This window comes from Hemicordylus capensis, chromosome 1, assembly GCF_027244095.1.
Source record: "Hemicordylus capensis ecotype Gifberg chromosome 1, rHemCap1.1.pri, whole genome shotgun sequence".
Taxonomy (NCBI): Eukaryota; Metazoa; Chordata; class Lepidosauria; order Squamata; family Cordylidae; genus Hemicordylus; species Hemicordylus capensis.
In genome coordinates this window covers 412,232,003-412,304,091 of record NC_069657.1, presented here as the reverse complement: position 1 = coordinate 412,304,091, position 72,089 = coordinate 412,232,003, and the positions used below count along the sequence as shown (strand labels likewise).

The 72,089-nt window shown below is 45.6% G+C and overlaps 1 long non-coding RNA gene across 1 annotated transcript; it reads left to right on the top strand.

Annotated features, from left to right (window-relative positions):
- The first annotated feature begins 20,314 nt into the window (after positions 1-20,314).
- Positions 20,315-24,804, top strand: LOC128324127 (uncharacterized). Its single transcript, XR_008306658.1, has 3 exons — positions 20,315-20,428; positions 20,909-20,995; positions 24,470-24,804. It is a non-coding gene; the product is annotated as an uncharacterized LOC128324127 (long non-coding RNA).
- The last annotated feature ends 47,285 nt before the right edge of the window (positions 24,805-72,089 follow it).

The window sequence follows — 72,089 nt, the reverse complement described above, 5'->3', positions numbered from 1 at the left end:
CCCCATTGGCCAAAATGGAGGAGGAGGAGGGGCAGTGAATGCAATTCAAATGGAATATAGACACCCCCTGCCTGGAAAACCCACTACAGTGGTGGGCAATATGAACAGCCACAACCCTGTTACAAAGCGTTGAAAAACTAATTGAAAAATGCTGTACTCGTGGTTTCAAGCTGCTGCCTCATACCATCACACTTTGCAACACTTTCTGGAAAACGCCCAGGAAAAATCACAAAAGCTTGATGCTTTAATAAGTCAGGGAAGCAAGTAGCCTATACACTGGGGAAAGGCCATTTAGCTGAAACGATTGGGGAAGAGAGACAGAGGCGGAGAGCTGGTCTTGGGACTGGAGAACCAGTCTTGTGGTAGCAGGCATGAATTGTCCCTTTTGCTAAGCAGTGTTTTCCTTGGTTTGCATTTGGATGGCTGACTACATGTGAGCACTATCTGCTTTAAGATATTTCCTTTAGGGGATGCATGGGGGCATAAGCTCAGCGGAAGGGCCTCTATTTTTCATGCAGTAGGTCCCAGGTTTTCTCATTGCCATGTAGAGCTGGGAAAGTCTCGTGTCTGAAACCTTGGAGAAGCCTCTGCCAGTCAGTGTAGACAATACTGAATTGGATGGACCAATGGTCTGACTCAGTATCAGGCAGCTTCCTATGTTCCTATGACATTCCTCTTCCTACTTACTTTGCACAAATGGAAACTCATCTCCTTGAGTTGTTATCTACAGCCCACTCAATCCCTAAGGTTTAGGGTAGGAAACAAGCTCCGAGGCTGGCATACCCTTGTGCGGGTTAGGGTTAGGGTTGGGAAATTTACAAGCAACAGGATCAGTGGTAACGGTGAAGCTGCAAGGTGGCAGCTGGTGAAGGTGGCACTGCGGGGTTAACAAGAGGTACCTTAAAAAGTTCTTACCAGTGGTACCGTCAACACCAGCAAGCTGCCACAAGCAGCAGTGCCCTACCCGGCATCTTGCATGTGCAGAGGCCAGATGAGTGCTGGAGCAATGGCAGCTGGTGTGTGGGATGCCGTGCAGGGTACTGCTGATCACAGCGGCTGGCAGGTGCTGGCAATACTGCCAGTGATCACTTTTTAAAGGTACCTCTCACCACCCCCCAGAGCCCCCCTCACCAGCCACCACTGAGGTCAGCCCCTGTGCAGTATATAGATTCCAGAGATTAAACAGATCACGTCCCTAGACAACCAGCCAGCTACTTGGATTTGAACCCAAGATAGTATTAACCGAATGAGCAGTTTATTTTGCAAACCTTCATATTTTAAACTCTAGTCTTGCACAAGGTCTCATTCAGAGATTCTATTTCCCTACCCATGCTCATGATCTAGAAATATGCGTCCATAGATGTGTGTGTTGGGGTGTGTGTGTGTGTGTGTGTGTGTGTGTGTAGGCAGGTAGCACCTCAAACCATCACTGTGTTAACTGTTGAAGCCGAACTTCTAAATTCAGACTGTTAAGAGCACCTGTTCTGTTCAGTGTACACACACCAGTACACTTTCTATCTGTAACACAAACAATTAAAGGGAATGTAGCACCTGGGTGCTTTCCATGTTACACACTGCAACAGGGGTAAAATGCTTTGACTTGGCAGAATCTCAAACTCTACAATGGGGAACTAACAGTTATTTTTCTGCAACGGACTTGCAACATTGTAGCACTGTAAGGCAAAGATAAAATCTGAAATAAGGCATCGGAAATGTGAACGGCACCTTGCTGTCAGCACAGGGACTGCAGTGTCACCACACTTAGGAGCTCCATAGAGACAGTGATGGAAAGCGCCCTGGGTCCAAGCAATAACTGAAATACACAAAGAATCCAAAGGTCTGATATCTATGCATCACTTTCTATCTGTACCTTGCATTTGTGAGAGTCTGTACCCGGGTTCCTTTTAAAAATGAAAACATAGACAATCATTCACACACACAAAATGTACATGTTTACAGACTGTACAATGTGAATAGGACTAGGGTGCTGTAATTTAACTGATTTATTAATTGTGTTCTATACAGGTCCCTGTTAGAAATCCTAGTAAATGCCCACAACAGGGTTTTGCCTAGATTAAGGGAGTCTGGAAGCCACTGGGTTGCACTTGAAGGGTCAGTGTACAGTTAGTTCTGTGGCTCACTGATGCAGCGCCCATTATTTCCAATGGGCATCATATTGTCCAGCTGTGTTTGCACAACTTGACAGTGGAGCAGAACTGCCCTGTTGCGCAACAGCATTGGCAGTGCTTACACAGATGCAACAGCACAGGAGGTGCACTACCCACCCATGCTGTGCATTGCTTTGCACAGCACTTGAGCCACTCTGGGGTAGATGAACGTAAGCTGCCACCATTGGGGAGCTACTGCCGCCATAGGGCATCTCCTGGTGCTTGTCTGGGGGGTGCAGGACCTTGCTTTCCATCTACCACCCCCGTTGCTCTCTGTTGCTGCTGCTGCTCTACCTCTGACTTTCTTTGAGATGAGGCAGCAAGTGCCCTGCCTCTGCCCTCACCCTGGCTGCAGTGCCAAGCAACTGACTGGTGCAGCCACAGACTCGGGGAAGTGTCCATTATGGCATATGCCAGATGCATGCTGCAATCAGCTGTTCAACATGGCAGGCAGACACAAAGGTGGGAGGTGGGAGGGAGCCTGCTTGTTTGCCTGCCTGCCTGCTCAAGAGAGCTCTTTGGTAACAGCGGCACCAGCAGGTGAAGGCAAGAGGTGAGGAAAAGCTCAACAGAGAGGTGAGTGAGTGTGAGTGAGAGTAACTGAGGCAAGCTTTGGGGGCAGATGAGGCAAGAAGTGGGGAAAGTCTCCTCAAATGAAAAGAAAGAGTCCCCTCAAAGAAACTCAGGAGTGTCCAGTGGTGGAGTGGGACCGTCGGAGGCCTGTGTGCGGCCGCCACAGTGGCCCCGCTGACCCCACCCCCGCGTCTGATGTCAGACACTGGGACAGCTACACCCCTGCGTCTGACGTCAGATGCTGGGGCATGGTCTGGCTCCCGAACGGAACCTTGAGGCTCCGTTTGGGAGTGGGAGTGCAGCTTAACTCCCAAGCGGGGGTCGTGTGGCCCCTTCGGCAGTTAAACTAAGACTGGTGCTGCTTTTGCAGCACAGCCCAGGAGCGGCTCTTCCCTGCAGGGAAGATCTGTTCCTGGGCTGCGCTGTGAAAGCAGCGCCAGCCTTTTAACTCCTGAAGGGGCCACACGGCCCCTTCAGGTGCTAGTTAGGCTGGTGCTATGTTCGCAGCGCACAGCCAGGAGCGGCTCAGAGCTGCTCCTGGCTGGCACTGCGAACGCAGCACCAGCCTTAGTTTAGCTCCCGAAGGGGCCACGCAGCCCCCGCTCAGGAGCTAATGTAACACCCCCGCGTCTGACGTCAGACGCGGGGGCGTCGGGGCCACTAGACGTGGCCCCTGATTGGGCAGTGGCCCGGGTTCTTTGAACCCGTTGGCCCAATGGTGGCTCCGCTACCAAAAGAAGAAGGAAAAAGGAGAGCCCTAAGTTCAATTCTTGAACAAGCGCCCCTTCAGACTTTGTTGTGCCACTGGAGCGCCCCCCCCCCCGTCCTGAATACAGTGCTATCACAAGACAAAAAGGCTTACCAGGAGACTTTACAGACAGGGCTGTTACCCCGAATCTCTTTCGGAAGAGAGTGTATGCATTCACACACCAGCCAAACTTACCCTAAAGTCCCTTCGAGATCCTTTAACCCACTCCACACACAAGTCGGGCTTTGTCTTGCAAATTCTAGCATATCCCGGTGTATTCCCAGGTTTTTAAAATGCTGTTTTAAAGGGACTGTTTCTGAAAACACCAGCGCAATTAGGGAGACGCACTGACGTAGAATCATTAACATGATAAGAGGGATACTCTCTTTAGAAATGCAGACATAGTTCTTTAGAAAGCTCACTCTCCCTAACCCCATTGGCTAGAAGTAAAACATGGAAGCATGCCATGTGAACTTGAATCAAAACAAAAACTGAGAGCAGAGGGGAGGGGCTGCTTCCCTCAATGCCGCAAGTATGATTTGAAGTGGCTTTGCTCAACATTTGTCCCGCAGCATGAAGTCATGTGCAAATAACTCCCAGGTTGTTTTTCTAACAGAAGGCTTTACCATGAGTTTACTGTGAAGCTTTACTGCAAGTTCGAAGTTGCCCCAAAAAGCCTACACAAAAAGTGGATTTTTTAAAACCCTGGGTATAAATCAGGCTACACTCTAATGCACAATGAAAAACCTGAATCGTAGGTGAAGTGCTCCCCTCAGGGACTTTGGGGTAAATCTGGCCGATATGTGGATGCAGGGGCGTAGCAAGGTTGGAGTGGGCCCAGAGACAAGATTTTTAAATGCCCCCCCCTCACTGAAGTGTATTGTGGATGATGCAAGTCATTTAATGGTACTAGAGAAAGACATGCTGTTCTGGTAGCTCCAGGTCTTAACACTCACATCAATTTCGGAGGATGAATACAACTGAAGGAAGCCCGGGCGGGTGTGCAGCTGGGGGAGTCAGTCATGTGATGCCTCTGGGGGCCTCCCCAAGGCAGTGGGCCCCCAGACAACTGTCTCCCCTTGCCCTATTATAGTTACACCCCTGTGTGGATGCACACTCTCCATTCTGGAAGAGGTGTGAACTAAAAGCCCTGTGTGAAAAACACCCAGGACAAAGACATTTTTATTTCACCACTCCCTGATACTACGTCATGGTGAATGATAGAACCTGGACTCACTGTGGTAGTTTAGGAGAGGTTGAGGTGGAAAGCAGTTAATTGTAAAAGTGCTGTGAACATCTTTTTGTTATTTATGCGTCAGCCTTAAATTATTGCGGTAGCCGGTCTGAGTGTGTGTGTTATGGATATTCCCATAGGGAAGTGGAACAGAACAATCTGCTGTGAACCATGACAAAAGACTGTGCTGGGTTGTCTGAACATTCACTGTGTCAATCATTCATGCCGCATAAGAAGCAAATCAGGTGTATCGAAACAGACTGTTAGGATTTTCCTCCACCACTAATACAAGTCATATATGTCTGTTGTTAATATGATTAATCCACTGGTTCCATAGCAGAATAATCTGTTTTAGTCATTTAGAAAATGAATGACAACACTCCCAACATCTCTCTTACACACACACACACACACACACACACACACACACACACACACACACGGTCATGCAAGGGAAGCCATAGCTGCACCAGAGTCATCAGAAAGGTTCGTTCCAAGCCCCCCTGCCCACCCATTGATACAGAGAAATGTACACTTTCATTTCTTCTCTAAACACTGACTAAATTATTTCTGAGTTTTTGATCTATTGAGGATTAAATTTGCATGTGATTTAGCTCAGCCAAGGCTCGTGTTTTTAATCAACATTAATTAACTAATCCCCGGAGGGTCAGCGTGGCATTCCTGTTATAAACATATGGGAAGCAAGGGAGAAATGCAAGCAGAAGGAAAGAAGTAGTGGTGGGAAAGAAGAAGAAAAGGAAGGAAGGAAGACATGATGGGAAAAAGTGAGGGGAGGGAAGAACAGGGCACAAGTAATCAGAATCAGACATTATTGCTAGTATTTATTATTGTTATTAATGTATTAATCTCCACATCTGTGATCATTTTGCCAGCCGGCGTTGCCTGAAATGTGTAATTTCTTGTTTCTTTAGTCAACAGTACCATGCTAAAATTTTCTTTAGAAGGATGAAGACGAGGTTTATATGCAAATATTTGGAATGAAATTCACAAAGAGACAGGAGCTCCCTGGGAGAAGGAAGCATTTGGGACAGACACAGGCCACATCTCACAGGACCAGACCTTCCACAAGGCAAGATCAGGCAGCCATATCAAGTAGCAGATTGTTGGGGTGCCAGTGGGCAGCAAGATGCCCACCGCCAGCTTACCTGCCTCCCTCTTTCACTGCCTGCTACCTGAGCAGCTCTTTGTCAAATGGTGGCACAGTCAGGCACTACTCAATAAAGAGGTGCTCCACTCCTGCTATTTCTCACCACAGAGATTCTCCACAGGGGTGAGATCCAAACCAGGAGCATCCTGGTTTACATCTCAGTCTTTTAGCTACTACATTGCACTAGCACATATTCAGTTATTCAACACATTTCCGTCCTGTCTTTCCACTTTCAGAATCCTCAAGGCACCTTACATCAGAATTAACACCATCATAATAAATATAACCAAAATAAAGCATACTAAAATAAACTGGTGCCAGCAAAATCAACCATGCAGGATAAAAGTGGCTTCAAGGATGTTGGGTAGGGAACCTAAATGATGACAATCAGGAGTGACTCTAGATCAACTGATTGGGGGGAGCAAAGGGGTAATAAAGAACCTTATCAGGGGAGTGAGGATTTTACTGTACATCAAATATTTACAGAGGTAAGGTAATTGATATAACTAAGAAACTTAATGAACCTCCTACCTACTTGGCTGCACTGTCTTCTGCTGCTTGCTTCGGGGTAGAGGAGTGAGTGAACGTGGCTTCTTTAGACAACTGAAGCTTTTAAAAATTCAAACTTTAGGATCATAATCAAACTCTCAGATTCTGAAATGTGAAAATCTAAATTCATTCCAAATTTTGTTTCAAGTCTCATAATTATCCAGTCACAACACCAGTCCTAAGGAAAATGAAAGAGATGCCAGCCATTTAGCCCAATCTACAGTCGCAGCGGGGAGATGACTTGACTACCAAGCCAGAGGTTGCCAGTTTGAATCCCCGCTGGTATGTTTCCCAGACAATATAGGAAACACCTATATTGGGCCGCAGTGATATAGGAAGGTGCTGAAAGGCATCATCTCATACTGCGTGCGAGAAGGCAGTGGTCAACCCCTCCTGTATTCTACCAAAGAAAACCACAGGGCTCTGTGGTCGCTAGGAGTCAACACCGACTTGAGGACACACTTTACTTTTAGGACCATAATATGCTGTGGCTGTGTTGTCTGACTCTTTGCTGAAATGTTCCAGTCTGGTGGAGGGGGAGTAAAAGGGGGAGCAGCAAATAACTTAGGGGAGTGTCCACTACCCCTTGCTACTCATTAGAATCATCCCTGATGACAATGAACATGCCAGGCAAGCCTCGTATGAAAGGGAATTCCAGAGCTGGGGTGCCACCATAGAAAAGGCCATTCCTCCAGTAGATATCTACCTTACTTCTGAAGACAAGGAGAATCCAGAACAGGGCCTCAGAAGATGATTTTAATTGCCAGGCAGGTTCAGGTGGGAGAAGACAAAATTAAACAGCAGTAATAAAACCAAGACTATAAGAATATCCATACAAATCAGCAGGTGAAGATGACACTGTGTGTGCACATCGAGCATTCATTGGGTCTGGTGTTAGTTCCCTGTGCTGCAGCTATTTGCATACCCAGTATGGAGAATTTGCATGTGGAAACCTGTTTTCACATGCAGATCACCCCTTGCTGAATTGGGTAGTACATCTTCTCTACCCCATGCATATGCAATGCTATCAAGCTAAATTCAACTGCCAGTTTTCAGCCTAAGAGTCTATGGTGTCTGAAAAATAAAATTCTCCAATAGCAGTGTAATGGAAATGCTCACATGCTCTTATCTCTAGCAGTGCTGCCAGCTGTTCTTGATTGCATAGAAATTCTTGGGGAGTGGGGACAAGATCTCTCTGATTTATCTTTAATATAAGCATACCAAGGATTGTGGAATTTGCAGGGGGAAAATGGCTCCAAATAAATCACTCCAGCTTTGCCAGCTCAAGTGGCACATAGCTTCGCCATGCATCCCAAGTAAATGTGGTATCTATTCTAATTAGATTATTACACTAGGATGATTGTCATGTTTCCCATGCATCAATAATCCTTTTTGTTAAGAAGCAATCAGAGCAACCTAGAATGGAAGATGGGTAGCACATGGGTTTAAAACAGCTTTAATTTTTCCATGTCAAAAGGTCTAAGTGGGCTTAACTGGACTGTAAACGTAAAGGTACAGTGTGCCGTTGAGCTGGTGTCAACACCTGGCGACCACAGAGCCCTGTGGTTGTATTTGGTAGAATACAGGAGGGGTTTACCATTGCCATCTCCCTCACAGTGTGAGATGATGCCTTTCAGCACCTTCCTATATCACTGCTGCCTGATAGACAGTAAATGTTTCTCATAGCCTGGGGAACATACCAGCGGGGATTCGAACCGGTAACCTCCAGCTTGCTAGTCAAGTAATTTCCCTGCTGCGACTGTAGATTGGGCTAAATGGCTGGCATCTCTTTCATTTTCCTTAGGACTGATGTTGTGACTGAATAATTAAGAGACTTGAAACAAAACTGCACAAATTTTGATTTTCACATTTCAGAATTTGAGAGTTTGATTTTGAAACACTTTTAGATTGCTTCATATATTTTATTTTCAGCAATAGATCTGACAATCTAAATATTATGTGTTGAATTGTAAGGCAATAATTGTGCAGCATCAGCTTGCTGAATTCAGATTGTAAACACCAGGAACACACAAGTTAATCTGATTAAATACAAATTATCAATAAGGTGTCATATTTAAATATATGCAGTTACAGTCAGCATCCTAAATAAATCATGCATGCTTCCTCATCAGTTTCATTTGTAATATTGAGCATTTGTTGTTGGCTCATAAAGAATTTAGTCATTTTTTCTTTGTAGTGTTTATTAGAGAATGAAATGTCGCCCACGGTTATGCATTCTTTCAAAACAATAAAAATCGGTCTCAAAAGACTATTGTGTAAGGTTTATAAGCATGTCATCATGACTGTTACATTGAGGGTGGCACTAAACTTGAATAAATCTAACATTAATTTGGGCTCAGGAGAGCCATGATTACCCGTAGGATTTTTGGGTCTTGTTCAAAATTTGTAGTTGGCTCTTGCCTCAGTTCCATAAGTTGTGGAATGGATGTCAAGGGAAAGGAACCAACACACATGCTTTACCTGATTCATGAGTAACAACCTAAGACAATTTTAAGCCCCTAGGGAAGGAGCTGTGTTTGGACCCAACAGTGCTTGGGCGTTGGATCCCACAATACCTCTTCTGAAGAAGAGGATGGAGCAGGATTGAGTGGTGACTCCCAGTTCAGATGGGTCACTGGAGACTCAATACCCTCTGAAAGAGAGTCAGTGGCTGACCCTCCAGATGACACCCTGTCCAAGTGGACTCCAATAATGGGGTACCCAATGCCTCTTGTTGTGGTTCCTACTTCGCTTCCTCAGTAGAAGTAGTTATTCCCTTCCTAGCTCTGGACCCTTCCTCATCATCCCCAGCACCTCAGGATGGAACAATGGTGGTAATGAGTCTGTGCCGAAACACAGGTCTAGCAGTGCAGTGCCCAGTGGAAGCCTAAGGCATCCCATCCATTTGGCCTCCTCAGGAGGAGGAGGAAAGCTCCATGTATGCTCTACAGCAGGACCCCGAGAGAATTCAGGAAGGGACTGGGCCATCTGGCCCACTAGAAAATCTTCAGTAAACAGCTCCAGCTCCTGGTCCCCTGCTAGTCCCTGCCTCCTTCTTACGCTGTTGTTCTCACCACTTGGGCCCTCTTGCATTACTCTAGATTGGGGAAAAGAGGCAGGTTGCTGGGTGCCTGTGGGTCTTCCACAGACTGTGTTCTTTCAGCTGAGTTCCCTGTGTATCCCCTCTGTGGGACCGAAGAGAGCCACTTGTCCTCCTGAACATGGCCATGGATTTCTCTCATCTTTCACAGAAGGTTGGGCCAGTCACATATCAGGCAGGCCCATTCACACTACCATGTGGGAGGGCAGGTGAGGAGGAAAGTTGCATAACCTTACTTTCCCCACAGATGATTACCAAGATGTTGCGGGATGAGTGGATCACACATGCGGATGGCCCGCTGCTGCCCCAGGCAGCACAAAGGGGTGGAGGTTGGGAGGCGTCATCCTGACCGCTGGAAATCCCACAATGCACCACACAAGTGTGCTCCTGTGCCAGCGCCAGCTGGGAGCATCTGGGGCTCACACACAAGCAGTTAGCCCGAGTTAAGTGTGTGCTTGCACCCTTGAACTTGGCTAACTGGTGGGCTCTGTAGGTGGGTTTGTCACTGTGGTGCTGCCGGGGGCTGCATGGAACCTGGTGGATCTTGTGGGCAGCCAAGCCCAGGCTCGACTGCCTTAGCCTAGTCTTAGCTGCTCATGAGAACCGCCTTCCTCAAGTTATGTACTGAGATTTCCATGCTTTGGATTCTGGGTCTAGATGGTCAAGGGCAGTTTTGTAACCCTACAGAACTTGAACCTCATATATTCATCCAGAAGAGCAGTTTGGATTATCGGCCAAAAAGGGTGGAGGGCTCCCTGTAACAGAGGACAGGAAGAATGATAATAAAATCAATTGTGGGCCAATATTCAATTATGTAACAAACGGTTGGTATAGCAAGAGCAGGATATTATTCCCATTTAGAAAGCAAAGGGCTTTTCGTCCATGCTGAAACCCTAGAGCAATAATCCCTGGCTATTGGCCACTGTGGCTGTGGATTATGGGAATTGTAGTCCTATAATTTGGGAGTTGTAGCCAGCGTGGTGTAGTAGTTAGAGTGCTGGTCTGGGGAGACCTGAGTTCAAATCCCCATTCAGCCATAAGACTTGCCTGGGTGACTCTGGGCCAGTCACTTCTCTCTCAGCCTAACCTACTTCACAGGGTTGTTGTGAGGAGAAACTTAACTATGTACACTGCTCTGGGCTTCTTGGAGGAAGAGCAGAATATAAATGTGTCTCATATATACATATACACACACACACATACACATATACATATACATACACATACATAGAGCTGGGGGGGGGGCAGAGTAAAAATTATCAGACGGCATCTCTGCCCGTCTCTGTAGCACCACACCACAGGTGATGGTGCTGTGCAGCAGGACTCTACCGGAAATACTGACCTCTTGCGCAATTGCATATCGCACTCGACTTCCATTGGGTGTCATTCATGATGTGCGATCATGCAGCAGGTCAGCAGTTCCAGTACTGCCCTCTTACCCAGCACTTTTGCCTCACATGTTAGAGCCCCTCAGCAGCACAGACGTGTCTGTGACACCCACAGCATGCTGCAGGATATGTAAACCACTATATTCTTGCTAGAATACTTGTCTGGGTTTTTTGTGTAGTTTGGTTGGCCTATTGACTTTTTGATATTTATAGCCAGGAATATATATTTTACACTGACATTTAACTTTGTTGTTTATAACATGTGACAATATTAAAAGGCATGGTGCCCTTGGCCCCGAAAGGTGGAGAGGGTTGGATATTAGGATAAAGCTGTCTTCTTAAGAATCACTCCAGAAAAAGTGAATTCTCATAAAGCTGGCACCAACAGCACCTACAGCCACTGTCCACCTCCCGCTCTGTTGAATGAGCAGATCTCAGGAGCAAGGAGAGCAGGCTGGATCTGTCCTCTCTGCAATTCTCAGCTGGCATGATGGTCCTGGAGGGATCATACCCAGCTGTCATAAATTAGTACCGCTCTGAAGAACTTCGAGCTAAGCAGCAGCAGGGCTTCTTGTAGGAGTATCCAGTCGCCCATTATGATTGTCTGGCATGCCTGCCTTCTCCCAGGATGAAGCCAGAGGGAGGGATCTGGCTAAATGAATAAGGCTACCAATGTTATCAAACATTTGTTAAGTCAGTGTGGATTCCCACCTGCCACCCTTAAGCTCCAATGCTTCAGGAGAGTACAGTCATACTTACCTTTTCAAATGCCAGTAATTTAATCCCACATTCCCTTTGGCAGTAAAATAATTCACTTCTTTGGCTTAAACCTCCCCCTCCCCCCGCAGAGGCTGCTTTTAGCCTGTAAAATATAAACAGATTTTATAAAATCTCATTACCGATCTGTATTTTCTGAGGTTTTGCTTATATATCTTTTCTTTTATTTCAGTCACACTCCTAGCTGTACAAATGCGCATATATTTTTAGTTGTAATGATACACTGATACTGATCTATTTTTGATTGCATTGTTTTTGTGTTTGTATTTTTAAAATGAAAATGTATAAAAACATGACAAAGTTTTAAGAACTAATTTATTTCTGTATGATTTACACTGTTACTTGAGTGGGTATTTAAATGTCTATTGTTTTTCTGTTTTGTACCCATAATGTGAATAATATGGTAGCAAGCTATTCCATTCTCCCATACATTAAGAACAAAACTATGGGAGATGCTCCTGCTGAAATGATAATTCAGCCCTCCTAATTCCATCAAAGAGGACAGAAGTTAAAACTCTCAGCGCTGAAATAGCCTGTGATATCGATCATCTATCTGTCATGTGAGCTTCCCTAGGAGAAGTGCAGCAGGCAGGACCTGACTCAGAAGAGTGGCATTGGCACACCAAGTCTTTGTTGTGAACAGGCAGGGCTCCAGTGCCAACGCCATCTTGGACATGAGCTCCCACTCCCGCTTTTGGGCGGGTGGCCCACAGGCAGCCCCCACCCCTGGGTTGCTGCTGCCAGCCAGTGTTGCTGCGCATGTGTTGCTGCTGCCAGCCAGTGTTGTGCTGCTCTCTGGGCTGCAGCCCCTGGCCTGGACTCTGAACTTCAATTCAGTTCGATCTAGAACCAGTTCTGAGATTTGAAGGAGGGTGTTTGGTTCGAGTTAAAACTGTCAAACCGAACCGGCTCAAATGTGAACCTGTTTGCAGACCCCTAGTCCCTGGTTCACTTCCTGGCATCTTTGGGTAGAGCTGAGAAAGGCTCCTGCCTGGAACCCTGGAGAGCTGATGCCAGAGTAGACAATACTGAGCTAGATGGACTAATGGCCTGACTCAGTATAAAGCAGTTTCCTCTGCTATGTTCCTATGTTGTTCGGGAGGACTTTGTTGGCTGGGTCATTTTTATTTGCAATCACCACTCAGTCCCAAGCCTTGGCTGATGTGTACCCTAAAATGTGTCAGGTCAAGATCTGGGGATACTTGGTATTTCCTACCCTAGCTTACTGCACATTCTTTCTCCACACTGCCAAAATCTGCTACTGGAGCTTTATCTGCAGGTGTGTCTCTCTGCTGTGGTTGTAAGGTTTTTTGTTTTTTAAAAATGATTTAATATTTATTACCATTTCAATAGCAGTTAGGCTGTGACTCTATGCTCTTTTCAATATCCTGAAATCTGGGTCTCCAGGGAGCTTTGTCATTAGGTACACATGATCCCTTGGGGGGGTCCTCAAGGTCCTGAAAATACCATTTATGTGGGCTGGAAAACCAAGATGTTACAGGCAGGAGAAGTGGGGATGGTCCCCCACTGAAATCAATGGGGAACAACACAGGCCAGTCAGAGAACAAAAGCAGACAATTTTCATGACATCATGGGTGCAATATTCCACAAATACACAGAGATATGAACAAGATCATTGCACAGGAAACTGAGCAGAGACAGGAAATAGAATGCTTTGTCAGGGTACACCACTGATCTGTAGCATTAGCAATAGTGGCTGACATCTGACATCTGCACTGCAATGGGAGAAACATCAGTGTAGCACCAGAACTTCTGAAGAGTTCCAGATTAACTGTGTGTGTGTGTGTGATTTTGACGACCTCCCCTTCCCTTGGAAACTCTCTGTGTCACCTGAAAATACATGCCTGAGGGCTGTGTGATCCTCAGGCACATATTTTTGGAATGGCAAAGAGCACTTCCCCGGGAAGATAGTCTTCCCCCCACCGGTGAGCCAGCAGAGGAGCTGAGTTAGTTGAACTGTTCAGAAGCACCAATGCTTCTCCTATCACAGCAGTGCTTCATCAGTCAGGAATCAGAATGCCATCCAATACAAATTATTGCTGGCAAAGTAAGGACATATGTCTGGAGGACCACTTCTTGCTCTAAACCAGAAGTAATCTACTAGCATGAATGCTCCTGAAGTGTCACATCTCCTGCAATAAAACTGTTACATTTACATGCTGATGGATCACAAACTATTTTCTGCTACTGTTCTGTTCTCATATGGGTGGTCTCCTCCTGTGAGGGCTGTAACATAGGAGGTGGGGAAATTCATGGACTTCAGGCACTGCAATCCACCCTGTTCTCTATGATACTCCAACATGGGTATGAAGAAACTGCTCATAAGATGAAAATGGTAGCCCTGTTCTGACTGGGAGGGTTTTTTGGAAAGAGAAAGATCCTGTATGGAAGGGAAGAGCTCATCCATATGTCCCACCCTTGGCATGTCACTGTCATGTTACTCATCCTCCCACTCATGCTCTTCATGGTTACAGCATTCATCTGAAGAGGTAAGTGCTGTATGTATGATGGTGGCATTGTCCATTGATCAAAAGGTAGCTCCTCAGCCTTATGATAGTAGAAACGCCTGCCATCATGCTTATGGCATTTGCCTTTTTGTATGGATGCTGTAACCATGAAGACCACAGGTGGGAGGGTGAGCGACATGCCGGTGATGCATTGGAGGCTGGACTTCCAGTCGTGCTCTAAATGGCAAACTTGTGTACAGTGTCTTAAAAACAACAACAGTGTGAACAGTAATATGCAAAACAGCACTTCTGAGGTTTATGACATGTGTTAAGCATTTATTTTGGCATTTGCCTCTATTAAACCACCAAGCAACACAGCATCTAAAGCCTGTTGCATTTTTGATAGCTACATATGGATTCAGGTAGAAGACCTCTACTTAACATGACTTTTGCCTTTTTGAATCCTATCCAAGGTTGTGGACGCTGCCTTCTTCTCTAACAGCAAGTTCTCAAGCCGTAATTAATATATATGCTGAGGTTGTGTTTCCTTCGTCTTACTGGGGTTTTGTTGAGGTAAAATAAACTATCCTTCTTAACAGGAAGGCTTCATTGACCAAAATATACTTAGCATAATTCCAGGCATTTTGCTAGCAAGTGGAAACAACTCATTTTTCCGTGAGTGCTGCTTGCATTAGATTTCTAGTGAAGAACTCCAAGTGCCCAGCAAGACATCGTTTGGCTCCCCACCGCCCTTGCTGTTTTTCAGCACAAGATGAAGTTGAGTCAGCTTAAATGCTCAAGATTATTTTTCTAATTATTATTAGGGAAGTCAGGAATCATCTCCACTCCAATGATTTTGCCAAGGCGGCTGTCAGTTTATTAAAAGTGGTTAATGAGAAGACAAATTGTACCTTTTCAACCACGCCACTGTTCTTTCCCTGCCCGCCACAATCAAATCAAGTTGTAGGGTGCAAACAGTTAGGCCTTTCAAGCCTGTCCCGCTGCTTTAGAATAGCAGTGAGGCAATGGCAGCCTGAGGAGGGAGGGAGGGAGGGAGGGAGACCGTCAGGGTATTTGCTTCCTGGTGCAAAGTCATTTATAAGAGGGAGGGAAGGAGGGAAGGAGGGAGACCTGGAGCTTTGCTAGGACAGTGGGAAAGAACATAAGGCTGGCCCTGCTGGCTCATCTGGTCCATGTTGTCCAGCATCCTCTTTTCCAGGGTGGTCAATCAGATGCTTCTGGAAAGCCCACCAGCAGAGCATTGAAGCAATGGCCCTCTCCTGCTGTTGCTCCCCAGCAAGTGATATTGAGTGGCATACTGCCACTGAAACTGGAGGTTGTATACGTAGGGTTGCCATATGGAAAAAGAGGACAGGTCTCCTGTACCTTTAAGAGAGGCACAGAAGAGGGGATTTCAGCAGGTGCAGCTGTTCTTTCCTCTGCTGCAATTCCCTCGTCTGTGCATCTCTTAAAGGCACAGGTGACCTAACCTCTTTTCTATATGGCAGCCCTATGTATATAGCCATCATGGCCAGTAGCCATTGGTCAGCTTATGCCCCATTAATTTGTCTAATCTCCTTTTAAAGCCATAGAGGCTAGTGGCCATCACCTCATCCTGTGGCACTGAGTTCCATAAATTAATTATGTAGTACAGAAGGACTTTCTTTTGTCTGTTCTGAATTTTCTGCCAATCATTTTCATTGGATGACCTCAAGTTCCAGTACTACAAAAGAGAGACAGAAAATCATCTATGCACCTTCTATGTAGCCCTATTCACATGTTCAGTGCATGTACAATCCATGCACAGTGGCTGACATCCTGGCTAATGAAGCTCTGGTGTTTCATGAGATGCACTAGTGTTGCAGGCCAGTTCCTGACTAATGTAGCACTGGCATCTGCAGAGGAGTGTGAATGCTGATGACCTCTCTTAACCCCAGAAGTCCTCTGTGTCGATGGAAAATATGTCCATGAGGGCTGTGAAACTCTGAGGGACATATTTTGGGGTGGCACAGAGCGCTTCTGGTGGAAGGAGGGGTTGTCAAAATCCCACTCCACAAGTATTGGTGCTGAGTTAGCCAATCACATTCACAGCACCAGCACGACTTGCAAAGCACTGGCACTTTGTCAAGATGTCAGCACAGCGCACACTTATACAGATCTGTATACATATACAGTTATTCACACATTATGTTGAACACACATACAGTAGTAACTTCAAAGCTGTACCCTGCATTTGAAGGGACAAGTACCCAGGTTCACTTTTTAAATGAACACATGTAAAGTCATTCACACAAAAGCATGCAAATGTGTACATTTTTGTATGCACATGAGTTCTTTGCATCTTTCTTCACTGTGAAATGAGCTATATACATCATTGGTTTTTATTGTTATCTGCTTATTTAATAATCTATACTGGAAGGTGCTCTAAAGACTACATAGTTGGTGGAAAAGCAAGAAACAAATGTCGTCTGAGAGGTGCTTTCATAAAGTGTAATTGTGCTGTGCATAGCTAAGTAGGTCTTCAAAAAGGAAATTAGCCAGATTTGTGTGCTGGTGTGGAGAGAGGGAGGGAGGGAGGGAGGGAGGAGAGAGAGAAGATGCTAATCTTGTAAAGAGGACCACACAGCTAGCCCATAAGGTCCAGGGATCAAAATTACCTAGCCGCAATCTGCAATCAGACAGAAACGTATTAAAACTGAAGGCTGGTTCACACATGCATGCGCGTCACTTAATTTGTTACTATTTCTTAATGCTTGGTGACTGGTGGTGGAATGTGTGAACTGAATCTGTTGAAAAGCTTTGCAGTGAAGGTGACTTTGAATCATATGAAGGTGTAGATCTGCTCATCCACACATACAAAATCACCCCTGTAATACAAATCACCCCCGGTGCTGCCGAATGATGCTCTCTGCCTTCGAAGCTTGCTGGGAATGTGAAAAAAGGACAGAGATCTGGAGCATGTGTTTTTGGTCTTGCACAGTAAATAATTTTTGTTTTGTTTTGTTTGGGGTTGAACTATTTTTACACTGTAAAATTTATATTTACATTTTCCCCCTTACAAAGTGCAACCAATTGCATTCCTTGCAAAGCATCTCATGCTTGGGCTTAACAAATTCACCATTCTGCATTGGAGCATAGGAAGCTGCCATATACTGAGTCAGACCGTTGGTCCATCTAGCTCAGTATTGTCTACACAGACTGGCAGCAGCTTCTCCAAGGTTGCAGGCAGGAATCTCTCTCAGGACATAAACCCGCCCGCCCCCATTACCTGATGTGCCTTGTAATCCCCCATCCCTGAGTTACAGTACTGCCTGCATATACTTTATAACCCTGTTGGTTTCCAAATCCTTGTGTGTAAATCTTTGTAGATATATCCTGTACAAACAACCACTTTGTATATAATTGTGCTTTGGCAACGTACTGTATGCTTTGGTAGTTTGTTGGTTCAATAAAAAAAATCTTGTCCTATTAAAAAAAATAACAATCTTGTCCTATCTTGAAGATGCCTGGGAGGGAACCTGGAACCTAGATGCTCTTCCCAGAGCAGCTCCATCCCCTGAGGGGAATATCTTACAGTGCTCACACTTCTAGTCTCTCTTGCATATGCAACCAGGGCAGACCCTGCTTAGCTAAGGGGACAAGTCATGCTTGCTACCACAAGACCAGCTGTCCTTTATCCTCTTTTCTTTTTCTTGTATGTTCACAGGTGAAATTAAATAAAAGCTTAATTTTTTGAAAGAAAGAGGGAGAGAGTAAGGCAGGGCGTTACACACCTTTGAGAGATGGGACTTTGTTCTGAGAAGGCATCCTACTAAACTGTCACTGGAGAAGGTAGTAGCTTCACATTCTACCTTGATGTGAAGACTATAGGGCTGCAGTTCCTTCACCATCACCACCTGGGCTTTTTCTCTGTCTCAGAGGAGTACTGGAGCCCTAGAAACAAGGGTGTCCAACCTGGGGCTCTCCAGCTCTTGTTGGATCACAGCTCCCATCATCCCATGTCACACACTGCTGAGTGCTGAACAGTGTAGAATCCAGAGGAGAGAGTTGTTGTATGCAAGGACAAGCAGCGGATTTGAATCAGGAATATCAATACTTGAATGAAATAGATATTGAAGCTATTCTCATGATTGCAGAAAATCGGGCTAGCCTCCGCTAGCTCCGCAAACCCAGTTTTCAAGATCGTGAGTAGCCGCGGTGCGGATCTGCGTTACGCCTACTCATGAAGAGACCCCCGGAGGGGAGGCGAAAAGTCACCTCCCGGCTCCAGGGGTCTCTCCAGTATTCCCTGCGTGCTCACACAGGGCTTACTGGAGCTTCTGGGGGGCGTGCAGCCCCTGAATTCCCCAGCCCCTGCTGGCTCTGTCTCAGAACTGGCAATCGTGTGGGTGGCTGATCCGCCCACCCAGGGCTCCCACTTGTTCGTCTGTGGGGATAGCGGGCTTAGTCCGCTCTCCCTGCTCAACTTGGCAAACCGGGTCTCATTGATCATGAGATCCAGCTCATTATGTACAGAGAGACAAGCCACCTAATGGCACAGCGGGAAATGCAAGCAAGCAAGCAAGAGGTCACCGGTTTGAATCCCCACTGGTATGTTTCCCAGACTATGGGAAACACCTATATTGGGCAGCAGCGATATAGGAAGATGCTGAAAGGCATCATCTCATACTGAGCAGGAGATGGCAATGGCAAACCCCTCCTGTATTCTACCAAAGAAAAACCACATGGCTCTGTGGCCATCAACTGTTTTTTCAGTGCTCTTGCTGCTGGCTGTTTGTTAGCCCTGCCTCTACTCCAGGGCGCTTTCCGGATTACACATGACAACAGTGGTAGTTTACTTCGGCTTGGCAGGATCGTATTGAAACTGTAAATAAAGGGCATTGCAAAAAGCCACCAGCAGGGGGAGCAGTCTTTTCTAGCTTGCACAAACCTCCTATAATAGGAAAATGCAGCTCCCCCCCCCCACAACGTTGTTGCACTGTAACGCAAAGAAAATCTGAAAGAAGGCATCGGAAATGTGAACAGCACTTTGCTGACAGTGCAGGGCCTGAAATGTCGAAACACAGGCAGTACGGAAGCACACTTAATGGACATGTAGTGACATTGTTGTAGTGTGTGATCTGGAAAGCGCCCAGAACTGGAATGCAAGTAACTAGAGGATGATTCAAAAGCTGGCCTGGATCAAGGAACGGATTAACCCCAAACACCACAAATAGGAGTAGGCAGCGGCAACAGATGGTGCTAGCCAGGAGGAGGGTGGCCAGTGGGGCAGCCAGAGGAAGGTGTAGGAGTTGGCAGCCACTGTCCTCCCTGATAATCTGCTGAATGAGATGACTGCCTCAGATTAATTTATTATGGAGCCAGCCCTGGAGAACTGGTAAGATGTGCTCTCTCTCATAGCCAGTCCCAGTTAGCCACTTAGTGGCTGCGTTTTGTCCTAACTGAAAATGTCCTAGACGTCTTCTAAGGCACCCGACGCACATACTGTATCGCAATAGTCTAGAGCAGGGCTGCTCAACTTCGACCCTCCTGCAGATGTTGGCCTACAACTCCCATAATCCCTGGCTATTGGCCCCTGTGGCTGGGGCTTATGGGAGCTGTAGTCCCAAAACAGCTGGGGGGCCTAAGTTGAGCAGGCCTGGTCTAGAGGCTGCTTTGGCTGGACAGATTCTTGTTCTTTATTCCTGTTTTGTACCTGGTTGTGTGACCTGACCACAGTCAAGCTACTTCTAATCATATTAGCAAAGGGCATATTTGAATGCTCTGTATTTGTGTATCGAATTAATGAGTCATATTGATCAGAATGTACATTCAGTTTTTAAAACAGCCCTCTTTCACGATTGGCAGTGCTGGGCTGGCAGACATAAGCCCAGTGACCTTTATCAGACCCTAGCGTTCTTGAACGGTGGGGAGGGCAGAGAGATAAGTCCTGCCCCACTTACCTTCCTGGCCTGCCAGCATTCCAAATTGCATGGAGAAAGTCTCCACGCATTCAGTGCTTGCCTTTGTAGATAGGCACGGAACACACAGGTACTTTGGCATAGCGTGCTGATATGCACTGTATGTTCCACATTGTTTCACTGACCGCCTGAACTGATGTCACAATGCTATGCGGTAAATCTGGCTTCTGAGGGCAAATGAGGGCAATCGTGAGTGAAAGCAAGAAAGGACAATAGATGTGTTTATGAATTTGTTTATTTATTGCAAGGAGTTAAAAAGAAAAGGAAAGACAAATGCTCACAAAAACTGGAAATGGTACACTATTCCTTGCTAACCTAGCAAAGATAGTGGTGATTCTCTTTATCGAGGGGGGTGAGGGGAGCAACTGGCCCTTTTCAGGCCCCGCACAGCATCCTTCCAGTGGCTGTTGCTTGTGTCTTTCTGATGTTTCTTTTTAGATTGTGTGGGGACAGGGATCCATCTGTATTTATTTGTATTTCTCTTTGTAAACCGCTTTGGGAACGTTTGTTGAAAGACGGTATATAAATATCTGCATTGTCGTAGTAGTACACAACTGTTTGGGTGGTCTTTCCCATGTGAAGAGCTATCAAGGCAATGAAATCAAGGAAAGGGGCAAGACATTCTAAGAGTCAATCTTGTAGGCTCTGTTTGTTTTCCAGTTGTGTTTTGTGTGTATTTATGTTAAAGATAGATTATTGATTGCATTTATAAGGTACTGCAGCAGTGACCAGCTTGCTAATTGCTTTTTACTTCAATTGCTTCTTTTACAACTAGGTACTGGCAATACCTTTGAAATCAGTTGTCCTTCACGCTTCAGTCAACAAGAGCTTTTAGTCAAGGCATTCTGTAGCAAATGTTCAGGTAAGTATAGAACAGCAGCTGCTCCGTGTAATTTAGGTGGAAACAATTCACAGAATATGGAAACAAGTATCACCTCTCTTGTTGTCTTGACCAAGAGTTTGCTCTTAGCATCTTGCTTGTTGCCAGATTATTGGTTCCTATTCATCCATTATTCTTGAGAAATGCACACATTAGTAACACTGGACATCAGAATGCACTGTGTCTCTAGTTACCAGAGATTTGCCAAACAAGTGTAGGGTGAGGGGAGGCAAGATAGGGAATTCTACAAATAATCATCCAAGTCAGAGTAACATTCAGAGTCTCTTCTGCAAGATGAGCATGACAAGCCCCAAAACTCATTTCCAGAGAGACCCAAGTCTGACCTGGATGTTCACCATAAGTTGAACATCAGCCAGCAATGTGATGCAGCTGCTAAAAAGGCAAATACAATCTTGAGCTGCATTAACAAGAGGCATAGTGTCATTGTCATCAGTCAAGGTGACGAGGAGTCTGTAAGGCAAGTCCTGTGAGGAACAGTTGAAAGAGCTGGGTGTATTTATCTTGGTGAAGACTAACAGAGCCTTGACAGCCATCTGTCAGAGATGCTGTTGCAGATTCCAGTACTGAGCAGGAGGGTGGACCAGAAGATCTCCAAAAGCCCTTCCCAATTTTAAATTGTATAATCCTGTTACCTCTATTTGTAACAATACATGAGAACATAAGAACAGCCCTGCTGGATCAGGCCCAAGGCCCATCTAGTCCAGCATCCTGTTTCTCACAGTGGCCCACCAGATGCTGCTGAAAGCCACAGGCAGGAGTTGAGGGCATGCCCTCTCTCCTGCCATTACTCCCCTGCAACTGGTTCTCAGAGCCATCCTGCCTTTTGAGACTGGAGGTGGCCCACAGCCCTCCGACTAGTAGCCATTGATGGACCTCTCCTCCATGAAGTTATCCAAACCCCTCTTAAAGCCATCCAGGTTGTTGGCTGTCAGTACGTCCTGTGGCAGAGAGTTCCACAAGTGGATCACACGTTGTGCGAAAAAGTACTTCCATTTGTTGGTCCTAGACCTCCTGGCAATCAATTTCATGGAGTGACCCATGGTTCTAGTGTTGTGTGAGAGGGAAAAGAATTTCTCTCTCTCCAAATTCTCCAAACCATGCATGATTTTATAGACCTCTATCAGGTCTCCCCGCAGTCATCTTTTTTCTAAACTAAAAAGCCCCAGGTGTTGTAGTCTTGCCTCATAAGGAAGGTGCTCTAGGCCCCTGATCATCTTGGTTGCCCTCTTCTGCATCTTTTCCAGTTCAACAATGTCCTTTTTAAGATGTGGTGACCAGAATTATACACAGTACTCCAAGTGTGGTCGCACCATAGTTTTGTATAAGGGCATTATAATATTAAACGTTTTATTTTCAATCCCCTTTCTAATGATCCCTAGCATTGAATTTGCCTTTTTCACAGCTGCCACACATTGAGTCGACATTTTCAACGAGCTGTCCACCGTGACCCCAAGATCCCTCTCCTGGTCAGTCACCGACAGCTCGGATCCCATCAGCATATACCTGAAGTTGGGGTTTTTCGTCCCAGTGTGCATTACTTTACACTTGCTAACATTGAACTGCATATGCCATTTTGTCGCCCACTCCCCCAGTCTGGAGAGATCCTTTTGGAGCTGCTCACTATCCGTTTTGGATTCTACTACCCAGAAGAGTTTGGTATCATCTGCAAATTTGGCCACCTGGCTACTTACCCCTGCTTCTAGATCATTTATGAATAAATTAAAAAGCACCGGTCCCAGTACAGATCCCTGGGGGACCCCACTTCTTACTTCTCTCCATTGTGAAAACTCTCCATGTATCCCTACCCTCTGTCTCCTGTCTTTCAACCAGTTAGCAATCTACACATGTACCTGTCCCCTTATCCCATGACAGCTAAGTTTCCTCAGGAGTCGTTGATGAGGAACTTTGTCAAAAGCTTCTTGGAAGTCCAGGTTTACTATGTCAACTGGATCACCTTGATCCACACACTCGCTGACACCCTCAAAGAAGTCCAAAAGGTTGGTGAGGCAAGATTTACCTTTGCGGAAGCCATGCTGGCTCACTCCTAGCAGGGCCTGTTCTTCTAGGTGCTTTACAATTTTATCCTTGAGGATGCTTTCCATCAATTTGCCTGGAAAGGATGTTAGGCTAACTGGCCTGTAATTTCCTGGATCGCCCCTGGGTCCCTTTTTGAAAATTGGTGTTACACTTGCTACTCTCCAGTCCTCTGGTACAGAGCCCGATTTCAGGGATAAGTTGAAAAATTTAGCAAGGAAGTCGGCAATTTCACGTTTGAGTTCTTTGAGGACTCTTGGATGGATGCCATCCAGCCCTGGTGATTTGTTAGCTTTCAGTTTTTCCAGACAGTTTAGTACATCATCTCTTGTCACTACTATCTGACTCAGCTCTCTAGCTCTCTATCCCTAAAAAGCCTGGTTCAGGAACAGGTATATACTCAGTATCCTCTGCCGTGAAGACAGATGCAAAGAACTCATTTAGCTGAGTTCAAATAGACCAACATCAATAGAAAACAGTTTGAAAGCATCTCAGAGTAAGCACATCCCAAGAGCCAGGAAACTGGGTTCGCTTTTGAGCTCTGCTCCTACTATCCTTTTTGGTCCAGGGCAAACTTTGACTTGATTTATTTTTTCTTCTTTCACTGAAGACAAGGCCACATGGACAAAATCTCCGGTTTCTGTTTTGTGCACAGCAAAAACATAAGGCAGCAAGAAACAACTGCCATTTGCTGTATCAAGTATCAGAGCGTTATAACTGTGACTAAATAAATAAATAAATAAATAAATAAATAGTGACTAAATAAATAAATAAATAAATGTTGCCCTTTTTAAATGGCATCCTCTCTGTAAAGCTTTGGCAGCAGGCAGAGCCTCCATTTGTATAACGCCCCCCCCCCTTTTTTTTTAGTCTGACCAAAATGAAAAATTTCTCAATCTAGCCATGTGAAGTGCAGACTGTATTTCAGAACTTCAATATGCAGATGGCAGTTCTGTTCATAATGACACAGTAAGCCAGTCACTGAGGGAAGATGCAGCTGTTTTGTATGGATAACAAATGGCTAACAGGAATACCACACTGAAAACTATCAGACAAAATAGCAATGCAGAACTAAAATGGCCTTGTATGGTTTATATTACATGGTTCCTATGCATTTAAAATATGTAGTACTGTATTCTAGCCCACTATGTATCTGTTCTGAAATATCTTACTACAGCCTGGTTCACACAGTCATTCCAGTCTAGGTTTAATGTGGGTTACTGATATTAGCATGATTGTGTGAACCCATGCCAAGGTGGGAACCTCAGATTTGTTCATTGGTGAACAAATCAGGCAATCACGCTAATGTTAGTAACCCACTTTAAACCTAGATTTGAGTAACTGTGTGAACCAGGCCTATTTATGCACACTTCTATTTATTTTACTTTATCTTCATTTTAGCATCTAACTGAGGGGAGAGGAGAGGAGAGGAGAGCCTTCCTACCCTGATTGTTTTTCACGACAACCTGCCTGCTGCTCCTACCTGGGATGGGAGCTCTTACCCATGTACCCAATCCACACTTACATGACAACCATAGACGCCTGGGCCCAGAGAGGCCATCAGCAAAGGATGCACTAGCTTCCAAAGCACATTCTGTGCGCCTGAAGCCAGAGCAGCTTCAGCAGGGCTGCATCCTCCTCCTGCTCCTTTGTGGCCAATGGGAGGGCGGCTGCTGATGTAAAACGTTTTCCCCCCCCAGTCTTCTGGCAGCACAAAACATACTGAGAAGGCCTACAGGCCCTTGGAAGGACGGGGCTTGGATATGGTGACTGCAGCACCAGGGCAACTGTGACCATCTGCTTTCTGGATTAATAAAGCCCAGCTGGGGTGACACTCGTGTGCTGCTGATGGGGGTAGAAGTTCACTGGGGCTTCTACTAGGGTAGCCAACATTGTGTTGGCTGAAATCAGGACACTGGGGGGGCCAGGGGGCAGAGGTGGGGCCACCTAGTGGCGGGGCTCATCTTGGACTCAGGTGGCAGCTGCCAGGCATCCTCACCTGGTTGTGGTCACCACCACCATGGTAGGTGGGTGAGTGGTTGGCTGCTATTGCTGCTGCTGGTGCATGGTGGCAGCGGCTGAGTGGGATGGTGGCGAGAGCTCTCCCGCCTCTCAAAGTATGTGAAGTTGGTTGGGAGCTCAGGGCACGCATGCTGGCGACAGGCATGCTGGACTGGAATCAGGCAAGGAGAAAAGGCGGTGAAAGACTCCCTTACCCAACCCACCTTCCTCCCAAATGAAGCCGATCTGGCTGATTTCAGGCTTCTGCGCACACACAGAGTGGAGTTTATCTGCTCTCCCAAGTGGCGGAAGGAGGGGCCCTTGCTGAACAACCTTTTCTTTAAAGCTCCTGGGGGGAAATGGGTTGGGAGACCTTCAGGTGCATATTTGGAGGATACAATGTGCTGCAGAGGGAAGGGGATTGGCAAAGATCAGCCCAGCCCACTGGGCTCAAGCAGAAGGGTCCCCCTCATTCAAGTACTAAGCTAGATGCCAGCCAGTGAGAACATGGCAATGCTTTCTGATCTATGATTTATCTCTTTTAAAATATTGGTTTCCTATCTACCTCTCCATACAGGGCTCCCGACTGTGTTCACCTTCCTTGATGCGGTGGTGGCCAGTGAGGGTGGTGCTGGAGGGCCACTGAGAGGTACTTTTTACAATACATTAGCCGGGGTTTACTAGCGTGACCGCAGCACCTACAAGCTGCCTCTAGCAGCAGCGCTCTGCCCAGCATCCTGCGCCGGGTGGCAGCATGGCCCTGGCCTCTGTGCGTGAGCGGAGACCATGCAAATGGCCTCTGTGCACACGCAGAGGCCAAGGCCATCCTGCCACCCCATGCGGAATGACAGGTGGAGCACCGCTGGCCTGTGTGGGATGCCAGGTAGAGCGCTGCTACCCCCCCGGTGCAGAATGCCTGGTCGAGTGCCGCTGCTTGAGGCAACTCACAGATGCTGCAGGAACTCTGGCAAGCACCTGCTAATTTGTTTTCAAAGGTGCCTCTCACCACCACCATCCCCACCAGCTGAAACTGCCTTGATGGAGCACTTATATCTTCCTGCAGAGGTGCACCTAGGTCATTTTGGAGCCTGGACCTAGAGGCCTTTGGAGGCCTCCCCCTTGCTGAAGCCCTCACCCTGCTAGTTAAGCATCGTTCCCCTAATCTCATCCCACATATTTCTTTCCCCACTCGCCCCTCTGTCTCTAAAGCACCCAGCAAGGTCATAATCACACTTGGCCACCCGGCTCAGTGTGGGCCAGTGGCGACTACACCGCCTAGGACAGACCAAAGAAGATTTGGAGGCCCCCAGCAGAAGTGGAGGCCCCTGGACTTTGGCCCCGAAGTCCAGGGGTGAGAGCACCACGGTCTGCCTTACAGCTTTGCTTCAGGTTGGGGCTCTGAAAAATAGTCGTGGATCTTTGCCCACTGTCAATATACATTGGGCCGGTTCTCACAATCAAAGCTGTGCTGAATGTCAGGCAGAGGGAGGAGAAGGAGGAATGAGTGTTCCTGATTTCCAATCATTTGCATAGTGAAAATGACCAAGAAGTGATTGTGTCCAAGCAATCAAGCATGACTGCAACTGGCATTGGCCACCCTGTTTCCCATCTAAGACAGCCAATGTCATTTACCCATGCCAACCAACCATGATCAACTCCTCGCACATGATCACTTCCTGGTAATTTTCACTGTGCAGATGACTGGGTTCTGGGCACATGTGTATCTCCTCCTCCCTTCCCTGCCTGATATTTGGTGGCTGCTTTGATCATGAGAACCAGTCCAATGTCTAGAAGAGAATAATCCCCCGTAAAAGCTGTCGTAGAATCTAGAGATTACAAATGAGCAAAACACAAGTTTCGTTTCCCACCTCAATGTGTCAACAATAATCATAACGTGATCACTGATTGCTGGTAAACCACCTTCAATTAAGCAGACTAATACGTTCTTTGACGATAGTCTTGGTTGAGTTTTTACTGAGTTAAAAAAACACCATTGACATGAGTCAACATTAGCGATACTGTGGATTTTTGTTACACACGGAGTCACAGCAGCCCATTAATGTGGCCAAGAATGAGACTGCAGCCTTACTGTGACTTCAGAGAATCCATCACACTCGTTATTAATCAACAATAACTATTTTTAGGGCCTGGTCTTATGCTGTGCCACAGAACATATAGTAGCCAACGTTTATGACCAATGTTCTTTGAGTCACAGAAGTCAGCCAAGCATGGGGTAGCCAAGGGCCGACTCTTCAGGACTGGGCATCAACAGATGAGCATAAGATGAAACAGCTGAAGAACAAAGCAATTCAGCTGGTAAAAAGTTAAAAATGCAGTTGGCAACACTTGAAATAAAACATTCTGGTAAATTGGCAGAGCCTTGGACTGCAGGCCTTTAGAGTGGAGATGGTGGTCAAGGGGCTAGAGCTCAGTGATTTTTGATGCCTATGAGGGCAGAGCCCAGCACAAAACCATCTATGCAGGTAGCATAATAGAATCATACACTTTGAGTTGGAAGGGGTTGTGGAGGTCCTCAAGGACTCCTAATCTAAAACAATGAAGGAGTGTCCAAAAGGCGATTTCTACAAATACGAATATGATAAATACTTATATACCGCTTTTCAACAAGAAGTTCCCAAAACAGTTTACATACAGGTGAAACTCGGAAAATTAGAATATCGTGCAAAAGTCCATTAATTTCAGTAATGCAAATTAAAAGGTGAAACTGATATATGAGACAGATGCATTACATGCAAAGCGAGATAAGTCAAGCCTTAATTTGTTATAATTGTGATGATCATGGCGTACAGCTCATGAAAACCCCAAATCCACAATCCCAGAAAATTAGAATATTACATGGAACCAAGAAGACAAGGATTGAAAAATAGAACAATATCGGACCTCTGAAAAGTATAAGCATGCATATGTATTCAATACTTGGTTTGGGCCCCTTTTGCAGCAATTACTGCCTCAGTGCGGCGTGGCATGGATGCTATCAGCCTGTGGCACTGATGAGGTATTATGGAAGACCAGGATGCTTCATTAGCGGCCTTCAGCTCTTCTGCATTGTTTGGTCTCATGTCTCTCATCCTTCTCTTGGCAATGCCCCATAGATTCTCTATGGGGTCAGGTCAGGCGAGTTTGCTGGCCAATCAAGCACAGTACACTGTATACTTTTCAGAGGTCCGATATTGTTCTATTCTTCAATCCTTGTCTTCTTGGTTCCATGCAATATTCTAATTTTCTGAGATTGTGAATTTGGGGTTTTCATGAGCTGTACGCCATGATCATCACAATTATAACAAATTAAGGCTTGACTTATCTCGCTTTGCATGTAATGCATCTGTCTCATATATCAGTTTCACCTTTTAATTTGCATTACTGAAATTAATGGACTTTTGCACGATATTCTAATTTTCCGAGTTTCACCTGTATGTAAACTGTTTTGGGAACTTCTTGTTGAAAAGCGGTATATAAGTATTTATCATATTCGTATTTGTAGAAATCGCCTTTTGGACACTCCTTCATTGTTTTAGATTAGGAGTCCTTGAGGACCTCCACAACCCCTTCCAACTCAAAGTGTATGATTCTATTATGCTACCTGCATAGATGGTTTTGAGACACCCCTATGATTTTTTTATGAATATTTGAAATATTTTTAATTATTTTTCTCATAGAATATAATGGGACCCAAACCAGTCCATATCCCCTATTGTGGAGCACCTAGGGGCACAAAAGCGGGGTGGGTGGTAGACAGATAGGGGTGCCTACCACCCACAAAACCCCAAGGCAATTGGACACTCCTCTGATTATTGGTGAATTGTTCAAGTATTTCTGAATTCCTCATAGAGAATAATTAGGATTGCAGCAAATCTATAGCTTCATGTCGGGGGGAAAGGCATGTCGTAGAGTGGAGTGTGGTGGGTGGTAGTTCCTAGAGTGGGCAAGGAAGCTATCAGAATTATTTGAAAGGAATTGGGCAAAGGGCTGATTTTTAAGTGATTTTTGAAGTTTACGCGTCTTTAAGGTTTTTCTCCATAAAGAAGCATGGAGGTGTCAGCAAATGTATACCTTCACGTCGGGGGCAAAGGGGTGGCCTAGAGCAGTGTGGGGTTGGTGGTAGTGCCAGGTAGGGGCAAGGAAGCTACCTGAATCTTTTCAAAGGATTTGGGCAGAGGGCTGATTTTTGGTGAATTGTTGAAGTTTACGCGTCTTTAAGGTTTTTCCTCATAAGCTATAATGGAGCTTTCAGCAGCCCCATAAGTGCACTTGGGGGGTGCTGGGGTGGCCCAGAGCGAGTGGTGGTGTAGTGCACATAGGGTACCAACCACCCCCATGGGTTTCTAACCCATGGGGTACATGCTTCTGTTGTTTCTGAGGTATTCTGAGTGTGGATTCTATGATAGCAACAGAACCCTGTACCCCATGGGTTAGAAACCCATGGTGGTGGTTGGCACCCTATGTGTACTACACCACCACTCTCTCTGGGCCACCGAGTGTCCGATTGCTTTGGGGTTTGGGTGACAGGTACCCCTGGGTGCCAGCTACCATCCTACCAATTTTTGGGTGTCTGAACCAGTTCGAACTGGTTAGATCCAGTTTGAATCGAACCACCCCCTGGTTCGGTTCGAATTCGAACCTGCAGCTCGAACCTGATGGCTGGTTCGGTTTGAATTTGAACCTCCAAACCACCCTGGTTCAAATTCGAACCAGTTCGCACATCCCTAGTCTGAGAGAGACTCCTGCCTGAAACCGTGGAGAGTTTCCGTGGAGAGTTGCCAGTGTAGACAGTATTGAGCTAGATGGACCAGTGGTCTGACTCAGTATAAGGTAGCTTCCTATGTTCCAGCAAGCTAAGCACTAGAGTGAGCTTCCAGGGCTTCTGTCAGGGTTCCATTTCAACATGTGTCCTATGGTATTGGTGAAGACCATTCTTGGGGCATGGATGGATGGAGGAGATTGGACTCACAGGACGTTTGATGGAATTAGGGAAGTATTCTTCCTCAACAAGAATTTAGGTCCTATGTTCTTCGTACCTGAAGGTCCAAAGTGCTTGATGCTGAGGAAGTGAGTAAGAGAGAAGCTTTGAGGTTGTCCTGTAATAATGGGGCCTGTATGGACCAGCAGTTCAAAGGATCTGGTGCTGAGCATTCTCACAGAATCACTGTTAATTTGTTTGTTTCATTTATTCATTAATTTAAGCATTTCTACTGCTATGACTACTATGAATATTTATATTCCACACTTCAACCAAAGTTCTCAAAGCTGTTTAAATAGAAAAATAAATAATTCATAAATAAAGATGGCTCCCTGTCAGAGTTACCAGAACCTAAGGGGTATACTCGTGGGTCAAATGGGCCATAAGCCAGAATTTGGCTTTTAAAAAGCCAAATCTGGCCACCTAGCTCCCTGTCCCCAAACGGCTCACAATCTAAAAAGAAACATAAGGCAGGTACCAGCAACAGCCACTGAAGGGGTGCTGTGCTGGGATTGGATAGGGCCAGTTACTCTCCCCCTGCTAAATATAAGAGAATCACCACTTTAAAAGTTGCCTCTCTGCTCAGTTAGCAGGGGTAGCTGGTAATTTCATCTGCATTAATACATTTCCTGAATGTTGTCAAGCAATTGTGGTATTATGTTGTAGGTTCTGTATAGTTGGATGAACAAATAATCTTAGCAAGTTGAGAGCTTTGGCAAGTAACACTTACTTGAAACTTACTGTCAGTTGTACATGTAGGAAAAAACACTGGTTGTGGTATCACATGTCAGAGATGAAACCACTTCCCTTGCTAGATGCATAATACAAGTCTGTGTTTCAATTTTATCAGTACTAAGATCAACAACTTAACGCCAAACTTGAAACGTCAAACTACATCAAAAATAAAGTTGATGAGCCAATGCACGTATCTAACATGGTCCACATGGGAAGCAATTTCTAGTACACACATTTTAAATAAAGAAAAGCATCACCTGCCACAGGATGTGGTGATGGCCACCAGCTTGGATGGTTTTAAAAGGGGCTAAGACAAATTCATGGAGGACAGGTCTATCAATAGCTACTAGTCTGGTGTCTATAGGCCACCTCCAGCCACAGAGGCAAGATACCTATCAATACCAGTTGCAGGGGAGCAACACCAGGAGAGAGGGCATGCCCTCACCTCTTGTCTATGGGCTTCCCAGACATATCTGGTGGGCCACTGTGTGAAACTGGGCTAGATGGGCCTTAGGCCTGATCCAACAGGACTGTTCTGATGGTGTAGGGGGGAAACCATGGTCCAACAGGACTGTTCTGATGGTGTAGGGGGGAAAGGGAGAAAACCTGCCAGCTCAGCTGTCCTCTCTTGCCCACCCCCCTGCACTGAGTACTTGGGCCCACACTGACCACTGAACTAGCCACTCTCTCAATCACTAAACAGCATGGAGCTGGCCTGATCCCATCAAGAACAGGCAGCCCCTTGAAACCCTATTTTCACTGACAGGGGGCAATGCAGTCGCGCTGGCTCGGTGACATCATCAGGTCATGTTGGTGCGGCCAACAGGTAGGGCCTATCCAGCAAAGGCAGGCAGGCAGATAGCAGACAGGCGGGTCAACCAGCAGAGGACCACAAAGGCAGGTGGCGGGGCAGGGGTTGGGCCCATTCTCATATCATGCCCCAGGGCTGCCCCAACCTTGCTATGCTCCTTCACTGGAGGCTTATGACATCTTTGTAACATAGGAAGCTTATTCCGACCATCAATCCATCTAGTGCAGTATTATCTCCACTGACCAGAAGGTTTCCTCTGGTCACTCTTTAAGGTTTCCTCCAGGAGTCTTTCCTAGTACTACCTGGAGATGCCAGAAAGTAAATGTGGGACCTGCTGCGTGCAAAACAGGTGCCCTACCATTGAGCCATGGCCCCTACCCCATATTTATAATACTCTGCCTAAGCTGTTCTGCATACTCTGCAGAACTATCACTACTATAGCCTCATTCAGACATTTAAAAAGTTCTGCTGTAACTGTGTTCAGTGGTACAAACTGGTCCCGCCCTCAGCCGGTCAGTCACCATCTGACAGGGCCCTAATGCTCTGAGTATGAGCAGTGGGGAACAATGGTGACTGAAGGGTCAGGTCAGGACGTCCAACCTGTTTGCGCCACTGTACGTGGTCACAGCACTGCTTTTTTAAAAGCCTGATTTAGGTATTGTGCACAAAACCAGTTTTGCTGGTTCGGATTGATCTGGATCCGAGCCAAGCCGACCCAGCTTGGTTTTGTGCCCGGTCAAGCCAGTCTCAGTTTGAGTTCGAACCTAGCCAGTTCAACCAGCTCAAAGCTAAACTGGTAAATGGGAATCCGGTGAGGATTCCCCTTTACCAGTAAAGGGGCAGGGAGGGTTCACTAAGGGTAGAGCAGGAGGGAGGGGAGTAAATAACTACTTACAAATTCCGCAAGCAGTGGCTGTGGCAATGGCTCCCAACACCTCCACTGGCCTCCCCCAGGGTAGGCTGGGCCAGCGGTGGCTGAGTTTGGGCCGTCTTCAGCCTGGTTTGGGCCTCTGTGCACATGTGGAGGCCATTTTAGTGACCTCCACGCATACACAGAGGCCATTTGTGTGACCATGCAAGTGGCCTCTGAGCATGCATGGAGGACACTAAAATGGCCTCCGTGCATGTGCAGAGGCCTGAACCGGACCGCCACCAGCCCCGCCTACTCTGGGGAAGGCCAGCAGGGTTTGAAGGGAGCCACAGCCACCCTTGCCACCCTCCCCATGGCTGCCACCACAGCATCTGCTACAGCCAGCAGTTGTAAGTAGTTATTTACTCCCCTCTCTCCCACTCTACTCTTAGGGAAGCCTTCCTGCCCCCCTCTTACTGGTAAAGGGGAATCCTCACCCAATGCCCCTTTACCAGTAGGGATCCGAACTGGCTTGGGTTGAACTGGGCCCAATTCGGTTTGAACTTGGACCAGGTTTGACCCTGAACTTGTTGAACCGGCTCGCCCGAGCCAGCTTGCACACCCCTACTCTGAACTGGACTTCTATCATGCCAGTTTAAGGAACCTGCCTGGAGAACAAAGAGGCTCCTGAGAATTCAAAGCTGATCATTGTGACGTTAGTGCATGCAGTAACCAAATGCCCTTGGCACTTATTGGAGATTGCTTGTGGAGAGGAGAGCTGGTCTCGTGGTAGCAAGCATGACTTGTCCCCCATAGCTAAGCAGGGTCTGCCCTGGTTGCATATGAAAGGGAGACGATGTGTGAGCACTGCAAGATATTCCCCTCAGGGAATGGAGCCGCTCTGAGAAGAGCAGAAGGTTTCAAGGTCCTTCCCTGGCTTCTCCAAGATAGGGCTGAGAGAGATTCCTGCCTGCAACCTTGGAGAAGCCGCTGCCAGTCTGTGAAGACAATACTGAGCTAGACAGACCAATGGTCTGACTCAGTATATGGCAGTTTCCTATGTTCCTATGTTCCTTGTGGTTGGGCTACTGCCATTTTCCGTCTTCACATCCCCCAGTGAAAGACCAGAAGCAGAAGTGCCACAATAACACAATGGAACTCATTAATGGATTCAAGAACCATGTGAACAGCTATTACTGATACCAAATACATGTTTTACTATTCTTAGCAATAGTAAAGGAAGACTTGGAGAAGCATCTACTCCAATAGTGCTTCTTTCTCCCATTCACATATTGGTGAGTTTCACTCATCACGAATCCAGCTACCTTGCAATTAGTCTACCACTTTTTAAAAATTCTAATTTAAATAGGATTTTATAGAACCATTTTTTCGATCACTTAAGGTAATTGCTTTGCCACTAATTTACGTTTCCCGGGGAGCCATTTTTATCTCCCCCACTGAGCTTTATCTAAAAGGGACCGATGCATAATCTCATTAGGTGTGTCTGAATGTCTGTCAGGGAATATTGTGATTCAACCAGTTTGTGGAAGAATTAAAGCAGAGTTCAGGAAAATGTGCAAAGGAATTGACTGTAATAGATAAGACATATCTTCTTAAAGGGAATTATGCATACATGATCCACTGGGACAACACTAGCAATATGCTGCAGTTGCTTGGCAACTTCCAGGAGACTTGACCATGTTGAAGGTTATGAATGGGTGGTTAATATGGGAACAGCTAAACAAGCAAGTTATTGTTTGAACAAATTACCTGTGTGCAAAACAATATAGTAATTTGCTCTATGCTCTGCTGGGGATGCTTTTGGAATTCTCCCCATCCAATTCCCCCCCCCTTGATGTTAGGATTTGGAAGAGAGGCATTGATTGGTCCTTAAAAGATCAGTGGACTTCATTCACAGTCCCTGGTCAGTCTACAGTCCGCTCCCATTTTGACAATTCAATGCAATCATGCCCCCCCTAATAAATGTGTATTATGCATTTTGAAATAATCAAGTAATAATAATAAGCAATAATATTTAACCACTTATTGTTATGTTTACACCCACTCTTCTCCAAGGACATAAGAACAGCCCTGCTGGACCAGGCCCAAGGCCCATCTAGTCCAGCATCCTGTTTCGCACAGTGGCCCACCAGATGCCGCTGGAAGCCACAGGCAGGAGCTGAGGGTGTGCCCTCTCTCCTACTGTTACTCCCCTGCAACTGGTACTCAGAGGAATCCTGCCTTTGAGGCTGGAGGTGGCCTATAGCCTTCCGAATAGTAGCCATTGATAGACCTCTCCTCCATGAAGTTATCCAAACACCTCTTAAAGCCAGGCAGGTTGTTGGCTGTCACATTTTGTGGCAGAGAATTCCACAAGTGGATTATGCATTATGTGAAAAAGTACTTCCGTTTGTTGGTCCTAAATTTTGTGGCAATCAATTTCATGGGATGACCCCTGGTTCTAGTGTTATATGAGAGGGAGAAGAATTTCTCTCTGTCCACTTTCTCCATACCATGCATTATTTTATAGACCTCTATCAAGTCTCCCCACAGTCATCTTTTTTCTAAACTAAAAAGCCCCATGTGTTGTAGCCTTACCTCATTAGAAAGGTGCTCTATGCCCCTGATCATCTTGGTTGCCCTCTTCTGCACCTTTTCCAGTTCTACAATGTCCTTTTTTGATGTGGTGAACAGAATTGTACACAGTACTCCAGGTGTGGCCCACACAAAAGTTTTGTATAAGATCATTGTAATATTAGCAGTTTCAATCCCCTTCCTAATGAACCCTAGCATGGAATTGGCCTTTTTCACAGCTGCCGCACATTGAGTTGACATTTTCAATGAGCTGTCCACCATGACCCCAAGATCCCTTTCCTGGTCAGTCACTGACAACTCAGATCCCATCAGCATATACTTGAAGGGCGGGGGGTTGTCCCAATGTGCATCACTTTACACTTGCCAACACTGAACCACATTTGCCACTTTATCACACACTCACCCAGTTTGAAGAGATTCTTTTTGAGCTCCTCACAATCAGTTTTGGATTTCACTACCCAAAAGAGTTTGGTATCATCTGCAAATTTGGCCACCTCGCTGCATACTCCTACTTCTAGATCATTGATGAATAAATTAAATAGCACAGGTCCCAGTACAGATCCCTGGGGGACCCCATTCCTTACTTCCCTCCATTGTGAAAACTCTCCATTTATCCCTACCGTCTGTTTCCTGTGTTTCAACCAGTTAGCAATACACACATGTACTTGTCCCCTTATCTTATGATTGCTAAGTTTTCTCAGGAGTCTTTGATGAGGAACTTTGTAGAAAGCTTTCTAGAAGTCCAGGTATACTATGTCAACTGGATCACCCTTATCCACACACTTGTTGACACTCTCAAAGAACTCCAAAAGTTTTGTGAGGCAAGATTTACCTTTGTGGAAGCCATGCTGGTTCACTACCAGCAGGGCCTGTTGTTCTATGTGCTTTACAATTTTATCCTTGAGGATACTTACCATCAATTTGCCTGGAATGGACATTAATCTAACCGGCTTGTAATTTCCCGGATCGCCCCTGGATCCCTTTTTGAAAATTGGTGTTTGCTACTTTCCAGTCCTATGGTACAAAGCCTGATTTCAGGGATAAGTTATATATTTTATAACTTTTATAACACCCCTGGTGGCGCAGTGGTAAAACTGCCGCCCTGTAACCAGAAGGTTACAAGTTTGATCCTGACCAGGGGCTCAAGGTTGACTCAGCCTTCCATCCTTCCGAGGTCGGTAAAATGAGTACCCAGAATGTTGGGGGCAATATGCTAAAATCATTGTAAACCGCTTAGAGAGCTCCGGCTATAAAGCGGTATATAAATGTAAGTGCTATTGCTATATTTTAGCAAGGAGGTTGGCAATTTCACATTTGAGTTCTTTTAGGACTCTTGGATGGATACCAGCTGGCCCTGGCAATATGTTAGTTTTCAGTTTTTCCAGACAGTTTAGAAGGACACAATAATAATAGTAAACACAAACACACATTATTATCATAGCCACAATAAACGTATGCTACATGCTTTCCTGTTCAGAGTATTTAATGTGCAATATATGGATGCCAGAGTTGTGAACAGCTAACCTATCTGCACTTGATGTTTGTTCCCAGATTTTACATGTACAACTCTTCTTGGAAGTAAGCCCCATTGTGTTCAATAGTATTTACTCCAAGGTGAGTATAGGAATGCAGACTCAGTGAAGCATCGGAATTTTTGTGGTCAGAGGCTGAGCCATTCTGTTGTAAGCCAGCTGGTACCTCTTTTATCAGGGAAATCTGGAAAATAAATCATTAAAATAAGTAATTCTTCAGAAAGCTGCAAAGAAACTAGTTATAAGAAGTCAATTTTCTAATACACCCTCTTAGCAGCTCCAATTTATTGCAAAAAGTTAGTATTTTGCCTTCCTGGCTGTACTTTATGAGAGAATTAGGTTCTTTAAATATGCTGTGGAAAAAATAATATTACCCTTCAGAAAGCATATAAGTGCCTAGTTTGGGGCAAATAAGCGTTTCACCATTTTATTTTATTTTGACACTCTTGGATAGTTACATCCTTGCCGCATTCAGACGTAATGCGAAACGCAGTTAAATGGGGCAGAGGTTGGAACTCTGTTATGTTGGAATGCATGCAACCGTGGTTGTGCAGCAAAAACAACCTGTAGTTTGCCTTGCCAAACTCCAGTTTGAACCTTCGGTTTGTAGTGAGTTTCACTGCTGTAACCTGAGGTTTTTCAGCAGCAATGTTACATATAACTGAGGATGCCACCATAACTGCGGTTTTGTTCACTTTCTAGAATCGTAATCAAAGAGATGGGAGTGCAGACCCAGGATTCTGCCTGTTTGATGCCTGCGGTGCTTCTTGCTGGTCACCTCTCCAAGTACTTGCCTTACCCTCTGTCTCCGATCCAACAAAGCAGTTGCCCAGCAACAGATACACCACCACGTCCCATCCCAAGCTTCAAAGCCTATCAAACAAAGTCACACAGGGGCATGCCCCTTTCCCACTCTGTCCCTTTTCCCCCCCTCCTGGCAATCAGGAGAGGTGACAAGATGAGCACTACGTTCTTTCCTCTCTGAAAATGAAGCAACAAAGATGAATGTTCACAAGCACATGCACTCGAGGTGGCAACATAAGCTGGGCAACCCCAGTAGAGTGCTGGGATGGCAACATATGTCAGGGCAGCGATACACGAGGTAGGGTTTAAAGGGCAGCCCCAACCAGGAATTCTTGAATGTCTAAGGTCTATTTTTTGTACAATGAAGTTGGGGAAGAGGGCCCCAGCCTGTTCCCCTTGGGAGAACGTGTGTGGTCCCTAGGCTTACACTCGAGCCTTTAACCCCAGATACAAGACAAGTTAAAAAGCTGGGTTAGGCAGAATTAGATTCTCATGCACAGCCTAACCAAGGTTGTGCTTCCCTAGCCTGGGTTAGGGTGTGCATGAGAACAGTCTCATCATCTCTTGTCATATATTTCAAATAAACTACACAGATGAGAATTTTACCTCCTGCTATTAGAACTCAAACTATACCTAGCAAAACATTCCATTTTTTAAAAAATCCTGTGTGATCTGTGGCAACATAATTCTTCAGACAAATCCCAAAGCAGCCTTGTATAAAACACCTCTGGATAAAAAAGCCAAAACATTATAATTTCGCTTAATGAAAATAAGAGACACAGGTGCTAGTACTTTCAGAATAAAGGGAAAGTGTGCCATCAAGTTGATTTCAGCTCCTGGTGCCCACAGAGCCCTGTGGTTGTCTTTGGTAGAATACAGGAGGGGTTTACCATTGCCATCTTCCAAGCAGTATGAGATGATGCCCCTCAGCATCTTGCTATATTGCTGCTACTCAATATAGGTGTTTCCCATAGTCTGAGAAACATACCAGCGGGGATTCAAACAGGCAACCTTCTGCTTGTTAGTCAAGCATTTCCCCACTGTGCCACTTAAGGTGACACTTTCAGAATACAGTAATTTAATATAGCTATAATAACAATTTAATATTATCAATAACTTCGTACTCACAGATGTGAGATGTCTGAACAAAAATCTGTTCAATAGAACAATGGTAGATAACCCCATGGGGCAAGGGCATAGGGAGCCCCATAGGCTCTACAATTGCAATGCTTTGCGTGTACGTGCTCCAAGCCCCTCCCCTACATCTGATGACAGGGTCCACCAGAAAAGCTTCCATTCCCCAGTCAATGGTTTGTTGAAATAGCATTTCAGTGAAACACTGTCTGGGGAGGAGAGGGACGTACATCACGCTCCCTGCCAGGAGTGCTTCATTCACCAGCTGGGTGCAGGAAGGGGCAAGGGGGTGCCTTATGGACAGTGTTTCCTCTAACAGGGATTCCTAGATGTTGTTCACTACAACTCCCATCATCCCCAGCTGCAATGGCCTTTGGCTGAGGATTTTGGGAGTTGTAGTCAAGACCTGGGAATTCCTGTTAGAGGGAACACTGCCTGGGGGTGCCCTGGCCAAGGGCAAGGGGGAGCCTTGGCATCTGCCCCAGGTCCTGATGACCGGGGGACAATTGTCCCTCACTTTCTCTGTAGTCCCTACGCCCCTGCCATGGGGCTATTCATACAACCACACAGGTGGGCGGGTGGGCGGGGGAGGCAGGGTTCAACCTACCTTCCCCCAGATGATTGAGATTCGTTGCTTCAGCATGAAAGCCGCAGAGGCTGGGACTTATTTTCCTGGCCTCCGGATATCCCACAAGTCACCATGCAATGAGCATTGTGCCTTGGGGCACTCTCCCATCAGGCAGGCACTCTAAGTGCCCATCTCTGTGTCTCTTGTGGGCTGCATGGAGTCAGGCCTAGGGGTAGGATTAGGCTGGGTGAGAGCACCAGGATCTGTGTGGGTCCTGGCGCTCCACACGACAGCCTAGGCTAGGCTAGGCGGCTCTTGTGAGAACAGCCTCCATGAACGCATTTCAGGTGAGTTGGATTGTGGGGGGGGGAGGGAAAAAGCAGAGTAAGCCTCACTGAGGTGCTGCACATGATTGATGTGAAGCACCGTTTGCGGTAGTGTAGGGAGAGTGGGCTTAGCCCCCACCACCTGCACATGGGCAGGGAGCCATCCCTGGGCGGTCGGAACGGCCATCCACACAACTGCCGACTCCATCACGGAGCCAGCTAGGGCTTCAGGGATCAGGGGCCGTGCAGCCCCCAGAAGTTCTAGGATGTCCTGCACAATTGCGCGGGGCATTCTGGAGAGACCCCCAGGGCTTGTTTCAGCCTCCTGGTGGGGGGTCTCCTCATGAATTGCCGTGGTGTGAAGCTGCACTGCAGTAGCAAACGATCAACACAATGGGGTTAGCGGAGCGCTCACTCTGCTAACCTCATTTAAGGGGAGGGGTGTTTTTGTGGTTTGCTGCCAGGAGCTGCACGGCTCCCATGGCAGCAGATGACCAGGGGAAATCGGGCCGGGCTCCCTTAGCCTGATTTCCCCTGGTCATGAGAATAGCTTCACTTACTTGGCTCTGTGAAGTTCTGCTCCTCTTTTGGACTGCAGCCAGGACTGTTCTCTGTTTGTCTCTCCCTAGCTGCCCCTACCCCGTGCCCCAGGGCAGAGGGGCAAACTAACAGCCTGCTAGTTTTACATTACTTTTATATTACATTCCTTTTCTGCTTGCTTTTAGGAAGATGCCCAAGACAGTCCTGTTTTCCCAGGCTTTTAACTGAAATTTAAATCTTAATGTTTTTCTTTACTGAGATTGTTTTTATCTATGAATTTTAACTGTTTTATATTGTTTTTACATTTGTTATGTTTTAACTTTGTACACTGCCTAGAGATGTCTGCATCAGGAGATATAGAAATTAGGTAGGTAGATACGTTTATTTGGTTTATCAAATATGCATAACATCTGGTCTAACTTGAACATGCCTCATCACCAGGACATGACGAAGATGATCTTCTATCTCTGATATTTGCATTTGACAACTGAAACAATGAATTAGCAGGTTAGCATCTAATATGTAGTGATGAAGTGGAAGGAGCCCAAACTAAAGACAATTGGCTTCTTTTGTGGAGTTTTCAATCATCTCTTCTTAAAGATGCCTGGGGGCTCCATGGCCTGGCCAGGCTCAGCCTCACCAATTGCAGGGAGAGTCCAAAGAGGGCAGAAGGGTTAAATCATTTGTTGCCTTAGGCAAGAGATCAGTTACCATGACAATGTGAAAAGTTGCTTTAAAACGCCTGTGATTTGGAATAATCCGATCTTGTTTCTAGAGCAATGCCAGTGCATTGGCAATCATTTTTTTCATTCTTCTATTTTGGATTTCTGGACATTGCCCCCACACTGCCAGGCACGCCACAATAAGAACACAGTAAAACTTCTTGGGTGAAAAGGCCACAACCTTCTTAACAATTTATGAACTGGATTTAGGAAGGGTAAACGCCACCCACTGCATGGTAGGTCTAGCCTAGGCTGGAGTATGACTGTCCTCCATCCCAAGGATTTTGGGCGACACACTCTGGCTCAGATTCTGGACTCTGGACAAGGCTGATTCTTACTCCTTTTTGCCAATCTGACAGGATCAGGGTGCTTTCACAGACTGCTCCCTCAAGCCACACAGCCTTTGAGGTCAAGAAGTTCACGAAGCAGGTATGAATGTAACCCTTAGCTCTTGAGCCATGAAGTCTATAAGGACAGATGAAGCACTCACCGGCTTTAAACTAGCCCAAGGATGTACCCCACTAATGCTGTATGCAACCTGCACTGACCCTAATAGTTGTGACCTAGCTAAGCTAACTAATAATGGGCTACAGAATGAAGCAGGTGAGACATCTCCCTACACAATAAGGCAATCAGGGAAGGAGCAAAAATGTTTTACTCAGCCCCCAAATGGATGACCAACTGAAGCCCATTCTGTACCCAGGGTGGGAGGGAGGGAGAGCCTTCCTGGGAAAGACTGAGTCTCAAGAGGGAGTGGGGTGGCTGTAATGGCCTTCAAGCCCCACCCCTCCAACTTGGTGAAACCAACCCCGGCTGCCCTCCACACATGTGCTGGAGTAATGCATCAGTTCTCTATAGGTCAAAAATAGCAATCAAACCTAGTGGGAAAAGCATCACCAGCTAACTGTCTGTTTCAGGCTGCAGCTGAAGTTATAGGAACATGGCCAGGAAAAAAGAAGCAACCTTACCAATGAGTAAAGTACAGTTTCATACAGACTTGAGCACTGTATGGGTATTTTGAAAAATACATGAATAAGTAGTTATCACACTGAGGTAATTGCATCGTATTACTGTTCGTAAGAGTCTTATTCAGGATAAGTGAAAACATTTAATGTTCTTGATTAAGACGTTTCCTTGAAAGAAATGATTGGCTTCTCAATGGCATTGCATAGGAAATTAGGCTTTTCCTCATATCAGGGGTGTCAAAGATATGGCCCATGGACCAGATATGGCCTCCTTAGCTCAATTGTCCAGCCCACACAGTAATTCCGGGATGGGCCCAACTACAGTGATAAGAGGCAACAGCTCCCCCGGGGGCCAGGAGAAGCCTGGGGAGAAAGAAGAGCTGGTACCAAGCCAAGTAAGGGCTCAGTGAGCCAGCAGAGGACAGGGCAGAAGGGAAAGAGCAGACTGGGTTCTCGCAAGGGATCTGCAAACTGGTTTGATGTCAAGCGGGCTCGACATTGAACCGGTTCAGTTCAACAGTTCAAGGTTGAACTGAAGAACCACCCCCTGCTCAGTCTGACCCCAGATTGAACCCCCTTGGCTATTTGGGGCGTTTGCTAGTGTGTTGTTGTTTTTTAAAAAATTACTACTTACCCTCTCCAGGAGGGGCTTCTCCAAGGCCACAGGGGGATCTGTGGAGGTTCCCCTTCCCCACCCTCATGCCAAAAATCGCCCAGTTTGGGTGTTCTTCGGTGCTTTTAGGGCATTTTCCCCATTGTGGTGGCCATTTTGGAGGCCACTGCACATGTGCAATGGGCCCCTGCATTGCACATGTGCAGCAGCCTCCAAGATGGCCACCCCGAGGGGGAAAGGCCCAGAAAGGGCTGAAGAAGCCCAAACTGGGTGATTTTTGGCATAAGGAAGACCAAGGGGGGGGACTTCTACAAGGCCCCCTTGCGGCCTCAGAGAAGCCCCCCAAAGGGGGTAAGTATTATATATAATGCTCACAAACTCCCCCCAAACCAGGGGGTTCAATGGGCAAAACTGAACTGGCCCAGTCTGGTCCAGTTCGGACTTGAATCGAACCAGGCCAGCTGGTTTTGTGCACATCCCTAGTTGTTGCCAAGGTGGGAAAATGTGCATGTCTTTTTAGTGGAGTAAGTTGCTGACTCCTGCTGTTGTGGCCCAGGTTGCTGCTAGCACACTTTGTTCCCCGTGACCCAATTTGCTGCTGCTGCAGAATAGTTGAAACCCTATCAGTTTGAGCTCAGCCCACATTGCCTGCCCAATGCTTTGGGGCTGCGCTGAGCCTCTGAGAGAGCTGGCCATTGCCAGTGCCCCTTTCCTGCCTGTGGCTTCCCAGCTAATCCTTCCTGCTTGCTTCTCTACCTCCGAGGTAGGTAGGTAGGCAAATCAATTTGAGGAGTGCCTGTGTTTTTGTTGATAAGCAGTATATAAGTCTATTGTATTGAGTTGCATGGTCTTAGATTGGTCCAGCATAACACAGCAGCTCATACTGATCACCAAACATCAGTAAATCTCCTTTCAAACCATTCTGTCGTTCCTCTGTGCCCTTCCCATCAGTGCTGATGACCTTGGTATGCTCACAAACAGGCAAACTATCCTTTCAGGGCTCTAATCTGATCAAGCAACTTTCTGCTTTCTTCTTTTCTGCTTTGTCAAGGAGTGGAGGGAGCTGAAGAGAAGTGGGGAGCACAGGAGTGGATTGGGGGTGCATAATCGTAGGTTTCCAAGTAATGAGTCATCTTTGGTGGGGGGTCTTTACATTTGCATTTGAATCAAATTTGGCCTGCCACCCAACTGAGTTTGACATCCCTGTTCTAGATATTATTTAATGTTATTTTCTTTTATATATATATACTGTTGCATATGCATTATGTTACTGTGTGCTAATTTGTCTGTGCATGTATATTTTGAATGAGTGTGGGGGAGTTGGGAGCTGGGCAGAATGGCCACAGATAACCCACATTCTGTCCCCAGCATTTTTCCAAGGGCGGACTCAAAGCTGTCCTGCCCAGTTCCTGGCTCTCACATGATCACCCTCCCCTCCTCCTACAATGATCTTTGCAAACACATGATCACTGATAAGGAGCACGCAGGGCTCTCCTACTCTGGGTGGGCGCTCCTCCGACCCAGATCTTGATCGTGAGAACAAGCCTACTTCCATGGGATAAGCCCTGGTTCTAATGGCCTCTGCCCACATAGTAGGGTCAGGAACCACTCGTTGCAAGCAGCTCCCATGTGGCTAGGGGATAATGCTTAAAGGGCACCCAGTTCTAGCGTCATTCGGCCATACGGCTCTATCATTGAATGATCATTGAGATAATTACTAGTTTCCCTGGAGTCTTCACCCAGCCCTTAATGTTTTTGCATTTCATCTTTCAGACTATCTTGTTTTTTAACTGTTCCTGCTGGGTGCCTGTATTTTTAGCAAGTGCCCCAGAGGCGCTTTGTGTAAAGGGCATCCCACAAATATACAGGTTGATTGATTGACCTTTTTGTAGAGGCTGATGTTAATAGCGCTTATTGGCAAGTCACCAAGAGACATAGGATAAATGCCATCTATGTCCTTCCCCCAGAGACTGAACCACCTTTCTCATGCTCTCAGCCTGAGCATGCTTACAAATGCCAAGGACGTGGCCTCATTCACATCTCTGTCTCTGCAGATGCCGGTTCACTTTTTCCTGTGAATCACAGTATTGAGAATGGCCAAGGGAAACTGAACAGCTATTTTCAGGCAAGGTTGTGAACAGGCTTCAGATTCTCCAAAGAGGGTGTGTTTTCAGCCATAACCAATAGTACTGTTTTAATATGCCACACACAGAGCAAAACTGTGATGGTAATTAATTAACTAATTAACTAACTAATTTAATTAATTAATTAATTAATTAATTAAATTTGTAACAGTCATAGTGCCCCAAACAATCTTCCCATGGCAATATTTCATCACTTGTTTGTTTATGCATTTATATCCTGCTCTTCCTCCAAGGAGCCCAGAGTGGTTATGTTTATCCTCACAACAATCCTGCGAGGTAGATTTGGCTGAGAGATAAGTGATTGACCCAGAGTCACCCAGTGAGTTAAGAACATCAGAGCCCTGCTGGATCAGGGCCAAGGCCTGTCTAACCCACAATCCTGCTTCACACAGTGGCCCACCAGATGCCTCTGAGAAGCCCACAGGCAATGAGGAACATGTCCGACTCCCAGGGTACAAGGTGGGCTCCTGGCCCTTCTTGAACTCCAGAATGACTGGGTAAGCACACACAAATGGTCAACCAGGGGAGGAGGTGAGCTTGTCACCTGAGTCCTCCTCCTGGCTTGCTGCATTCAGCCAGTTCCCTCTCCTGGAGAACTCCTGGCTCCCATACTCAGAAGCAGCCCCTCATCATTGACTGCCTTGTCTTTTAAATGCCCCAGTGACATTTAAAAGCTGACAGGGCTTAAAGCCAACTTCCAGCCCCGCCCCCTTCCTGACCTTGCTTCCTGTTTCCTGTCCCACCCAAGGTCTAGCTGTCTCCCTGGAGCTGTTTCCTGCAGCTCTCCCTGCCTTGCCCTCTCAACTCCACTGGGATCCGACCAGCATGGACTCTTTCATCCCTGCTGCCACCTGAAGGAAATGAAAGCCCCAAAGGAGGGGTACCACGCCCTTTTCCAGACGACCACACAAGCAACCAGGGAACATGGCAACCCAACAGAATTTCGCCGAAAGCTTTTTGAAAGTCCAACTATACTATGTCAACTGGATCACCTTTATCCCCATGCCGGTTGACACTCTCAGAGATCTCCAAAAGGTTGATGAGGCGCGATTTACCTGTGCAGAAGCCATGCTGGTTCTCCTTCAGCAGGACCTGTTCTTCCATATGCTTAACAATGTTATCCTTGAGTGTGCTTTCCATCAATTTACCAGGCACAGATGTTGAGCTAACTAGCCTGTAATTTCCTGGACCCCCCCTGGATCCCTCTATGAAAATCAGTGTTACATTGGCTACTGTCCAGTCCTCTGGTACAGAGCCTGACTGTAGGGATAAGTTACATATTTTTGCAAGGAGGTTGGCAATTTCACATTTGAGTACTTTAAGGACACTTGGGTGGATGCCATCTTGCTCTGGCGATTTTTTGAATTTTTCCAGATGGTTTAGAACGTTGTCTCTCATCAGCTCTGACTCAGTTCTTTAGCCTCTATCCCTGAGAAGTTCGGTTTCAAGGCTGAATGAGGATTTGAACTCTGGTCTTCTCAGTCCCATCCAACAGTCTAGCTACACATTGCCACCATCACCACTACAAACATGTATATACTGCTTTTCAACAGAAGTTCTCAAAGCAGTTTACACAGAAACAATAAATAATAAAAAGAGATGGTTTTCTGTCCCAAAAACATTCACAATCTAAACAGAAATAGACTCCAGCAACAATCCATAAGGCAGACACCAGCAACAACCACTAGAAAAATGCTGTGCTGGGGTTCAGTGGCACACCTGAGTAATTTTGGTGCCTGGACCGCTCCTGCTGTGAAGAACCCTGCCACAAGGCCATCCTGAAACCTGCCACCACCCTGCAGCTGTCCCGCCCCGCCAAACCTCCAATCCCCCCCCCCATAATTTCAGCTGCCATGTGTGCAGCCAAGGGGTGGCGGAGCAACCATTGGGCCTGTCCATCCAGCCCAGGGGCTCTTGTGATCTGCAAGGAGCTCCAGTGCCTTGAAATAGATTGCGGCATCCTGCTCGGCTCACCTCCTGGCCGCCATCCTTTGGCCATGCACATGGTAGCTGAAATTATGGGGGGGGGGAATCAGAGGTTTGGAGTGGTGGGGCAGTGCCTCCCCCAGCCATTTGGAGGCCCCCATGGACCTTGGAGGCCCCAGATCGGACCCCCAAGGTCCAGGGGTAAGAACACCTCTGCTGGAGTTGGATAGGGCCTGTTGCTGTCCCCCTGCTAAATCAAAGAAATTCATCACCACTTTAAAAGGTGCCTCTTGGCTTGGTTAGGAGGAGCAGGATTGCACACTTACTTGGAAGCAAGCCCTATTGAAATCAATAGGATTTCCTTTGGCTTAAATATTTCTAGGATCTGACTGCAGGATTAGCTTCCCTTTTCATTGTTCTAAAGCAGGCCTGCTCAACTTCGGCCCTCCTGCAGATGTTGGCCTACAACTCCCATAATCCCTGGCTATTGGCTACAGTGGCTGGGAATTATGGGAGTTGTAGTCCAAAAACATCTGGGGGGCCTAAGTTGAGCAGGCCTGTTCTAAAGGAACAGCCAGCCCAGATAAGAGAAGCTTATCCTATCTTTGCCCCTGGCGGTGGGGAGGGTGATGGTGGTATGAAGAAGAGTTCTGTAAAATATGGAACTGGAAGTCTGCTTCCAGGATTTTAATAAATAGTTGGGGGTGGGGGTTATCAATTCACTCCTAGACAAGTTTACTTGGAAATAAGTCTCACTGTTTCCAGGAGGAGTTGCTCCCTAGTCAACATGCATAGAAATGTACTGTAAATGTATCACCCAGGGCCAAATTAGCTGTGATGTGGGATATCTGAAAATAGTCCCTCATTCTTTTTTAACATTGAAAGCAATTGCAGAGAAGAGGGAATGCTGCTCTGGACAACAGTGCTGGTGGAAAGTGGAGTCAACCCTTCCCTGCACATCATTTTTTCAGTTAAAATGGCCCCATGAAGCTGCTATTTGCACTGGAGGGTAAAATGTACTGGTAGTGGAATCATATTGGTATCTTATGTTTTGCCCTGCAGACTAAATAGCAGCCAGGAGGGTGATTTTAATTGAAAGAAGTGGTGCAGCTACAATTCATAACAAAAAATCTTATCCTATTCACAGATCACACACATCATGCTGAGTTTAGACCTCGTTCGTAACGTTGCGTTCTTTTTTATTATTATTATTGTCTGGATACAGTTAGCTGCTAAGGCACAAAATTCAGCTATGAAAACTGAATTTCATTTGGTTGGCCAAATTAGTATCTGGTTATCGAAATTCCTTATATGCTCATTATGTCGCTGCATGTACATGTATGGATTTCTGTACTGAATGAATAATGGTAACAATATTTCTGATTATTTTTGTTCCTTTTGAGCATACCACCAAGTCATTTGGACCGGGAAGAAATAGTTCTAAATTAGGGTTGTGCATTTTGTTTTGTTTTTTCTATTTTGTTTTTGGCCCGAATCCGAAATACCCCCATTTTTTCTTTGTTAGAAACCATCCAATCAGAAACACCCCAATTTTGTTCTTTGTTCGAAATTGCAAAATCCGAATCCAAAATATTTTGGATTTTAAAAAATGGCCCCAGGGCAAAACTAGTGGGTGGGGGTGGTAGTGCCCAATGGGAGGAAGCTACCACCCAAATTTCAGAGGAATTGGGCAAAAGGGCTGAGTTTTGGTGAATTTTTGAAGTTTAAGATTTTTCCCATAGGGAATAATGGAGGTTTCAGCAAAGGTATAGCTTCACATCGGGGGAAAGGAGTGGCCCAGAGCAGAGTAGCGTGGGTGGTAGTGCCCAGTGGGGGCAAGGAAGCTGCCAGAATTGTTTCAAAGGAATTGGATAGAGGGCTGATTTTTAAAGATTTAATGGAGTTTACGCATCTTTAAGGTTCTTCCCCATAGGGAATGAAGGAGGTTTCAGCAGCCCCATAAATGCACTTGGGGGGCACCGGGGTGGCCCAGAGCGAGTGGTGGTGTAGAGCAGGGATTCTCAACATGTGGGTCCCCAGATGTAATTGGACTTCAACACCCAGAATTCCCAACGCATGGGGCACTGGGTTCTGTTGTTTCTGAGATTTGAGTGTATCTCTGGTAGCATATGAGAGTGGATTCATGGTATGTCATTGAAAATCTCATATGCTACAAGAGAATCTACACTCTCTACACATCAGATTAGCAACCCATGGGGGTGGTTGGCACCCTATGTGCACTACACCACCACTCTCTCTGTGCGCCCCAAGTGGAGTTACGGGGCTGCTGAAACCTCCATTATTTCCCTTGGGGGGAAATCTTAAAGACACATAAACTGCAACAAATCACAAATAATCAGCCCTTTGCCCAATTCCTTTGGAATCTGGGTTGTGGCAGCCTGGCAGGCACCCATTGGGGCACTACCACCCAACCCACACTTCTGCCCCTGAATCCATTCCCAAGCTGGCATGCAGTAGCCATAGCAGACTGGCAGGCTGGGTTCAGGCTGGCAACAAGGCAGGCATAGACAATGGCATGGCATCATAGCAACTTGAGGCATGCAGTGCTGCAAACTAGTTCGTTCTCTCTCTCTCTCTCTCTCTCTCTCTCTCTCTCTCTCTCTAGGCAGAAAGGCAGAATGGCGACTACTAACTTGCTGAATGAATTGTAAACCTCTCCTTGAACTCCCCCCCACCCTTGCCCCTTCTTCGACCCTCCCCCTGGACAATATGGGGTCAGTAAAGAGTGGCAAGAGACAAAAGAGCCAATGGGGAACAAGGAGGGAATCGTCAGCAGGTCAGCCTATGCTTTAGGTCACCGATCAGAAGGCTGGAAAGGTAGGAAATTCAAAGAGATGTCAAACACAAAATGGAGACTGACTCAGAGATCGCCACAAAATGGAGGTCCAAAACAACAAAACGTTTTGTAGCCAAAACAGGGACGTTTTGTTTTGTATACAAAACTTTTGTATCTGGAAAATGGGTGTTTTGTTTTGTCTACAAAACACCCGAAACAGGCTGTTTCGGGTACAAAATGTTTTGTATCTGAAACGTTCCACACATCCTTAATATTCTGACATCATTAATGCAATGGTACATGAGATTCTGAGACCAGTGGCGGAACTACTGGTGTTCCAGGGTGTCTCCAGAACATGGGCCCTTCCACTCCTCGCGGTCATGCCCTCTCCCCTTCTCACCTCTGGCTAGAGCCTCACTCAATGATGGCTCAGCCCCTGACCTCAGTCTCTGTTTCCTTTGTTACTCTAATAACAGTTCCTTAAGCAAAAGCATGTAAACACTTTGTCTAGGATCCAAGGAGTGACATGTGCAACATTTCCACATGTTTGGGCCTTCCTCAGGTGTTCTGGGGCTTCTAAAGCACTAGTTTTCTCAACAGACTCTAATGCCCTCCAAGAGAAGCTCTTCCAGAAAGTCAGGAGACCTTCTTAAATGGTTCAACACAGCACAAGGAGTTGTTGAAGATCAGGGGTTCCCAACCTGTGGTACTTCAGATATTGCTGAACTCAATTCCCTTAATCCTCAGCCACAATAAATTGTAGTTGTCGTTCAGCAACATCTGGAGATCAGTTTGAGAAGCCCTGATTTAGAAAACCTGATCTGTACATACGTGTTTTGGTGCATATACAAAGCTCTTGGGAAGGGGAGCCGATTTGTGGGATTAGGGGCAAGCAGCCCTTCTAAGTGTCTTGAAGGGTCCAAGGCACGGCTGGCAAGGGGAAGGGGAAGATGTGAAATTTAGAACATAGGAAGCTGCATTATATTGAGTCAGACCATTGGTTCATCTAGCTCAGTATTGTCTATACTGACTGGCAGCAGCTCTCCAAGGTTTCAGGCAGACGTCTCTCCCAGCCCTACCTAGAGATGCCAAGGAGTGAACCTAGGGCCTTCTGCATGCAAAGCTGATGCTTTACCACTGAACTACAGCCCCATGCCCTAAGGGGAATATCTTACAGCAGAAAGTGATCACATGTAGTCACCCATCCAAATGCAAAGCAGGGTGGACCATACTTATTAAAGGGGTCAATTCATGCTTGCTCCCAAAAAACCAGCTCTCTTCCCTGTCATGGCTGCTCATGGCCCAGCCACACTGGAGGTGATGCTCACTGGCTCTAATCTGACTAGGCTCTTCCTGAGCTGAGAGCAAGCCCCACACTCCCCATTGCTGCAAAGATGGCGGCACAGCAGTGAGTACCTAAACCATACCAGGACCCTCACAAGTGCCCAGCCCTGCTGGTGCTTACACCACCCAAACTCTTTGGATGTTGACCTTTTGTTCTTATTCCACCTTCAGTTTTCTTTACTTAAGTAATGTAATTACTTTACTTAAAGAAATTTAAGTAACCAAGTTACTAAACTTAGTTCAGCTAGATGTCTGATAGGATTTGACTGGAAATAATAAAAGAAGAAACTGGTGGGGGGAGGATTTCAGCTTTCACACTGGTATGAGCATGGACTTGGAAGCCGCTACATTTCAAGTGATGATAAGAAAGCAGATTTATCAAGAATGACACAGAGATGTTATTGAAGGGCAGCCAAAACTTGTTGCTAGAGACATTTGCTCTCACTGAAGGCTCCTTTGCTGATTCCAACAGAGTGAAAAAAGTCAGAACTGTGCACACAGCATGCAAGTTCTTCAGCTCTGAACAATCATAGCCTCTGGGAGGACAGATATTTTGACACATGCAGGTGTAGAAAGAGCAGGGCAAAGTTATGAAAAACAAGTCAAGCCGCATTTCGTCCCATGCAAAGTTATTCTGCACCAGCCTTCTTTCCATAACCACACTAGGTGACTTCATGATTTTCCTGCCTCTTACTGTGAGTTTGGCTCTCCTTGTTCTTTCTGTCTCTTCTGTACATTTGCAAGAGCTGTTGCTCATTTTGGAAATGAATCTGTCAAAATCATTTGGTTTTGATACTGAAGAATGTTCTCCTTTGGTTTCCTCTTTGGAACATGCAGGATGTGAATGGCAGCCTTTGCAACAGGCCTAATGAGAATTGACTTTGTGAAAAAGGTGTCACTTCCAGGTATGAATATCCAGATGGATCCCTTTTGTGTCATTTATTTAGCTCAAAAAGGATGACATTAAGATGAAGGCTCTCACCTGAACTTCAGGGGTCTGGGACTCAAGTCTTGGCAGCCTTACAAACTTCTACAGTGATACTGGATATGTCAGTTCAGGAAGTATTATTTCTAAATAATGAGTCCTTTTTTATTGCATCTGATCCTTCCTTCTCACTGAGGTCCTTGATGGAGGCCTATTCTGTGTTCAGTCATGGCCAGGGGCATAGCAAGGTTGGAATGGGACAAAGTGTGAACTGAAGATGGGCCCCATGCCCCCTCTTCCCCACTCCCAGTGTCTTTGCTGCAGAAGAAATGTAAGGACATGGCGTAAAACAAAACATTCTCAGCATGCCTTTTCTCTCACTCCTGTGCAAATAATATCACACACTCTGCATGTTACACAGTCACTTTCAGAAATATTTTAAAACATATATACCTACTACAATTATCATATAGTCATTCCACATCAGCAATGCTTTGGAGAGAGCAAAAAGCGAGCTGTCACCCAGCTGGTGGGGCCTCCTTCCTTCAGGGGCCAAAGGACATTTCTGCTCCCACCTTGTTCAATTATAGCTATTTCTTGATCATGGTCTGAAGTGTGGTGAGTAGGAACAAGAGATAGAGGCTTATATCCCCCTTTTCCCCGTTGGCCTGTGATGAGGCCAGTTAGATTAGACATCTAATTCAGAGCTGATGGTCTTGTGTAAAAGTGTTCTTGTGGGAATACTTAACGTTCTGTACCCACCGAACTTTGTTGTTGGTGTAGAACTTCAAGTCCTTGTGCAAGAGCACTGTTGCACAAGATCACTAGCGCTGCCTTAGTCAGATGCCAGCAGCAGCAGCAGCTCAAGCCAATGAGATATGCAGGTGAACATCTGCACCACATGTCAGCCATGGTCCTTTTGGTGTGGTAACACCCAGGCTATGGGACTTTCCATCCTGGGACATTTGCTTAGCCCCCTCCTTGCTGGCATTCAGATGCCAGATTAAAACATTCCTATTTCAGGGTATTTTTGGACTGAGCAATAATTACATCTCCCTATCCCCTGCTGTATGCAGGCCTCGGAAATGTTATCTGCTCTCTGCTGTCCCCGCCACCAACTGTATTGATAAATTGTTTTATTGGTCTCATTGTATAAATTATGTATTTTTAGCTGCCTTAAATCACATATATGTATAAAAAGGGTATAAAGATTTTAATAAGCAAACACAATAAATAATCAGTCTTGTTCTTATATGGCATAAGTTCTTTGACAGATAACATTTATTTAGTTAGCTATTCTTTTAGCATTTTTACCCTGATCTTCAGTCCACAAGACTCCCAGAGCAACTTAGATGAAATCAATGAAAACAGAAAATAATTAAAACACTAAATTGTGTCTAAATTGTTGCAGGGGAGCAACAGCAGAAGAGAGGGCATGCCCTCATCTCTTGCCTGTGGGCTTCTCAGACTCAGAAACATCTGGTGGGCCACTATGTGAAACAGGATGCTGGACTAGATAGGCTTTGGGCCTGATCCAGCAAGGCTGTTCTTATGTTCCTAAAAGAGGGGTTCCCAACTGGGTCCCCAGATGCTGTTGCAACACAACTCCCATAGTCTCCAGTCACAATGGCACAATGGTGGAAAGCCATTGTGGCTAAGGATGATGTGATAATGAATTGTTTAATCCAGGCCTACAAATAAGTATATAAAAGTATGTATCAAAGTATAATTCAGGAAAGTTTGGTTCATATCCCTAATGGAGTATAGAGCCAGTGGGTTATTCAGAGTTGAGAAGCCTCTCGGTAACAGAGGCCAAAGTCAAGAGCGGGAGGCCCCCTCTCAAGAATGTGGGTTGAGAAGCCCACCAGAGATAACAGGTACCAGGAGTGGTCAAACACAGGCCATTAGCTAAATTCCCCAGTCAGCAGAAAGAGGGTCTTGCTGGTATGAAGAGATACCATAGGGATTAAAGTTGTCACAAAAGCCAGGTAGTAACTCATCTTCTCAGGCTCTAGATGGCACCTCTGGAATATGTAAGTTTAATAACTAATAACGTGTATCAATCGCTTTGATGATATGCTTGTATGTTTGAGACCTATAAAAACTAGCCAGCTGTATGGCTTGGGTGCGCAGTATCAGTCAGATGCTCTCTGATGATACTCGTGCCTTTCATGACATGAAATAAAAGCTTTTTTGAGCAACGCACCCTTGTTGTTTGACTCCATTCAGTTAGACAGCAAGTATATCGGCGAGAATTGAGCCTAATCCTCTTTGGTTCTGGCAAGACGCCCCATTCCCTATCCACGATAGGAGGATAAAAGCCAGTGGCTGAATCAAACAGGAAGGCTAGATTCTAAAGGTTTTTCCCCGCAAGAGATGGGAATTGTAGTCCAACATCTGGGGACCAAGGTTGGGGACCTCTGTACTAAAAGCTGAGGAAGAAATTTTGCCTTGGTGTCTTATTAAGGCAAATGGCAGGTCTCCTGGCCTTAGTGAAAGAAGAGTGCCTAGTCTGAGCTGCAGAAGCAACAGTAAGTAGAGATGGCAAAGGTGACAATGATGCTTTGACTCACATGTGAGGCAAAGCGGCTTCTCCTTCTCCTTCTCCTTCTCCTTCTCCCCCTTCCTCTTCCTCCAGCTTTTATCTTTCCTTTGCTTGACAGAATTTCTCCATTTCTCTATTTTCAGTTACTCAGGGCAAAAACAAATTATTGCTTGCTGTCTCATATTCTAACCATGCAAGCTGCAGATATGCAGTGCGGCATGGCCCACCATTTGCTTGGAGGCTACAGACTGCCAGCTCCCGATATAGCTGGTGCTACCATGTAGGACCTGTTAAGCAGCAACTAACAATCTGGTAACTGTTCTGAGGACATCAAATAGGGGATAGAGTCTGTGAGGCAGGATTCAGGTGTATTGGCACATGATGCCTCTTTCCAGCCAAGATAAGACTGTAATGAGGGAATGTTAAATGTGCTTCAATGTTCATTTCAGTTTTCAAAAAACACTACGGTTTGTTTTTCATAGCCCAGCTCTGATTACTTTAGAGCAGCAGCAGTCCAAAAGAGATTGCAAGGTGGAGAGTTCAGTCAAGTGAGAGAAAGTTTCCCTTAATTTCCAATGTCCCACTGATTCTAGCTGAACCCTCTATGAAATAATATCTGAATATCTCTACCAAGAAGGTATAATTCTCATGTACTGGATGTTTCTGCATGGAACATGTAGAGGTCATTCACATAATCAAAAACTGTGTTCTACCTGGGTTTGGGAGCTGTGCATGCTCCCAATTTCCAGTTGTGTGGAAGCAAGGAAGAGGAAAACCTGGGTAGAATGGATTGTATGGAAAAAAAAGGTGGGAGGAAAAGCTACTCAGGTTTTTCTCCTACCTTGCTTTCACACATGCACTTCTACCCAGGTTTCCCTCCTACATTGTTTCCACACAACTGGAAAATGGGAGCACACACAGCTCATAATGACCTAATAGCTTCTCTGACTTAATCCTTAACTCTGATTCTTCTTTAACTCTAAAAACCACTCATGAAAGTCAAAACACAATGTAAGAAGATAAGAACAGCCCAAGGCCCATCCAGTCCAGCATCCTGTTTCCCACAGTGCCCAATAGATGCCTCTGAGAAGCCCACAGACAAGAGAACATAAGAAAAGCCCTGCAGGATCAGGCCCAAGGCCCATCCAGTCCAACATCCTGTTTCACACAGTGGCCCACCAGATGCCGCTGGAAGCCACAGGCAGGAGTTGAGGGCATGCTCTCTCTCCTGCTGTTACTCCCCTGCAACTGGTACTCAGAGGCATCCTGCCTTTGAGGCTGGAGGTGGCCTATAGCCCTCCAACTAGTAGCCGTTGATAGACCTCTCCTCCATGAAGTTATCCAAACCCCCTTAAAGCCATCCAAGTTGTTGGCTGTCACCATTTCTTGTGGCAGAGAATTCCACAAGTGGATTATGTGCTGTGTGGAAAAAGTACTTCCGTTTGCTGGTCCTAAATTCCCTGGCAATCAATTTCATGGGATGATCCTTGGTTCTAGTGTTATGTGAGAGAGAGAAGAATTTCTCTCTATCCACTTTCTCCACACCATGCATAAATTTTATAGACCTCTTTCATGTCTCTCCGCAGTCATCTTTTTTTCTAAACTAAATAGGCCCAGGTGTTGTAGCCTTGCCTTGGTTGCCCTCTTCTGCACCTTTTCCAGTTCTACAATGTCCTTTTTTAGATGTGGTGAACAGAATTGTACACAGTACTCCAGGTGTGGCTACACCATAGTTTTGTATAAGGGCATTAAAATATTAGCAGTTTTATTTTCAGTCCCCTTCCTAATGATCCCTAGCACGGAATTGGCTTTTTTCACAGCTGCCACACATTGTTTCAACGAGCTGTCCACCACAATCCCAAGATCCCTTTCCTGGTCAGTCATAGACAGCTCAGATCCCATCAGCAAATACTTGAAGTTGGGGGTTTTCATCCCAATGTGCATCACTTTACACTTGCCAACATTGAACCATATTTGCCATTTTGTCACCCACTCACCCAGTCTGGAGATATCCTTTTGGAGCTCCTCACAATCCGTTTTGGATTTCACTACTCGAAAGAGTCTGGTAAATTTGGCCACCTCGCTCCCCCTCCAAAATGGCTGCCACAAAAGGGGAAGGGCCTGGGAAGGGCCAAAGAACACCCAAACTGGGTGATTTTTTACATGAGGAAGGCCGACGGGGGAGGGGGAACCTCCACTGGCACCCACCCACGGCCTTGGAGAAGCCCCCTGGAGGGGGTAAGTTATATAGATATGACTTGCGAACCCCCTGAATGGCTGGGGGGGGGTCCGGGGTTGGACCAAACGGGGTGGTTCGGTTCTACCATGGAACCGAACTGGTTTGACATCAAGCCCATTCGACGTCAAACCTGTTTGCACATCCCTATCCTGTATCACTCTTCTCTGCTTGTTTACTTTTGCATTCACATGTTGCCCATATATTTATCATTTGGTTATTTATTTGTACGGCGCACAATATATGCTTGATACAGTTATTTATATCTATATCTATATCTATATCTATATTTATATCTATATCTATATCGTGTGCCACACAAATAAACTACCAAGGAGTACACTTTAATGGGATCAGGGCTTGCAGCTTATTGTATGTGCAAAAGAAAAGAAAAGAAAAGAAAAGAAAACTTTAGATGCTGCCTAGTCCAACTTCCAAACTATTATATTCTATCAAGAGAAAATAGTTGGTTTTAACTTAGGAGCCAGGCATTGAAATGACTTTTCAGATGTATCATCAGTGCAGCAGTTTGATTTTTATTTATTTATTTATTTAACGGGGAGATAAAGTCCACTGCAGTTGTCCTCAAGGAATAGAACAAAATATAGTTTTGCAATATATCTTGAAATTGTTCTTTATACTTTGTGCCTAGGATAAACATTTACTATAACTAGAGTATAGATAACAATCACTTGTGAGCAGTTTAGCCTATCATGTGCCGTGACCAGAAACTGTGTACAGGCACCATCCAGTCAAAGTTAACTATTTTTAAGTCCCACTGAACGTAAGCCATGCTGAACTTTCCCATGAAGATCAGTTGCAGGCTAGACTACAGCTTATGACTGAATCCTCCAGATTTTGCCATTTTAAAAAAGGAAATGAACAAAATTATTGGCCCTGAATCATATCTACAAGCACCTAGTCTTAATAAAATGCACAGAATAGCACCAATTAACTGTTCATCGTGGTGGTTGGCAGCACAGGGGGGGAAATCCACTACCACCCTATTCCCCATCTTGAAAAGCCATTTAACTAACCAGGGCTACATGCTCACAGCCCCAGCTCATGCTGAGGAACTGGGTGTGTGGTAACCATATTTTTAAAACCCTTCCTTTTAGGTGCAAATGGATCACAATTTGCACAGTACCTCATCTAACCGGTGAAGAAATGCTTGCATAAATCTGCTTCTACAGTTCTGTAGAACTGTTGGATTGTGGCCACTCAGCCTCATGCTGGGGGTGAGACATTATTGCTTCACTCATCCCTTTGGGAGGGCTGCACGGGGCAGGCTCTATTGGTTGAGCCAATTGGGGACAGCGCTTAAGCAGCCATTGTGTTCTGTTACCTCATCCATTCAGCCGTTCCATTGAGGCACATTCTCCCTTCCTCCCACTGAGGCATGGAATGGGCTTTGCTGGTTGTCCTTTTAGGGGCTGAGTAAGATTTTTTTGCTTCCCAACAGCCTGGCTGAGTTTGGGGAGGTCCCCACCCACATACCTCATTCTCTCTTCTAGCTGGTTAATTACATAGGTCATAATGTGGCAGGTGTAGTGCAGGCTGGGAGTAGGATTAGAGGGGTTTTCATTGGTGAACACCATTGGGCTGGTTTAAAATGGGGTAGGGCCAGGGCCGTCCCACCGCCACCACCTGCCCACCCCTGCCACCGCTGTCATCACCGGCGCCTCCTGCCTCCTCCGTTCACCTACCTCTCTGCTCGCCCACCTCCTCCGCTCACCCACCTCCACCTTGCCGCCACCATTTTTAATTTTTTTTTTGCTGGTGGAACTCTTGTATGCTTTCGCAAGAGTTTCAACTCACTGATTATGGATGACTCCAAAATCCGGAAAATTCCAAAATCCGGAGCTTATCTGGTCCCAAGCAGTCCCACCTCCTCCAATTTCGGCCCTCTGCACAAGCATGTGCATGCACAGAGGGTCGAAATCAGCCTGACCTATGTAATTTGGGAGGAAGGTGGGCCCATGTAAGGAGGTCTCTTGCTGCCGTCTCTACCCCCATCAGCGTGAGTGCGCCAAAGGGTATGGGAAGTGGATGCCTACTAGGAGCTCGGATAAAACCTTCCTTTCTCACTTTGCTCTTCGAACCTAACTCTCTAAGACCTTATACCCCCTTTCCTTTTGAGGGAGATTATCTTCCATTTCACACTTGTTCTCTTGCCAGTAGGATATTATTCTGTTTAAGAGGTTTTCAATAGATCCAGTTGTACAATAATTGAAAAATTTAGACTGAATTTGGACCAAACAGTGGGTACTGGACCCAGTTTGGTTCAACCAATCACCGGGGCCAGTCTGTTCAACTAATCAGCTTGAAGCAGTTCAAAGGGGTCCACAATCAAACCACTCAAACTGGCCTGGTTTGCGGAAGTCTGGTTTGCTATCAAACCAGTCTGTGCACATCCCTAGTTTCAGGGAGAGCAAGTTGATACAGAAGGTAGACGCACGGTGGGACAGGTTTTCTTACATTCAGTAACACAAAGACTCCCACATCAGATGTCAGGCAATGTCTCTGGAAGACCAAGAACTGCTCTGCACCAAGTAGATAGTCCACTGGAATCTACGATAACAAAATAGATCCCAAAATATCCACAACTGCCGTTTGATTGATTGTACTGCAAAGCCCAACCACTTTCCTTCTCACCTTCTTCTTCAGTCTGGAATAGAGATTCTCACCTGCAGGCTGTATAACCCATAGGCAAAATTCATTGCTTCAGTCCAAATATTTTGCCCAATAGCTGTCCAGGCAATCTGCAAAATGAGTCCAATCTAAATCCAATCCAATGAATCTGCCAGGATTATTAGCGCTGTGGTTGTCACAGAATAATATTTCAGTGTAAAGTCCCCCAAGATGTCTGGTATAACAGTTTGCAGTTGCTTCTATGGACAGATGGTACTCCATCAATAGCAACCTAGTCTTGTGATGTCAGGAATCATTCGCATCATGACTGCATTTCCCAGCTTACAGGCCACGGACCAGTAGATTTTATTTTCACAGTTTGTAACATAGCAATAGTCCCTGCATATGTATAATCAATGCATGCCAATTAAATGTAAGTTAGGAACATAGGAAACTGCCATATACTGAGTCAGACCATTGGTCTATCTAGCTCAGTATTGTCTTCACAGACTAGCAGCGGCTTCTCCAAGGTTGCAGGCAGGAATCTCTCTCAGCCCTATCTTGGAGCAGCCGGGGGGGGGGGGGGGCTTGAAACCTTCTGCTCTTCCCAGAGCAGCTTCATCCCCTGAGGGGAATATCTTGCAGTGCTCACACATCAAGTCTCCCATTCAGATGCAACCAGGGCAGACCCTGCTTAGCTATGGGGACAAGTCATGCTTGCTACCACAAGACCAGCACTCCTCTCCTAAGCTGTAATTCCTACTTGCTTTATAATGTCTTAGCTGCTGTTCTCACAAATTTTTTTTGTACTGGTAGTGCCACTGGTCTCACAATGCTACCCTTGTTTTTTGCTGAGAAGACTGTGAATTATGATGATCAAAAGGCATGGCACAGGCACTGGACTCTCCTTCCAGGTCTCTTCCTCCTGATGAGAATGTAAAACTGGTATATCACATCTCTCCCTCTTTCCTCACTCAAATTCAGTCTGTGTTGGATTCAGTCTCAGTTTGTTATCCCTCCTCCAGCCCATCACTGCCTCCAGTCAGGCATTCGTGGAGGTTATGCTTTCTCCTGATGATGCTGACATGGAGAAATAGATGCACCAATTCTCCTGATGATGTCTCCCAGCAGTTTCATGTAGATGTTAAAAAGCATTGGAGACAATATGGAGCCCGAAGGGACACCATATAAATGTGCAGATTTTGAAGAGCAACAGTCTCCAAGGGACACCATCTGGGATCTGCCCAAGAGGTAGGAGCAAAACCACTGCAAAGCAGTGCCTCTCACCCCCCTCAGACTCTCAAGAAGAATACTATGGTCAATAGACAAAAGCTGCCAAGAGATCCAAAGGACCAACAGAGTCACACTACATCTGTCAATTCCCAGTTGGAGATCATCCATCAGGTCAACCAAGGCAGTCTCCACCCCATAACCCACCCGAAAGCCAGTTTGAAATGGGTCTAAATAATCAGCCTCCTCCAAGACTGCATAGAGCTTGGAGGCCGCCACCCTATCAATTACCTTGCCCAGCCACAGAAGGTTGGAGACAGGCCTATAGTTGCTTAATTCTGAGGGAATCAATGCAGGTTTCTTCAGAAAATGTCTAGTGATTGCTCCTTAAGGCAAGGAGGCATCCTGCCTTCCCTCAGAGAAGCATTTATAATCTCTACCAGGCTTTCTACAACAGCCCCGCTGACAGATAGTATATGCAATGTCGAACAAGAGTCAAGAGAATAGATGGTAGGCCACACCATCCCCAGCAGCTTGTCCGCATCCTCTGGAGTCACAAACTGAAACCCATCCAGCCTAAGAAAGTTGTGGTCCTTGGCTCTCCAGTGTATTTACTGCATCATGGCTTCAGGTGTGGAGGCAATGGGGCAATTTTGTCTAAGATTTTCAATGCCTACACCAAGTTTCTCTGTGGAGGATATTGAACCAAGCTGGGGTGAAGTGAGTTCTGAATTGATTTTTGTCATCATGGTCTGTGACTCTGAGAAGCAGAAATAACGGATTTTAGAGTTATAACACATGCCTTTTATCGCCTAAACACCTTATTGATTTATGCTTACAGATCCTACCTTTGGCTCTGTGTTGCTGAACTTTATTTATATCGATTCAGCAGTAACTGATGAGGTACTAACATGTATCAGATGGCCGCTTCTCAGCCTTTAATATGAAGTGGCACAAGAGCATATCTTAGACCAGTCATGAAAGCGACAAGACCTGTATACCAAGAAGAGAACAGCACAAGTGGGGAGTAACAACTCTATGGTGGATAATGTTCAAAAATAATAATATCTATCCTTGCAAAGAACAAACTTCCAAAGGCCAAACTGAGCAGAACATGAAAATGAACTCCTCAAGGTGTTTTTTTCTTTCCTTTTTCCTTTTTTTAGAAAAAAGACAACTGAAGGGAGACATGATAGAGGTCTATAAAATTATGCATGGTGTGGAGAAAGTTGATAGAGAGAAATTTTCCTCCCTCTTGCATAACACTTAGAAACAAAGGATCATCCCATGAAACTGATTGCCAAGAAATTTAGGACCAACAAAAGGAAGTACTTTTTCACACAATGCATAATCAACTTGTGGAATTCTCTGTCACAAGATGTGGTGACAACCAATAACCTAGATGACTTTAAGAGGGGTTTGGATAACTTCATGGAGGAGAGGTCTATCAGTGGCTACTAGCTTGAGGGCTATAGGCCACCTTCCACCTCAGAGGCAGGATGCCTATGAATACCAGTTGCATGGGAGTAACAGCAGAAGAGAGGGCATGCCCTCAGCTTCTGCTTGTGGGCTTCCCAGTGGCATCTGGCAGACCACTGAATGCTGGACTAGATGGGCCTTTGGCCTGATCCAGAGGGCTGTTCTTATGTTCTTAAGTTTTGCTTTGAACTGGAAAGATTACAGTCAGTAGTGAGAGCCTTTATAAGAAGGAATTATTAAAAGTTTTATTTTTCATCAAAACAAATTTTAGTGGCAGGTGAGTTGCACTCAATCTTCAGAGAAACCAACATTCAGGTCTGTAATTGTTGCTGTTTATTAAGTGTGTGTGTGTGTGTGTGTGTGTGTGTGTCTGTGTACACACACACACATACATATTATAATATTATTAAATTAAATTATAACTAGCTTAACCCAGCACGCTAGTACTTGATTGTTCCCCTCATCCCCGGCCACAGCCCCCCTCACCTCAGAGATCTCTCCACCCTCACCTCCACCCACACTCCTGCTCCTCCTCCTCCATCCAGTTGCTTCTATCCCTCCTCACCCCTCTTGGTCACTCCTCCATCCCTTTACTCCACCCCCCCTCACCCCTCTTGGTCGCAACTGCAGCCTTACTGGATATTGACCAATAGGTTATGGTCAAGCTGCAGCCCCCTATCCCCAGAGAAATCCTCAACCAAGCCCTGCTCCTGATCCTCTCCACAGGAGCAGCAGCAGCAGCAGCAGCAGTGGTTGACTGGGCACTTCCCCACTGCTGCCACCACCATAGCCACTCATTCCCCTCAGGCTGCTGAAAGGACAGGCCCGTCCCTTTCCTGCCTGCCTCCATCCCTCCGCCAATGGCCTTGGTAGCCCCCAACACCAGCAGTGGTTGACTGGACCCTTCCTTGCTGCCAATGGGTGCCGCCATGTCCACTCACTCCCCTCAGGCTGCTGACAGGCTTGGGCCCATCCCTCACCCTTCCTTCTTTCTCTCTTCCCCTCCCTTCTTTCTCTCTCTTTCTCTCTCCTCCAATCACTCTTCCCCTCTGTCTTTCTTCTTCTTCTTCTTCTTCTTCTTCTTCTTCTTCTTCTCTCTCTCTCTTCCTGAATTAACAGATCTTGTTCATCTTGTTTCCTCATCTAATTCACACAATGGCAGCCTCCTCCTGAAGGGGCTCTTTCCTCCCTCATAACCCCTCTCTTCACAGACCCCTGCCCACTATCCTTTTATATTTATAGATTCCTCGCCTCTACAATCAAGAACATCTTCCGACTACTAACTGTTGCATTCCAACTGACCTTAAACATCACAGGCTCCTCCCCCTATCTGCATATGGAATTCCCACTGCCCAATCACCATGATGCCACAGGCTCCTCCTACCTATCTGCATATGGAATCCGAACTGCCAATCACCACAGTGCTTTTGCTCGCGAATTCTTGCGAGAGCTGCCACTCATGGGATTAGCCATGGGTATGCCTTAGAAAATTATATAGAGAGATATATTATTAAAGATATAACAATATATTCTATATATTATTTTTATATTGATTGATTAAGTGCCGTCAAGTGTCGACTCTTAGTGACCACATTGAAAGATTCTCTCGAGGATGATCTGTCTTCAGCTTGGCTTTTAAGGTCTCTCAGTGGTGCATTCATTGCTGTATAATCGAGTCCATCCATCTTGCTGCTGGTCATCCTCTTCTCTTTCCTTCAGCTTTCCCCAGCATTATGGACTTCTCAAGGGAGCTGGGTCTTCGCATAATGTTTCCAAAGTATGATAGTTTGAGCCTGGTCATTTGTGCCTCGAGTGAAAATTCTGGATTGATTTGTTCTATGTTTGTTTTCGTGGCTGTCCATGGTATCCTCAAAAGTCTTCTCCAGCACCAAAGTTATTTTATATAGCATATATTATATAACAGTAATATATTATTAAATAGACAACATATTACTGTTAAATAGATTTCTGTCCTATCAGATGTTATTCAAGTGGCTAGCAATATAAATTTCCACATTAAAACTATAGAGTCACAAAATACAGCAAACTAGCCCCCTTCATCCCCTTTATGTATCAGCTGGGGATTTTGTGCAGAATGAAGGAGCTGTATAAGGAAGTGAAATATGCGAACCGCTCTCCTATTTGCCACTCCTCAGCTGCCATGTTGCTCTGCCACTACACACCCTGCTGCCTTTGGCTTAGCAGAACCTGCTGGGGGGTGGTGAAGCAAGACGCACACCCATTGCACCCAGCAGCTTCTCACACAGTAGCATGTGAAATGGCGCCATGAGGCTGTAATCAACAATTTGGCTCCTGAATGAACCTGTGTGGGCCACACAGAGGTCAAGCATGACACTGCTGACATTTACTCAAAATATTTTGGTAACCAGTCAATTCTAGCCTGTACAGACACACAATTCTGGCAACTAAGCCAGAAGTCAAAACCCAGTCAGACTGGTTTCTCTCCCTCCCTCCCTCCCTCACCACTCTCTCTCTCTCTCACACACCACACCACACACTCCAGTCAAGTGACAGCTCTACCTGTACACAGAAAAAGCAAAAATGTGAATTGTTCTCAAACCTTATAAGGGAAATCACAGGTCCACTCTTTAAGGAGGCATGTTCTTTCCTTTTTCTCTATATCAGGAAGTCCCTTCTTTTATGAAAAGGCCAACTTCCTCATGAGAGAAGAAGCTGCCTTAATCAAGCCATCAATTCACTCTCTCGTGCTTCAAACAAGAGTCTTTTGAACACTACCTAGAGATGCCAGAGATTGAAATGAGGACTTTTTGCTTGCAAAACGTGCGCTGTACCACTGGGCTATGGCCTCTCCTCATAAGAACAGCCCTGCTGGATCAGGCCCAAGGCCTATCTAGTTCAGCATCCTGTTTCACACAGTGGCCCATCAAATGCCTGTGAGAAGCCCAGGCAGCAAGACATAGCCTCTCCCTTGCTGTTTATTTCTCTGCAATTGGTATCTGGAGGCATTTCACCTCTGAGACTGGAGGTGGCTTATAGCAACCAACTATTTGCCATTGAAGGACCTGTCCTCCATGAATTTGTCTAAGTCCCTTTCCAAGCTAGTGGCCATCACCACTTCCCATCGCAAAGATTCCATAGATTTAATTGTGTGCTATATGAAAAAGCATTTCCTTTTGTTGGTCCTAAATTTCCTGAACCTCGGTTTCGTGGGATGACACATGGTTTTAGCATTGTGAAAGAGGGAGAAAAATTTCACTCTGTCCACTATCTCTACTCATTCCATAATTTTATACACCACTATCATGTCTCCCTTGGTTGGTTGCCTGTTTTACAAACTACAAAGCCTCAGATGCTGCAGCCCTTCCTCATAAGGAAGCTGCTCCAGGCCCCTGATCATCTTGGTTGCCCTCTTCTGCCTCCTTTCCAGTTCTACGATGTCCTTCTTCAGAAACGGTGACCAGAACTATACATAGTACTCCAAATGTGGCCGCAACATAGAACTGTATTATAAGGACATTATAATGTTAGCATTTTTATTTTCAGTCTCCTTTCTACTGATCCCTTAGTTATAGTTTTTCACAGTTTAGTTTTCCTTTTTCACAGTTGCCGTGCACTGAGTTGACACTTTCAAAGAGCTGTCCACCACAACCCCAAGATCTCTCCCCTGGTCAGTCACTCAGACCCCATCAGTGTATATGTGAAGTTGTGGTTTTTTGCCCCAGTATGCATCACTTTACACTAGCTTACCCTGAACCACATTTGCCATTTTACCATCCACTCACCCAGTTTGGAGAGATCCTTTTGGAGCTTCTCACAAACTATTTTGTATTTCACTACCCTAAATAGTTTAGTGTCATCCACAGATATGGCCATTTCACTGCTTACCCCACCTTCTAGATTGTTTATGAAGATGTTAAAGATGCTTAGAAAGCAGTGCACACCTTGAACAGATATTTAGATGGCAAACACTAGTATTGGTTTAGCGAAAAGGAAGAGAAAACACCGGGGTGTCATTATGTAACTACCCATTTATATTTGTACATCTTGTTCTTTCCCTCTTTCCCTCTCTTCCCCTGCCCAAAGGTGGTGCAGTAGCAGAAGCTGCCAACCTAAGTGGGCAAGACTGTGCTTAAACTCAGGTCATTGTGGCTGTACCAATGATGGGTATTTTGAGTCAATAACATCATGCAACTAACAATCCTGTCATTTTGACAGCTGATCAACAAATAGACAGTACGAAAAGTGCCAGCCCTGAAAAGTACACTCTGTACCACCCTTGCTGAGCTCTTGTTGCTAATCCTGACATGTGTCCCACCCCATCAGCAAACACAGGCATTTTTTATTATGGTCCAGACCCTAATGAGATCACATCACCATAAAATTAACAGACCTGTCAGGCCTAGCCATTCTCCCCCTATATCAGCCATCAAGTTTCATTGCCATGTACTTGAAAGGGATTGTAGCTGTATTTTCCTTCTATGATGTTCTCCATAATTGAGGCCAAGACTATTAAAGGGTCATGAAGGGCTGAATATATTATGGTATGCCTATGCTAACTATAGAGCAGGCCTCTGAGTCACAATTTAATGCATGTTATGGTTCAGCTAGAGAGATGCCTGACAACATGACAAGCAAGGGGTGAATGGCATAGTTGACAACCATCCTGGCTCAGTGGGCTTAGGCAGTTCATCACACCCACCTCCTTTCCAGTGGAAAAGATGAAAGCCAATTTTCCCACCCAAGTTCAGTTTTTCAGCTAAATTTATTTATTTGTTATATTTTTAAAAAAATATGCTGTGTATATGTGCAGAATCTCCACATATGTGTGACAGTACCCCCCTGGCAGTGCCACAATACCATGTGCCAGGCACAAGGTTTCCCTTTTGATTGTGAGCAGCAGCAGAAGCAGCAGCCTTGCTTGCATAATCTGGCCCTGACAGATGGGAATGGATCTGTATGAAAGGGCACATGAGTGCAATGGCTAAATGTTTGTTTGTTTGTATGTTTATTCAATTTATATACTGCCCTTCCTAAAGTGGCTCAGGGTGGTTTACATTAAAATCAAAAACACATAATAGAACAATTAATTTTTTAATTTTTTTTAAAAAAAGAAATCATTTAAACCAGGTTAAAATTAAAACTAGATATCATTCAAAGCTGGGTGGAAAAGATAAGTTTTTAAGGCTCTCCTGAAGGCCTCAAAGGAAGATAATCCTCTCATATCCACAGGGAGCATCTTCCACAATCTAGGGGCAACAACCGAGAAGGCACGATCCCAGGTCGTGGCACCCAAAGACGGACCGCTCCTAATGATCCTAATGAGTGGTGGGGATCTTGTAGAGAAAGGCGCTCTCTCAGGCAACCCAGACCTAAGCCATTTAGAGCTTTAAGGGTAACTTAAACTTTGTACTTTGCCCAGAAACATATTGGCAGCCAGTGCCTTAATGTGGTCTCTCAGGAATACCCCAGAGACCAATCTGGCTGCCACATTTTGGAACAAGTGAAGTTTCCCAACTAAGTACAAAGGCAATCCTACACAGAGCGCATTGCACTAGTCCAAACTGCAATGTAGCTGGTGTACCACTGTTTTCAGGTCATTCTCCTCAAGGAACGGGTGTTAATGTCAAATCAATTGCAGCTGGTAAAAAGCGCTCCTGGCCACAGCCTCAGCTTGAGGCACAAGGGTGAGACCCGGGTCCAAGAGTACCCCCAAGCTACAAACGTGTTCTTTCTGGGGGAGCATAACCTCATACAGAACTGGATGTTCTATCCCTTCTTGCATATTATGACCCCCCAAATTAGCACCACCATCATGCTTGAATTCAGCTTCTGTTTATTATCCCTCATCCAGCCCATTACTGCCTGTAGTCAGGCATTTAAGATGCTAATGCCATTTCCTGATATTGATGACAAGGAGAAATAGATTTGGGTGTCATCAGCATATTGATAACACCCAGCACCAAATCCCTGATGACCTCACCCAGTGGTGTTATGTAGATGTTAGAAAGCATTGGTGACAGAATGGAGCCCTGGGAGATTCCACATATTGTAGCTCCCATTTAGAAGAGCAACTGTCACCAAGTGACACCATCTGAAATCTACCTGAGACATTGGAGCAGAACCACTGTAAAAAGTTTATCCTATCCCCAAATCCCTCAGGCGAACCAGAAGCCACTGAGAGTTCCAAAGTCAATGAAAGATTGAAAAGAACCAGCATAGTTACACTTCCGCAGTCAATTCCCTGGCAAAGGTTATCTGTCAGGCCAAACAAGGCTGTCTCAACCTCATAACCCTCCCTAAAGCCAGTTTGAAATGGGTCTAGATAATCAGTTTCCTCCAAGACCACTTGCAGCTGGTCAGGTACCACCCTCTCAGTCATCTTACCCAACCATACGAAGTTAGAGACTGGCCTCTAATTATCCATCACCAGGGCTTTTACACACAGCAGGTTTCACCATGAGTTTATGGGGAGGCTTTACTGCAAACTTGAAGTTGTCCAAAGAAACCGATACAAATGGTGGGTTTTTTTACCCCTGATATAAATCGGGTTACACTCTAAAGCACAGTGAAAAACCCGAATTGTGTGTGAACTGCTCCCCGATAACTGCAGGGACTTTGGGGTAAATCTAGCTGATATGTGAATGCACTCCCTCCATTTCGGAGGAGAAGCAAGTTTAAGGACTTCAAAAGCCTCATGTGAAAAGCTTCCAGGGGATCCAGAGTGGGTTTCTTTAGAAGGGGTCTAACCGTTGTCTCCTTCAAACAAGATGGCATCCTGCCCTCCCTCAGTGAGGTATTAATGATATCAACTAGGCCAGCTCCAACAACCTCCCTGCAAGATGAAATCAGGCATGTTGGGCAAGGACCAAAAGAACAGGTGGTAGGTCGTACTGTTCCAAGCAGCTTGTCCACATCCTCAGGAGTCACAAACTGAAACTGATCCAATCTAATCTTGCAAGAGGCATTGCTGGACACCTCCCTAACTGGCCCTGCAGAAATACTGGAGTACAGATCAGCCTGAATGTGAGAGATTTTATCTGCAAACTCACTGAATGCATCACAGTAAGACATAGTTTCCGAAAATAGATTTGAAACAGAAGGAGATTGAATTAAACCTAGAGGTGCACCTAGGTAATTTTGGAGCCTGGGCCTAAAAGCCTTTGGTTGCCGCCCCTCCCCTGCAAATTAAGCATCATCATGCTCTGCTGGGCAATGACACCACCCAGAACAGACTAAAGAGGATTTGGGGGGCCTCAGCTGTTGAGGCCCTGGACTTTGGCCCAGAAGTCCAGGGGTAAGAGCACCTCTGCTTAACCCCTAACAATTGGGAACAGCTCTGCTGGATGAGAATATGCACAGAATAAAATTGCTTCCTTGCTGCATGCATTGCTACAGCATAGACTTCCAAATGGGCTCTATGCTGCGTCTTTTCAAATTCAAGATGAGTCAGTCTTCTTCCTCAATTTGCACTCCAGTTGTCTCCCTTTCCGCTCCAGCTCCAATAGCTCTTTCATATACCTTGGAGCTAATTTTGAAGAGGGCTGGAGAGGATTCTTAGGAGTGATCACGTCTACTGCCCTAATAAGTTCCCTGTTCCAGGTATCCACCAGGGCACCGACAGAATCACCGGCAGAGCCAACTCCAGAACCAACCAAGGCCCTTTGGAATCCTACTGGATCCATTAGCTTTCTCCGGCAGATCCTACTAATAGGTCCACCATACGTTTCCTAAATGCTGAATTTAGGAATTAATTTAATCCAGCAAGATTCCTAAATGCTTAATTTCTTAAAATAACAATTAGCATATTGTGATTGTCTGTAGTCTGTATTCAAAACCCATGCAAAGTAGACCACTCAAGGAAGTGTGCCATGTCACCAAGCAAGTGAATGCATGGTACAAAACTCAGAACCCATGCAAGGCAGTTTGTTTAAAGAAGTGAGCAAACTGGTAAGATTGCTCACTTCTTTGAACAAATTGCCTTGTGTGAGTTTTGAGTTCTGTACCATGCATTCACTTGCTTAGTGACTTTGCTCACTTCCTTGAGTGTTCTATTTTGCATGGGTTTTGAGTTCTCTGCCATGCATTCTCCTTGGGACTTGAAGCTCTCAAACGCAGAGTATCCCACTTGTAAAACTGGAAACTTGCTTTCTAAAATGCTTTATACATGTTTATTTCATTAATAAGAAATGTCCGCCTGCTAACTGGGCAAAGAGGCTTCTTTTAAAATGGTAGCTGTCTTACATTAGCTACATAACAGCTTGGGAGCCCTCTAATAGCTTGGGAGCTCCAGGATGGAAGAAAGGCAGAATACAAAAGTAATAAATGACACGACATGACATGGCATGGCATGACATGAAAACCCTTTTTGCTGGTTGTTGCCAACTTTATTATGTCCCTGTTTAGACTAGTACAGTGTCTCTCCAGTGGCTGTTGCTGGTGTCTCCTTTGAGTTCCTTTTTAGATTATGAGACTGGCTGCGACAAGGAACTCTCTTCTCATTTCCTTTGCTACATAACCCACTCAGTGAACTTCATACCTGCCAACATGTTCCTATTTTCCCATTAAGGTGAATGGTGAAATAGGGACATGTTGGCAGGTATTGACTTTTATATTGAAACATGATACAGAAATATTTATAACAGCATGCTCTCTGTGTGTGTGTGTGTGTATAAACACGCATGTGATATGCGGTGAAATACTCCCGCCCCCACACATGTATGTTTAAAATGGGTGCGGTTTCTGACATCATTTATGAATGAGCTAATTAACTCTCGTCCCGATCCTTGAGACTGCTTACTTCCCCCAACTGCTCACTTCCCTCCATTATGAAAACTATCAGTTGATTCCTATCCTATGATTTATTTAATCTGTCCATAAGAGGATGGCCTCTTATCCTGTGATTGCTAATTTTACTCAGGAGCCTTTGCAGAGAAACCTACCCACCCCGTTCACACATAATGCAAAAGTGGAGTTGAAGGGACCAGAGGTTGCCACACCTGTACATCCAAATGCAGAGGGCTGTTGGAGATGGAGTTCCAGTGCATCGACCTTTTGCACCAACTATCCTAATGACGACTAGGGGCACTGGGAGTAGAGATAGTGAGTAAGGGTCTCCCTAACTGTTCTACCTGTCTCTACTCTATGATCCCTGATCTAACTCTTTCGCACTTCCTATGCTGAGTCACAATTCTTCCTTTCCTCCCAGAGAAAAGATGGAAACATCTCTCTCCCTCCTTACCTATTCATTATTTACTTAGTATTTACTTCTACAAAGATCTCCATGCGTTTTCTCTAAATAGCTGCAACAACTAAACCATCCTCTGCTACCTACTCCTGTAACTGGAGTGCGCACTCATTCCTTAGTGCTCTGCTGTTTTACCTACTGGGGGTAAAAATTAACAACTCCCAACAAGTACACCCCACTGAAACTCCATTTCCTCATGGAGAGCAACCCAAGGTTTTGCTCTCCAAACTCCAGTTTGAACCCTCACATTATAATGAGTTTCACTGCTTCAACCTGAGGTTAGCCACATTATGTGCAAATGCGGAACTGCAGGCTCGGCTGTCTGGAATCAGAGTTCAAGGAGGAAGCTCCACCCTCTCTCCAGCTCGCATATCTCTACTGCAGAGAGCCTGGTCTCCATTACTTCTGAATTCAGACAAGATTGCAATGGGGTGAGGAATGGAACCATGGGTCCATTGGATTACATTACATGTGACTGTGGCCATCTCCTTCCCACATGCAGGATACACAGATAGGGGAAACAGGATTATGCCCCCTGGCCACACTCCTTGAGTGTGGCAAATTGAACATTTTTCCACATGATATGACTTCCTTTTACAATGGCTAAATAATGAAAATTAAAATTAAACTGATTTGGAACCCTGGATGGCCTGGAAAAGAATTTTTTTCAAAAGATTTTTGAATGTCCAAGACAAAACCTTCTCCTCCACCCATTCTGACACTGATGAATTATTTTCTATAGCTTCTTTCACCCATCAAACTTGGCGGGGGGGGGGATGGTGTGCTTAACAAATGAGTGTTTCCCTAGCAATATAATCTCACCTCTTCAGTCCCACTATTCCTTGTGACAAACAGATGGAACCCAGTACTAACTTACAAATACCAGTTTCAGTGGCATAATATAACACCCCAAAGTATGCCTGGGGTATGGGAAGAGAAATATATGAATCACCTATCACACATTACATTCATTGTTGGTATGGAGTGCATGAATATTCACACTTCCCTACCACACCTACAGTGTGGCTGCTTTAGATGAATGTAGGAACCAGAGTTATATCCCTGCTTATGCCTATAGTGTATAGGAGTCCTGATGGGCTGTTGTTGTCCATCAGGGGAAAGGTATAAGCATGTGCATTATAACAAATGCTTTTTGGAGAGTTTATGAAGTAAACATATATTACTGCACATTCATTTATTTTCTTTCTGAAACAATATTTATACTTTGTGTGTAAAACAGGCAGCTTTTGGGATTTGTATAAATTATGTGTGGTTTTTAAGCCCATGTAACAACACCAAGAACTGCAGAGACGCCACAGGAACTAAAAATATCAGCATACCTCATTTGCCATGTCTGTGCACAT